Source organism: Lactuca virosa, chromosome 8, assembly GCF_052849685.1.
Source record: "Lactuca virosa cultivar CGN04683 chromosome 8, Lactuca_virosa_CGN04683_v6, whole genome shotgun sequence".
Lineage (NCBI taxonomy): Eukaryota > Viridiplantae > Streptophyta > Magnoliopsida > Asterales > Asteraceae > Lactuca > Lactuca virosa.
Genome location: NC_136433.1, coordinates 285,682,847 through 285,754,935, shown reverse-complemented (window position 1 = coordinate 285,754,935; position 72,089 = coordinate 285,682,847). Strand labels below are relative to the sequence as shown.

General features: G+C 41.7%; 2 protein-coding genes across 3 annotated transcripts; one reads left to right on the top strand and one right to left on the bottom strand.

Annotated features, from left to right (window-relative positions):
* The first annotated feature begins 39,970 nt into the window (after positions 1–39,970).
* On the top strand, positions 39,971–42,182 carry PGN (Tetratricopeptide repeat (TPR)-like superfamily protein). The gene is made up of 3 exons (XM_079063850.1): positions 39,971–39,996; positions 40,108–40,747; positions 40,818–42,182. Exons 2-3 carry the CDS (start codon positions 40,166–40,168, stop codon positions 41,994–41,996), a joined length of 1,761 nt encoding a protein of 586 aa, XP_078919976.1. The 5' UTR covers positions 39,971–39,996; positions 40,108–40,165; the 3' UTR covers positions 41,997–42,182.
* Positions 42,183–43,280: 1,098 nt separating this feature from the next.
* Positions 43,281–45,739, bottom strand: LOC145128779 (pentatricopeptide repeat-containing protein At1g08070, chloroplastic-like). Of its 2 annotated transcripts, XM_079063584.1 has the most exons (2): positions 45,473–45,644; positions 43,281–45,368 (listed from the first exon to the last, which is right to left on the bottom strand). In XM_079063584.1, the coding sequence occupies exons 1-2, from the start codon at positions 45,503–45,505 to the stop codon at positions 43,497–43,499; spliced, it is 1,905 nt and encodes a 634-aa protein (XP_078919710.1). In that variant the 5' UTR covers positions 45,506–45,644; the 3' UTR covers positions 43,281–43,496. The 2 variants fall into 2 exon arrangements, with proteins under 2 accessions (XP_078919710.1, XP_078919708.1); XM_079063582.1 differs by having other exon boundaries at positions 43,281–45,739.
* Positions 45,740–72,089: the final 26,350 nt, after the last annotated feature.

The window sequence follows — 72,089 nt, the reverse complement described above, 5'->3', positions numbered from 1 at the left end:
TTACAGTAAACCTTTACAAAAGGAAATGAATTATTTAACACTGGATTAAATAAACAATTTTTCCTTAACAAAATACGCTTATGAACTCACCAGCTTTATGCTGATATTTCAAAACTGCTTGTATTCTCAGGTTCTCATTAGACAGGTACTCTCGTCAATCCTTTGGAGAAGACGGAGCATATAGAAGACTCGTCTTTACATTTGTTCTAATTAATGCATCTATGAAACTTGTAGTACTTTGTCTTCAAACAAATGTAACAATTTCTATGTAATGTAATGGTTGTGTTTACTATGCTTACTATGTTCATTGGTTATGATACTACACATGACGTCACTCTCGCCCCGGGACGTTTCCGCCATCGGTTTCGGGGTATGACATCGACGAGTAGGTCCATCAGGAGGAAACCCTAATCTTTAGGATTTGCACCCTATTTAAACATCATATCTGGCCTCCACCCCAGCCTCCATCACCACCAAACCCTAATCCACCTTGAGTGATTTTGAGCTAGTTCTTGCCATTTTGAGTGTTATTGTGTCTTTTGAAGCTTGTGGAAGAAGAAGAAGATAGAAGGCTCAAATGGGAAGAAGTAGATCCAGGAGCTACACTCCATTTACTGTATTTTTAGGTAATCAAGTACATAACTTGATCCTTATTCTCTTAGATCTATTTGTTTCCATCTTTTTGAAGGATTTGGTTCAAGAACCTTATCCCTTGGGATTGGGATGTCCCAAGTGATGTACATCTCAGATCTGGGGTCTAGGAAGGGTTCCATGGCATAAAGGTGCAAACTTTATGACCATGGAGACCCCGTGCAAGCTTATATGCAAGAACATGGCCTTTTTAGCCCTAAAAGGCCATGCATGGGAGGAAAGCTCGGGACTTTACGTGTCCCACAGATGATAAGAGCCTAGATCCAGTATATTGTGCTTTGGTTTATGGTATTATGGCTTGTGGACCAAGTTTTATGTCTTAAAGAAGTTAGGGTTTGGGTTAAACCCATTAGGAAGGACTAAGGACGGGTAAAGTTGGAAACTTTACCCTTAAGAGTGCATTTCTAGTATGTAGATGAAGTTTGGAACATAGATCTGAATGGTAAGAGCTTAATCCATTGAGATGGCTCAATCAAACAGGGGAACTCGCCGAGTCCAGGGAATGACTCGACGAGTTGAAGCGGGTTGTCCCGATTTTTATGACAGCAAGAACTCGACGAGTCGGTTAAGGGACTCGACGAGTTGACTCAGTTTACCATGAGTTTAAGCATTCAGGGACTCGCCGAGTTAGGAGATAACTCGACGAGTTAGGGTTGACTGGTAGTTGACCTTGACTTTGACCATGGGTAAAATGGTCATTTTACCCTAAAAGAGGATTAGCAGATTCTGACTAAGTGTTATTATGGAATTGATAGTCGGAGAGTCACCGGAGCAGCAGACAGGGATTACTTACCGCGAGTTTTTGCAGACAGCTTTGCGAGGTGAGTTTTCCTCCAGTAGGAGTGGGTCTAAGGCCACAATGATGTCCCGTTTAGTTGTTAGTAGTTCCGGACTTCGGTCTGATGTCAGGGCGGTCCCGAGAAGAGTATATGTATGCTTGACGTCTTTGTGATTCAAGCATGTTATGTGTTATGTGTTCCGGGGCAAGCCCGATGTATGTTAGTGTAACTGTTATGTGTTATGTGTTCCGGGGTAAGCCCGATGTCGGGGCAAGCTCGATGCATGTTAGTTTATATGTTATCTGTTATGTGATCCGGGCTTCGGTCTGATGTCGGGGTAAGCCCGATGTATTTTATATGTTATGTTATGTGTTTATGATATATGGTATGTTGTGTGTGTGCCGGGGTAAGCCCGATGCCAGACATGGTCTGATGTCAGGGTGAGCCCGATGTCGGGCAGGAGTCCGATGTCAGGTAAGTCCATGTCGGGTTCGTCCCGATGCAGCTGGGCGGTGTCCCATAGTTGTGTTATCTGTTATATGATAAATGTGTATGGTATGTGGTAGTGTGGGGGAGCTCACTAAGCTTTGTGCTTACAGTTTTCAGTTTGGTTTCAGGTGCTTCAGCTAGCAAAGAGAAGGGCTCGGGATGATCGCATGGCACACACCACAGGTTTCTAGCCTGAGAGATTTACTCTAATATTTGATATAAGATTTTGATATGTTGATAGATATTATGATATTTTGAGATACATGGTTGACGATTTTATACTATGATGATGATATTTATGGTTTTAATAATGATTTAAAAACGAAATTTTTGGACCGTATTTTTAGGATGTTTCAAGTTGGTATCAGAGCCTTGGTTTGAGGGATTCGGGCACACTATCGGGTGTGTATGAACTCAAACTAAGGAATTGGTATAGAAATTTTCAAAAGGAAAAATCAATTTTTGTAAAAAGGATTTTGAGGAAAGAAAAGAGTTTTAGAAAAAGCAAAAAAAATTTTGAAAAAGAGAAAAGGGTGTGGTGCATGCAATCAGCCGAGCTCAAGTAAGTACTCACAAATTACCCATACAAGTTTATGTTATGTTATCAGCTTTATGAGAACAACATGCTAGTTAGGACTAAGGATCTAGGAAGGATGCCTTATGTGCGTGTTATATATATCTCAACTTTATGAACTGCATGCTAGTACAGATGTCAGTATGATAGCTTGACTAGTATATGCTTGATTATGTGTACTCAATGCTCGAATGCTACTTGCTGTGTGCTTTTTGGAGTTCTAGCTACCTTTTACTAACTAGTAAACGAATATGTTAAGTTACATATTACAAGGACTAAATAATTTCAGAAGGTTAGGTTTGGCCTTATTTTGCAGCTCTCGTTTGAGTCTAACCGTTGTAGGGTAGAACCTCTCATTCGAAGAATTATCTAGTCTTAGAGATATGTAATAGTATTCGCGAGCTAGTTAGGGGAAGATAGGAGGGACCTCCTATGCAGCTAATGGTGGAGAGTGGATTGGTGATTACCCTAGGGCAAGCCTAGGATGAGAGTAGCAGAGAGCAGTAGCAGTAGAAGGGACTTGGTGGAGTCAAGGCAGTTCTTGAGGAAAGTACGTATAGATGTGGAAGGTAGTATGGGCCCGTACTACTGAAAGCAGAGGATCCGTACTCGAATCAAGGAAGGCTGAGATGATAAAGGAAACTTGTAGTGTATGAGATCCCTCCAGTTATGTTTAGTATTCTGATGTTCTTATGATTTGTTTTTTTTTTCAGAATGGTGGTTTTACGCCCTAGACCAGCAGTTGGCAGTTCAGGTGCCGGTGAGGGATCAGGCTCAGGCTCTGGAGCTGAGCAGCTAGACGAGCAGACTAGGGAGTTCATCTCCTCAGATATCACCCGCAGCATTCTTGAGCAGACTCCTGTGATATTCAGTTCGATCAAGGAGGGTATCCTGGAGCTTATGGATGAGAGATTGAGTGCTTTCCGCACTGAGGTGGCAGCCATGATGGGGTCGCGTACACTCACTTTCCGGGAGTTCAGAGCATGTGGAGCTCCCGACTATCATGGGGCTCGGGACCCCATTGCGAGTACTAGATGGTTGGCTGATGTCGCCAACGCATTCCGCACCAGCAGATGTCCCGAGGGTGACAAGGTTAGACTAGTGTCCTGTCTTCTGAAGGACAAGGCATGTGACTGGTCGGAGGAGGTTGGACATGCCATGGGTGATGATGCAGCTCTTGATGTCATGACATGGGGTGACTTTACGACCCGATTCAGGGCCGAGTTTGCACCCGTGATTGAGGTGCACCAGCTTGCCAGAGAGTTTCAGGACCTACAACAGACTACAGGGACAGTGGCGGAGATCACCGCCAAGTTCAGAGAGAGAGCCCTTCTTGTTCTGCAGTATGTGGCGGACGAGGAGATGAAAAATGCTTGGTACCATGAGATGTTGAGGAGTGATATTAGACAGTTTGTGAGCCGCTCCAGCTGTATGACGCTGGAGGACATGATTGCTAGGGAGAGAGAGAGAGAGAGAGAGAGTTAGATTTAGAGATGAAGAGGTGTTAACACGCTGTCACACGCGTATTAAACAAATAAATTATCGCTGTTGGTTGCACTAAAAATATAGCACAGGGAAGCAGGGTCGAATCCTCAGGGACACAACCTAGAAGTCAATGCCTTTTGCATCAGGCACAATCTAGTCAAGACATAAATTATTAAGAAGGGGGGATTTTGAATTAAACTAAATAAACTAAGATTTGCAGTGATATTAAATTAAACGAAAATCAATAATAAAAGTGGTTTCAGCTCTGCTACGACTTTTCTAATCATGCAATCAACATTGACCTGGTTATTTGAGATGCGTTCTATTTAAGCTGGTATTGAGAAAAAACTAACAAGCTCCAATATAATCTCTTTTACCTAAGCTAGTTAATCAAAACAAGCTCTTTGAAATTAACCCTAACTTTTTATTATTCAATTAAAAAAGCTCTTAATTAAATCAGAAAAATTGCTTTACGTTTTTGTAAAATTCCCAGCAATACCTAATACTTCTCAAAAGCTCGGAAGCGTAACGATATGATTTTTACAGTTTATAATAAAGTCAAATCCCAAACACGGAACCGATTTATTACTTGTTACTTATTACCAATTAACAAGAACAATTACGTATTCTATTAATTGATTAACTGGAATGATAAAACCCTAGCTAGGTGATCAGACTAACAAGAATTTAAAACCAAACATTCATTAAGAACAAAACTGAAGAATCTAGATAGAAACACAAATCAAAAAACAGATCTAATGAATAATCACATGAAAAGTACTTGTCTTTGCAGAACTGAAAACTAAGGTTTAGCCAGACATGGCTAAAATCTGATAAAAACAAATGAACAGAGACATCAAACAACTAATCTTACTAATCTACTTAAAGGAGATGATCCACAGTCTTCAGATCTTTAGAAATCGTTGAAATCGGAGAAGAAACGCCTCCAAAATCGTATTTTCGTCGTCTGGTACCTCTGGAATCGCCAACTTAGGTTACTAGAATGCTATCAGGGTCTATTTATACGTACAACAGCAAAAAACGACGCTCATGCGATCGCATGCAGACAACCTGCGATCGCATGTATTACCGAAAACGCGTCACGAGCCTTTTTTAATGAAGTAGGATGCTATTTTGGCACTTTTTGGCAAATCTGCGATCGCATGTACACAACATGTGATCGCATGTACACAACCTGTGATCGCATGTATTGAGTTTTCACTCCCGGATGAATTTTTGGCACAAAAAAACTCGAAGACAAGTTGCAACCAAAGATATGATTGCATAAAGGCCCCATACGATCGCATAGTGAAAACATTCGATCGCATGTTGTGCCTAAGACGTTCGAAATTTCGTTTACTTTCTAAATCATTTTGAATAGTGTCAATCGGAGTTACGGTTCATGAGATATGGTCAAAATACTGACAGGGGGTCAAAGCTGCCAGCAACATCCTTTAACTTTAGATTGCAGATTCTATCTCCGTGTGATCAATCCGATCGAATATTTCTTGACCAAACCATCTTCCAATCATTCCTCAACATACTCCATAAGTTCCAAGCTCCATTTTAAGCTCCAAACGCGCATCCAACTGCTCCCAAAGCACTGCTCCACTCAAATTGTCTGAAATTGACATAAAAACATGAGCAGTAAGGGAATTCTAACGAAATACATGAGCTGAACATTATTTATATAAATGATATGCAAATGTACAATATATGATGTTAAATTATAATAAAAACTTCCCTATAAGATGCATAAAATGACATCTAACGGAAGAGGTGACCAGAGGGGGGTCAGTCAGGGAGTGCGGGCAAGAAGCTCAAGGTATCAGATCACAGATCTCGGAGCCAGCAGAGCGACGACCGTTGTGGCAAATGCGACAGGATGCACGAGGGAACGTGCAAGGGGGAGTTTGGGCTGCTACAAGTGTGGTCGAACTGGTCATGTGAGCTGAGATTGCACAGTCACTACCACCACCACGACAGCATCAGACCGGATTTGCTTTCAGTGCAATCAGAAGGGACACAAGCGGTCCCAGTGCCCGAGTTTAGCAGCAGCAGGGAAGGTGTCGGCACCTTCTCCTACCACGTTGAGGACTACAGATGGCCGTCAGGGCCGGACTGTGGCGCCTACGGCGCGGAGCAGGGATTTTCAGCTTACTGCAGAGGAGGCACGAGCAGCTCCTGACGTAGTGACGGGTATGTATCTTTCTCTTATCTCTTTATTGATATTGTTTGTTACTTATGATTACATGTTTTGTTATAGGATCGTTCTTAGTGAATGGTATATCAGCTTTGGTACTGTTTGATTCGGGTGCCACCCGATCTTTTGTGTCGCTCGCACTTAGCAAGCGATTTAGTAGAGCTTCGAGGGAACTAGATTGCCCACTTGATGTAGAGATAGCAGATGACAGTACTGTCAGGGTCACGAGGGTTCACAGAGGATGTACGCTTCAGTTGTTTGATGAGCAGTTTTTAGTGGATCTAGTTCCTATTCCCCTGCGAGGGAATAAGGTTATAGTGGGCATGGATTGGTTGAGCCTCAATGGGGCAGTGATTGACTGTGATCAGCAGCGAGTGATGGTTCGCACTCCTAGTGGGGGAGGGTTAGTGATCCAGGGCGAGAGGCCACAACGAGGACTGGTGTTGTGTTCAGCAGCGAGGACGAGGCGCCACTTTCAGCAGGTTACGCAGGCTACGTCGCCTATGTCATGGATACTCGGAATAAGGGTAAGGCGACAGTTGATGATGTACCGGTAGTGCGAGAGTATCCGAATGTATTCCCAGAGGATTTAGCTGGGATACCTCCGGAGAGACAGGTTGAGTTTAGTATTGATCTGGTCCCTGGTGCGGCTCCGATAGCCAAGGCACCATATTGGTTGGCTCCTCCCGAGGTGCAGGAGTTGTCTACGTAGCTGCAGGAGCTGCTAGACAAGGGTTTTATTAGGCCGAGCAGTTCACCATGGGGATCCCCGATCCTGTTTGTGAAGAAGAAGGATGGATCACATCACATATGTATAGACTACCGGTGTGACATCCTAATTTTCACAGCCAGAAAAGAACGATTTTGTTTATGATTTATAAAAATCATAGTACCTCTTTTAATAAAAATGTTGCGGAATTTGTTCCCAGAAAAACATGATAAATACGTTATCAAAGCATTTCCGAAGAAATGTATTTTTATCCATTTTAAAACATTTGGGATGTCATCGTCAATACAGAAACATAAGCATAAACAGAACTTACATTCATTTACACTAGTGATCTACATCTCTATTAAATCCCTCAGTATAAAGTAACTTCATATCGACACATGTGATACAAATAAGCTTGAGTGGGTCAGGTTGGGAAACCTGGTGAGTACATAGGGTTTTCAACCCACAATAATATAATTATTATGTTAAACATCAAACAATCAACCCAATTACCCATCCCCATTATCTTCTTTACTATTAAGGATCTACCCTAAGATTCAGTTATTCCTCGTTCATGCATTCCTAAGGAGTATCCTAAGGAATCGACACTAAGTCTGCATAGTCGCCAGGGTTTATCTCGTTTATTGACATTATCGTTTTCGAGAGTCCACTCGTAATACCTGTCAATGGGTTTTTAGAGTACACCTGGTGAACACATCGTTCACAACACCTACAGGTTGCGAGCCTGCTAGTGTTCCACTAGACTGTCTAGAATAGTTCGTGGTTGTCATCCATACTTTGCTAGATGACGGGGCCATCGCTTGGGTCATCGTTTGGCTCATCGTTTGGCTCATCGTTTTGGCTCATCGTTTTGGCTCATCGCTTTGGCTCATCGTTTTGGCTCATCGCTTAGGTCATCGCTTCACATTATATTTTATCACTCATATATCATCGCTCATCATTCATCTCATCTTTCACCGCTCATCATTTATCTCATCTTTCATCGCTCATCATTTATCTCACCTCTAATCTACCAATGTTTTACCCAACATATTTTGTAGATATAAAATACATATACAGTTTAGATCATTTGAAACATGTATAAAACGTTTCATGCAGCATAGACAGCAAGTATTCAGACAGTATACACACATAGCACGTAATTTATATAAAATACTTCATATCTATGTGTAAGATGAAAGTACTATGCACTCACTTGTTAAGGTGGTGATTCCAATTTCGGGCAGCGCTTCGCTTCTAACGATTCTATTTTCCTTCGACGAAACCTAACATTATTATCGCTAAAATTTAGTCTAATATCTATTGCGACTAATTATTAGTCTAGATTCGTCATTAACCCAGAGTCTACTTCATGATCTATCAAGTAAGGAACAACCAGGTAGGATCATATCGGAGGTAGGGTCCGTTTGGTATACGAAGTATACCGTTTGGAAATCTCACTTTAAACACCTCACTAAATCACACCCTAGACATCATTCCCGTAAGTAGATCAATCAGTATAACGACTTTGAATCACCGATAAATCTTATTTATAGGTTCATAATAATGATATTATATTTATATATAAACTATATTTAAAGTATGGTAGACGTATCTCACTTACATCGGGGTTTTATTAAAAATCGGGCTTCGCTGGAGCAGCGTTTCCGAGCCGAAAAGCTCTTCTTCTCGGAGCCGTCGAGCGCTCTGGGGCTTTCTTCTAGCGCTAGGGGAGTTCCCTAGGGCTTAGGGGGGGGGTGTGAGGTTTAGAGAGAGTATAGAGAGAAGAAAGATTGGGAAAGGTGTGAAGAAAATGAGGGTGGGAGAGGTTCTACTTATAGGGTGAAATATGGCTGAACTTGGTGCCACATTTTCACTATCTGGTGTTAAGACTTGGGGAGAAAGCAATGGCGAAGGTTGTGCCACGTCACCCATTTTCGCACACCACACTTCCGACTTCTAAAATCCGTAACTTTCACACACGAGCTCCGTTTTTGACGTTCTTTATATCCATGCGTAGGTAAAAATAAGATCTACAACTTCCCTTTTGACTCCGTCGGCTGATTCTCGACCGATCTTTAAATTTAACAGTAGGAGGTGATTACACTGTTAAATGTACGCGTAAAATTCATAACTTCTACATACGTACTCCATTTTCGTCTGTCTTTTTGTCGTTGAGTTCCTATTAATAAGATCTTCAATTATCATTTAGGTCGCGTTGGCCAAAAACCGCTCGATCTAAAATTCGAGTTTCGGGTCGTGCACTGCTATGCCAAATCTTAGAAAAATCATAACTTCCTCATACGAAGTCAGATTTGGACGTTCTTTTTATGCACACTCTCGGTTTAACATATAGTACAACTTTCGTTTAGATCGCTAAGTCTAGAAATTATTTTATCGTAAATTCACTTTTTACGATTCCCGGTGTTGTGTCGGTTTTGCCGTAAAACTTCGACCGGTCATAACTTCTTCGTTATAACTCGGATATCGGCGTTCTTTATATGTACGGAACCCTTGAGACATATTCTACAACTTGTTTAAGATTATTTATTCTAAATAGTCTTTTGTCGAAAACTCGTTTTGGACACTTATTGCCTCTAAATTGACTAGCCCGGATCTACAGGCGTTACAATTATCTCCCCTTAGGATGATTACGTCCCGGAATCATCAACGAAACAGGACTGTATAATGATTCCATACATTATCTCTTCATTCTAGGTAATAACTGTAACCTCTATGTTTCTTCGAACGAGTATCTGACTCTTGGACTTCTTGACTGCATGCGGTGCTTGATCTCGCACCCGCACTCTGTCTCGTATCAGGCTTTCAATCATGACCTTCCTGTCACAATCTCGGCCCTTATTGGAGTCTCTTTCTTCTTCTTAACAACTTAAGATAAGTTCTCTGATTACTACAACGGACCGATGTGTCATATTCTAATGACCTATCATCGTGTGATGCAACGTTTAGACTCAGGTCTCTTAGAGTCAAATTCCAAAATGGAATATACCTTCCTTCATGTTCTAATGTGATATAATCACCTTTTAGCATGTAGCATTTCTAGCTACAAGTTTCTTACTTTAACAACAATCACAATCGCTTTGATTATCTTCCACTTCAATCTTTTGGCTTAAGTCGGATGCTACATCAAACTCGGTTCTCTGAACCACGTAACATACTCATCTTAGTCGGTCTCGATATGATATGACCACTAGGGTCGGAATAACAACAATCTTCTTAGTCATTACCGAAACGATGGTAACGACAGACATGAACAAAACAGAAGCAATTTCTAGTGCCTTGGTAACCTTGTGACTTTCCCCGATCCAAGTGCGAGTCTTGTGCTTCCGGTAGTATAGGCCTCTACTACCATTCACACCTACTCATACTCGTCCCAAGTATTGTCTCGCAGTTTTCCAAGTCACCATACAAGAAAATCACATAACAACTTAACACATCAGATAGCAAAACGAAGGTTTTATATTATTCCTTGAAACGATTACATAGGTGTTCAAGTTCACCCTAGACTATGCCTCTAACAGGCTACATCATACGATACTATGGCTACTGCATAACTCGATCTTCGTATATGAAGTCCTCATCCTTGATTCCTCGCGTTGTTATCTGCTTCGTCGATGATCATGTGAAATGCCCTTGGCTTTGGCAGTGCATTTGACATTGCTGCTTCGTTTTTCTTTGGGCAGTCTCTAGAAATATGTCCTTCTTTGTTACATCCGAAACATACCTTCTTGTTGAATGTGCACTCGTTGGCGTAATGGCCAGACTTTCCACACTTGAAACATATCACATCTTCGCCACATTTTCCTAAGTGTTTCTTCTCGCACTTATCACACCATCTTGCTTCGCCTCTTCCTCCTCCTCCAAACTTCGAGAATTTACTCTCCTTGTTGGGCCTTGAAGATCCTTCAAACTTCCTCTTTTCTCATGCCTTATCTTTTTCTAGACCCCTTTCTCTTATCTGGGTCTCTATATTCTTAGCTGCTCTAACGACTGTTTTCAAAGTAGTTGCCATTTTGAACGTTGGGCCACAGTCTGCGGGCAGTCCGTTAGTGAACCTATCTATCTTGGAGAGTTCAGTAGGCACCAAGTAGGGAAATAGCTTCATCCTCTCAGTGAATGCGGTGGCATACTCATCAACACTCAACTTCCCTTTCTTCAGGTTCTGAAATTCGTTGTTTAGGTCTATCAGATCTATCTTTGAGCAGTACTGCATTTTTAACTGCTCTGTGAATGCTTCCCAAGACATTCGTATGGCTTCTCCTCGTGGTATTGTATCTACCAGCAACTTCCACCAGCTCAACACTCCGGTCTTTAGTTGTCTGACTACAAAGACGGTCTTTTGCTTATCGCTGCAGTCGCAGCTCTCAAATACCATCTCCATCTCGGAGATCCGGTCCATAATCTCTACTGGTTTTGGGCTTCCAGAGAGACTCGGCGGTTTTGCACCTATGAAATTCTTATGCATCCGCCCATACTTGTCATTTCCCTTCTCCGGGCCATTCCTCCTTGCCCCTTGGGTTCCAACTTGACTCACAGTGCGGCTATAATTTCCTTCCTCCGATTGTTCAGCGATCAACTCAGGTTGCACAATGGGCACCGTAGGTTCATCCCTATTTTCGTGCAACATCTGCCTCATCTTTTCTCTTTGCTCAGCCAGCATAGCCCGAATCATGGCTTGTACTCCAGCCATTGTGATTGGCTCAGGAGTGGCTACTACAACAGGTATTTGCTCAATCACTGTGGTTGAGGCGGTTGATTTCTATTTCCATTTGCGTTTCCACTTCGGGTTCTTTCCATTTCGTTCTATACACCAAATCAGACGTTCGGTGCGAAACGACGAGAATTAAGATAGGAAATATTGTATTTACGATCGACGTGTAAATCTCCCTATTACTCCGAAAAGTTACATGCTAGTTCTAATACCATAATTAAACGTTTAGAAGTCTGAACACATAAAGTTTCCAGATCCGGTAGACAACAGACCATAGATCTGATCATATAATGCATATCATAAATCATTTAGCACATAAAAGCATGTTAGGCATTTTCCTAAATAAGCTAGTGTTTGTGTCTATTCAGGTGTATTACCTAAATTTATTAGACACACTCCTCACGATCATCACTTAGCATTCTAAGTTTAAGTCTAGAAATAAATCCATATTCCTAGTTCGCTTAAACTAATGCTCTGATACCAACTGTGACATCCCCATTTTCACGTCCAGAAAAGACCGATTTTGTTTATGATTTATAAAAATCAGAGTACCTCTTTTAATAAAAATGTTGCAGAATTTGTTCACAGAAAAACATGATAAATACGTTATCAAAGCATTTCTGAAGAAATGTATTTTTATCCATTTTAAAACATTTGGGATGTCATCGTCAATACAGAAACATAAGCATAAACAGAACTTACATTCATTTACACTAGTGATCTACATCTCTTTTAAATCCCTCAGTGTAAAGTAACTTCATATCGACACGTGTGATACAAATAAGCTTGAGTGGGTCAGGTTGGGAAACCTGGTGAGTACATAGGGTTTTCAACCCACAATAATATAATTATTATGTTAAACATCAAACAATCAACCCAATTACCCATCCCCATTATCTTCTTTACTCTTAAGGATCTACCCTAAGATTCAGCTATTCCTCATTCATTCATTCCTAAGGAGTATCCTAAGGAATCGACACTAAGTCTGCATAGTCGCCAGGGTTTATCTCGTTTATTGACAGTATCATTTTCGAGAGTCCACTCGTAATACCTGTCAATGGGTTTTTAGAGTACACCGGGTGAACACATCGTTCACAACACCTAGAGGTTGCGAGCCTGCTAGTGTTCCACTAGACTTTCTATAATAGTCTGTGGTTGTTATCCATACTCTGCTAGATGACGGGGCCATCGCTTGGGTCATCGTTTGGCTCATCGTTTTGGCTCAACACTTTGGCTCATCGTTTTGGTTCATCGCTTTGGCTCATCGTTTTAGCTCATCGCTTTCGCTCATCGCTTAGGTCATCGCTTCACACCATATTTTATCACTCATTTATCATCGCTCATCATTCATCTCATCTTTCACCGCTCATCATTTATCTCATCTTTCATCGCTCATCATTTATCTCACCTCTAATCTACTAATGTTTTACCCAACACATTTTGTAGATATAAAATACATATACAGTTTAGATCATTTGAAACATTTATAAAACGTTTCATCCAGCATAGACAGCAAGTATTTAGACAATATACATACATAGCACGTAACTTATATAAAATACTTCATATCTATGTATAAGATGAAAGTAACTATGCACTCACTTGTTAAGGTGGTGATTCCAAATTCGGGCAGCGCTTCGCTTCTAACGATTCTATTTTCCTTCGACGAAACCTAACATTATTATCGCTAAAATTTAGTCTAATATTTATTGCGAATAATTATTAGTCTAGATTCGTCATTAACTCAGAGTCTACTTCATGATCTATCAAGTAAGGAACAACCAGGTAGGATCATATCGGAGGTAGGGTCCGTTTGGTATACGAAGTATACTGTTTGGAAATCCCACTTTAAACACCTCACTAAATCACAGCCTAGACATCATTCCCGTAAGTAGATCAATCAGTATAACGACTTTGAATCACCGATAAATCTTATTTATAGGTTCATAATAACGATATTATATTTATATATAAACTATATTTAAAGTATGGTAGGCGTATCTCACTTACAACGGGTTTTTATTAAAAACCGGGCTTCGCTGGAGCAGCGTTTCCGAGCCGAAAAGCTCTTCTTCTCGGAGCCGTCGAGCGCTCCGGGGCTTTCTTTTAGCGCTAGGGGAGTTCCCTAGGGCTTAGGGGGGGGGGGTTTGGAGGTTTAGAGAGAGTGTAGAGAGAAGAAAGAATGGAAAAGGTGTGAAGAAAATGAGGGTGGGAGAGGTTCTATTTATAGGGTGAAATATGGCTGAACTTGGTGCCACATTTCACCATCTGGTGTTAAGACTTGGGGAGAAAGCAATGGCCAAGGTTGTGCCACGTCACCCATTTTCGCATAGCACACTTCCAACTTCTAAAATCCGTAACTTTCACATACGAGCTTCGTTTTTGACGTTCTTTATATCCACACGTAGGTAAAAATAAGATCTACAACTTTTCTTTTGACTCCGTCGGCTCATTCTCGACCGATCTTTAAATTTAACAGTAGGAGGTGATTACATTGTTAAATGTTCGCGTAAAATTCATAACTTCTACATACGGACTCCGTTTTCGTCTGTCTTTTTGTCGTTGAGTTCCTATTAATGAGATCTTCAATTCTCATTTAGGTCGCGTTGGCCAAAAACCACTCGATCTAAAATTCGAGTTTCGGGTCGTGCACTGCTATGCCAAATCTTAGAAAAATCATAACTTCCTCGTACGAAGTCAGATTTGGACGTTGTTTTTATGCACACTCTCGGTTTAACATATAGTACGACTTTCGTTTAGATCGCTAAGTCTAGAAATTATTTTATCGTAAATTCACTTTTTACGATTCCTGGTGTTGTGTCGGTTTTGCCGTAAAACTTCGACCGGTCATAACTTCTTCGTTATAACTCGAATATCGGCGTTCTTTATATGTACGGAACCCTTGAGACATATTCTACAACTTGATTAAGATTATTTATTCTAAATAATCTTTTGTCGAAAAGTCGTTTTCGACACTTATTGCCTCTAAATTGACTAGCCCTGATCTGCGGGCGTTACAACCGGGAGCTGAACAAGGTAACAGTGAAGAACCGTTACCCACTTCCGAGGATAGATGATTTGTTTGACCAGCTTCAGGGAGCATTTTGGTTCTCCAAGATCGATCTACGGTCAGGATATCACCAGATGCGAGTCAGGGATGATGATGTGCAGAAGACAACTTTTAGTACTCGCTATGGTCATTATGAGTTTGTGGTGATGCCGTTTGGGCTCACCAATGCTCCAACGGCGTTCATTGACCTCATGAACCGCGTGTGTAGACCGATGTTGGATCGGTCTGTAATAGTTTTCATTGATGAAATCTTGGTTTACTCTAAGACTCAGGAGCAGCATGTGGAGCACTTGAGGGAGGTACTGAAGACACTGAGGAGGGATAGACTTTTTGCGAAGTTCTCCAAGTGTGAGTTCTGGTTGCGCGAGGTGCAGTTCCTTGGACATCTCGTCAATCAGATGGGTATTCTGGTTGATCCGGCCAAGATAGAGGCTGTGATGCAGTGGGAGATTCTGAGGTCTCCATCTGAGATTCGTAGTTTTCTAGGTCTGGCAGGGTATTATAGGAGATTTATTCAGGACTTCTCCAATACTGCAGTTCCTTTGACCCGACTGACCAAGAAGTCGGTGGTTTTTCGTTGGGGATCTGAGCAGCAGACAGCCTTTGAGACGCTCAGACAACGGTTGTGCGAGGCACCGGTTCTCACCCTGCCAGAGGGTGTAGATGATTTTGTAGTTTACTGTGATGCTTCGATCATAGGCATGGGTGCAATTCTGATGTAGAGGGGTCATGTGATAGCAAACGCGTCAAGGCAGCTGAAGCCTCACGAGGCTAACTATCCAACGCATGATTTAGAGCTGGGGGTTGTGGTTTTCTCCCTCAATATTTGGCGACATTACCTCTATGAGGTCCATTGTACCATTTACATGGACCACAAGAGTTTGAGGTGCCTCATGGATCAGCCAAATCTGAACATGGGGCAGCGTCGGTGGTTAGATGTGGTAAAGGATTATGATTGTGAGATCCTTTATCACCCGGGCAAGGACAATGTGGTGGCCGATGCCTTGAGTCACAAGGTAGTAGCGGCTCCGATTAAAGACATATGTTTGAGGATGACGGTGATCACTCCACTTTTGGAGCATATTAGAGAGGCGCATGTTGAGGGCCTAAAGGAAGAGCGCCAGAAGTGTGAGAGGATTGTAGGTCAGGTGGCCTAGTTCGATTATGATAGCCGAGGATTGCTGACCCTATATGGGAGGGTCTGGTTTCCGTACTGGGGCGGAGTACGGCAGGTTCTGATGTATGATGCCCATAATTCGAGGTTCTCCATCCATCCTGGGGTGACGAAGATGTATCGAGATCTTCGCCCTGATTATTGGTGGCCCTGCATGAAGCGGGACGTAGCATCGTATGTGGAGAGGTGGCTGACCTGTACGAAGGTCAAGGCTGAGCACCAAAGACCACACATCAAGATGCAGCCGTTAGACTTTCCCGTGTGGAAATGAGAGGATATCACCATGGATTTCATTACCAAGCTTCCTAGGACCTGTAATGCCCGTGTTTCTAGGCTAGGCATTAATATTGACGTTATAGTCTAGGTTAACCTTTGTAACTCATTTTGAAGAAATGAAAAGGAATTATGTGAATATTATGTGTTTTATGTGTTTTATGCTTAATTACTAGGAGTTAAATAATTAAGAATAAAAATGAGCGTCAAAAATAAATATTAGATAAAACCGATATCTATTAAGAAAGTTGTAGTGGTCGTGACAAGGATTACGGATATATAAAGAATACCAAAATCCGAGTTATAACGAAGAAGTTATGACCTGTCGAAGTTTCGCGACAAAACCGGCACGGTGCCGAATGCCGTAAAAAGTGAGTTTTTGATAAACTACTTTTTAGCCTTAGTGATCTAAACAAAACTCGTAGTGTTCATTAAACCGAGAGTAGGTATAAAAAGAACGCCCAAATCTGACTTCGTATGAGGAAGTTACGATTTTTCGAAGTTTCAGCTTAGCAGTAGACAGCTAAAAACTCGAATTTTAGATCGAGTGATTTTTAGCCGACACGAACTAAACGAGAATCGAAGGTCTCGTCAATAGTAGCACAACGGTAAAAAGACAGACGAAAACGGAGGTCGGATGAAGAAGTTATGAATTTTTAACGGATTTCCTGTCCCGGTCTGTTAAAAATAATAATATAAAAATTAAAGTCAAAATTAGCCGACGAAGTCTAAACGAAAGTTGTAGAGCGTAATTTTGCCTACGCGTGCATATAAAGAACGTCAAAAACGGAGCTCGTATGCGAAAGTTATGGATTTTAGAAGTTTTGGCCCGAAAATCGAGAAATTATTTCAAAATCCGAGAAATTTCGCATAGGCCACGTCACCTTCGCTGTATGAGTTCCACGTGTCCGAAATTGGTGAGTCATACGAGCCACGTGTCCGAAACCGCTGAGTCATCCGAAGCGGTCCACTGAAAATCCGATGCGTGCCCAATTCCTCGTGTCCGAGCCTTCGCCTGGTGCCACGAACCCCCCCCCCCCCCCCCCCCCCCCCCGTCGTTGGACCCGGACTTCGGTCCAATCAGGAGCTGCCAGCAAGCCCCTCGCATGCGCAACCCACGTGCGAGCCACCTGCGAGCCTTCGGATCTGCTGCCACCTGGGAGCTTCTCATCCGTCCGATCAGAAGCCTCCCCCTATAAATAGAAGGCTGCGAGCCTTCTCGGATAATTTTAAGAAATTGTCACTTTTAGCCCCTTTCTTCATATTTCTTTCATTTTAATATTCCCCAATGCCCCGGTATCGATTATAACCCCCGGAATACGCCACGAAGTGCCCAAGAAGCCCGAAAAATTTATCTTTTCGGTTTCGAAGCCCGACCCTTGCAGAGCCCGGTTTCTCAATAAAACTCTCGGCTTTATTAGAAACGATCGTTTTAGGAAACGAATTGCTGCTCGATTATCATCAAATCATGTGAGTATGTAGTCACTTTCATCTTACACCTAGATATGAAGTATTTTCTATAAAATATGTGCTATGTGTAAATATATTAATTGTTTATTTGAGGTGACTGTTGAACAAATGTTTTATACAAGTTTTACACTGTATATGTATTTTATCTACAAATATGTTGGGTAGAACATGGGTAGACGAAATAGTCGATGTGTGTTAAAATGGTGAGAGGCCTCGATGTTGTTGTTGTTGTTGTTGAAGTCGTCTAACGGAGTATAGATGAAGACCACAAACTTTTCTAGACAGTCCAGTGGCACACTAGCAGGTTCGCAACTTGTAGGTGTTGGTGAACTAAATGTTCGCTGGCGTACTCCATCCCCCTCATGGTTGCGTTTAGGACATGTATGGCTGAGGAGACCCCTTAGCAGTAGTGTCCATCCCGATGATATTCCTTAGGCTAGGTCCCTTGTGATAGGTGTTTAGGGACGTAAAGTGAGGACAACGGGAATGGGTAATCAGGGTTATTGTTGATTGGTGAACTTAATAAGTTTATTATTATTGTGGGTTGAAAACCCTATATGCTCACCAGGCTCCCAAGCCTGACCCACTCAGCTTTTTATGTTACAGGTAGTGGACCCCGAGCATAGTCGGAGGACGGTGAGAGATTTTTGGATTATAGGCCAGTAGTTGTAAATAACTGTTGAAAGGCTTATAATGTCTTGTTTATGCTTTTGATCTGTATCGGAACATGACATCTCGAGGTTTTGATATGAAATGAAACTATACATTTCTTAAAGAAAGGTTTTGATAAACTTTTATCATGTTTTGTTTTGGGGACCAATTCCGCAACATCTTTTAAAAATATTTCTCTGATTTTATTTTAAAAAGCATAAATTAAATCGGTCTTTTCTGGCCGAGAAATTAGGGGATGTCACAGTTCGTATCAGAGCATTAGTTTAAGCGAACTAAGAAATTGTAGGATTTCTAGACTTAAACTTAGAATGCTAAGTGATGATTGTGAGATGAGTGTCTACCATATTTTAGACACGAGCACTAGTTTATTTTAGGAAAGGTGCCTAAAATGCTTTTATGTGCTAAATGCTATATGTTTGCCATATATGCCATTATTTGTTCGGATCTATGGTCTGTTGCCGACCGGATCTGGAAACCTTATGTGTGTAGGATTCTAAGCGTATGATTACGAGATTAGAACTAACATATAAACGTTTCGGAGTGATAAGGGAATTGAAATATCTAACAAGGATAAAGACCTAAATTCGCCTTATTCGATATATAGATTATAATGGCAAGAACTAGAAGTGGAGTGGGAAATGCAAATAGAAATCAACAACCTCAACCTCAAGTGGTGGAACAGGTGCCAATAGTAGGAGCTGCACCCGAACCCATCACCATGGCTGGAGTACGAGCTGTGATTCAGACCATGATGGCTGAACAGAGGGAGGAATTGAGGCAAATGTTGCTGAACAACAGGGATGAACCTTCAGTTCCTGTTGAACAACGTGAATTGAATGACGATCGATCTGAAGAACGAAACAACAGTAGATCGGTTGGTCATAGTGAACCGCTTGTGGTTGGGAGAAATAACCACGAAGATAAAATGGAGAGAAATGGGTGCAAGTATATGGACTTTATGACTTGCAAGCCATCAACTTTCACTGGAAAAGAAGATCCCGTTGGAGTAATGGATTGGATATCGGAAATGGAATTGGCTTTCATGACTTGTGGTTGCAAAGGCAAGTTACAAACCACATTCGTAGTGCGTCAGTTCAGGGGTAGTACTGCTCGTTGGTGGAACACATTGGGAAAAACCCTAAGCCCTAATGAGCCACTGTAACTGACATGGGCAGAGTTCTTGGTGCACTTCAAGTGCAAGTACTGCTCGACCCAAAACGTACTTGAGTTAGAAAACCAATTTCTAACGTTGAAGAAGGAGAGTATGACCGTTGACGAATATACGAATAACTTCACAGACAAAATGGAGTTTGCTTTGCGTATTGTCCCAAATGAGCTGGCAAAAATTGACAGGTACGCAAAGGGACTTCCATGGGATTATGCGGTGCCAGTACGTCAGGCACTTACTTTGGAGGCAGCTATCTGGTCTGCCAAGTCTGTTGAAGATATGATAAAGGGGAGAGCTGCCAGCAAGGTTGAAGTTGGCGACAAGAGAAAGTTTGAAGGAACTTCAGGTTCCAATAAAAAGAACAAGTTCTCGAAGACTGGTTCGAGAAAATTCGGAGGAGAAGCCGAAGCCAAGTGGTGTGACAGGTGCAAGAAGAAACATGCTGGGAAATGCAGCGTGGAACTCACTTGTTACAAATGTGGAAAGCCAGGGCGTTATGCCAATAAATGCACCTTTACTAATAACGTCTGTCATGGGTGCCATGAAGAAGGGCATATTTTGAGGGATTGCCCAAAGAAGAAGGATGCAGCAAAGCCCAATCTTCCACCAAAGCCGAAGGCGAGAGCCTTTCAGATGACACCCGAAGCTGCGAAAGAAGAAGCCGATGTCGCTTCAGGTACCTTTCTCGTAAACGAATTGCCTGCCCAAATTTTGTTTGATTCTGGAGCCAATTTCTCCTTTATATCGCGTGAATTTGGTAGAAAACTAGCTTTGCCTATAGATAAACTAGTTAATGCTATAATAGTCGAGATTGCTAGTGGCAAGTTTGTACCTATTAGCCATCGTATGAAAAACATCTTCATTGACTTGGATAGGAATAAGTTCCACGAGGAATTATTGCCTATCGAGTTAAATGGATTCGACATAGTTTTAGGAATGGATTGGCTTAGTGCCAATGATGCCGAAATATTGTGTAGGAAGAAGATAGTAAAAGTAAACCCGCCATGGAAAGAGTCGTTTATGGTGTATGGAGACAAACGCAGAGTAAACTCTGGAATCATTTCCCTAATGAAAGCCAGAAAGTGTTTGGCCAAGGGATGTACATCATATCTAGCGTTCGTGATCGATGCTAAGAAGGAGAAGAAGGAGGTGAAGAATATTCCGGTGGTGTGTGACTATCCGGAAGTCTTTCCCGAAGATCTTCCCGGATTGCCCCCTGATCGACAAGTAGAATTTCGTATCGACTTGTTACCAGGAACGACGCCGATAGCAAAAGCACCGTATCGATTAGCGCCAACAGAGATGAAAGAACTTATGACACAACTTCAAGAGTTATTGGGCAAAGGTTTCATTCGACCTAGTTCATCACCCTGGGAAGCCCCTCTGTTATTTGTAAAGAATAAAGACGGGAACATGAGAATGTGCATCGATTACAGAGAGCTGAATAAATCAACGATAAAGAACAAATACCCGTTGCCGAGGATCGATGACCTGTTCGACCAGTTGCAAGGATCGAGCTATTTCTCAAAGATCGATCTTAGGTCAGGATACCATCAACTAAAGGTGAGAGAGCAGGATATCGAGAAGACTGCATTCAGAACAAGATATGGACACTATGAATTTTTGGTTATGTCGTTCGGACTAACCAATGCCCCAGCAACTTTTATGGATTTGATGAACAGGGTTTGTAAACCATACCTTGATAAATCCATGATAGTATTCATAGACGATATCTTGATTTATTCGAAAAGCAAGCAGGAGCATGAGAAACATTTGCGTGAAGTGCTAGAAGTTCTGAAAAAGGAGAAGTTGTATGCAAAGTTCTCCAAATGTGAATTTTGGATTCAAGAAGTCCAATTTTTAGGTCATGTGGTTAACCAGGAAGGAATAATGGTTGACCCAACAAATATTGAAGCTGTGATGAAGTGGGAACAACCAAAAAGTCCTACGGAGATTCGAAGCTTTTTAGGATTAGCCGGATATTATCGCCGATTTATCCAAGGCTTTTCTTTGATTGCTACTCCATTAACAGCTTTGACCCACAAAGGAGCTACTTATGCTTGGAATGAGAAGCATAAGGAAGCCTTTGAAAAGTTAAAGAAGAGATTGTGTGAAGCACCGATTCTTTCGTTACCTGAAGGAGTGGATGACTTCACAGTCTATAGTGATGCCTCTGGAGTTGGGTTAGGTTGTGTTCAGACCCAAATGGATAAAGTGATCGCGTATGCATCGAGGCAATTGAAAGAGCATGAAAAGAACTACCTCACTCATGATCTAGAGTTGGCAGCGGTAGTATTCGCCTTAAAGATATGGAGGCACTATCTTTATGGTACTAAATGTAAACTTTTCACTGATCATACGAGTCTCCAATATCTCTTTAATAAGAAGGAATTGAACATGAGGCAACGACGCTGGCTAGAGTTACTCAAGGACTACGACTGTGAGATACTTTACCACCCTGGTAAAGAAAATGTTGTTGCTGATGCTCTCATTCGGAAGGTAAATCTTGAAAAGAAAAGGCCAAGAGCGTTGAGAATTGAAGTTGTCTCGACAATTGTGGAAAGTATAAAGAAAGCTCAAGAGGAAGCTTTAGAGAAAATTGACCGGAAGGAGGAACGTTTGGGCAAAACGTTGGTGTTTGATACAAACGGTCAAGGACTGAAGGTATTCAAAGATAGGATTTGGGTACCTAAGACGGGAGGAGTAAGAGATCTTCTGATGGAAGAAGCTCACAAAACCATGTACTCGATTCATCTCGGCAGTACGAAAATGTATAGGGATCTAAACCCTATTACTGGTGGCCGACGATGAAGCTCGATGTTGCTAAGTATGTGGCCGAGTGTGTAACTTGTGCTAGGGTTAAGGCACAACATCAGAAACCGTATGGGAGTTTAGAACCTTTGCCTGTACCCATGGGTAAATGGGAATATATTACCATGGATTTTGTGACTAAACTGCCCAGAACAAAGAATGGTCACGACATGATTTGGGTGGTCGTTGATCGCTTCACTAAGAGTGCGCATTTCATAGCAGCCAACGAGAAATGGTCTATGGATAAACTTGCGAATTCTTATGTGAAGGAAATTGTGAGGCTTCACGGTGTTCCGTTAACGATTGTATCCGATCGTGACACCCGTTTTACCTCAAGGTTTTGGAGGAGTCTACAAGAGGAATTGGGTACCAAGTTGTGTTTGAGTACAGCTTACCATCCGCAAACTGATGGTTAGAGCGAACGAACGATTCAAACATTGGAGGATATGCTGAGAGCATGTACCCTAGAATTCCAAGGTAACTGGGATGAACACTTACCTCTAGTAGAATTTTCCTATAATAATAGTTTCCACTTAAGCATCAAGATGACACCTTATCACGCTTTGTATGGAGAAAAGTGTCGAACGCCGTCATGTTGGTTGGAAGCTGGGGAAAAGCAGTTTATGGGACCTGAAATAGTCCATCAGACTGCTGAAAAGTTGAAAATAATTAGGGAGAGGATGTTAGCTGCTCAAGATCGACAAAAGAGTTATGCTGACAAGAAAAGACAACCGATATCCTTCAAAGTTGGAGATTCGGTTTTACTTAAAGTCTCGCCGTGGAAAGGACTTATAAGATTTGGTAAAAGGGGAAAATTGAGTCCAAGGTTTATTGGACCATTTAAAGTTCTTCAGAGGATCGGGAATCAAGCTTACAAGCTAGAATTACCGGAAGAACTGGAGGGTATTCATAACACCTTTCATGTGTGTTATTTGAGAAAGTTCACGGGAGATGTGCCCGACATAATTCTCATTTCTGAATTAAGGTTGGATGAAAACAAGAGGTTGATTGAAGAACCTGAGGCAATCGTTGACCGTAAGACTAAGAAGTTGCGACGCAAGATGGTCGATTTAGTGCTTGTGCGCTGGAAACATACGAATGGGCCAAATCTCACCTGGGAAACGGAGAGTGACATGATGAGTCGCTACCCGCAGTTGTTTGTTGATGTGTGATTCCGGGGAGAGAATTGTAATGCCCGTGTTTCTAGGCTAGGCATTAATATTGACGTTATACTCTAGGTTAACCTTTGTAACCCATTTTGAAGAAATGAAAAGGAATTATGTGAATATTATGTGTTTTATGCTTAATTACTAGGAGTTAAATAATTAAGAATAAAACGAGCGTCAAAAATAAATACTAGATAAAGCCGATATCTATTAAGAAAGTTTTAGTGGTCGTGACAAGGATTACGGATATATAAAGAATACCAAAATCCGAGTTATAACGAAGAAGTTATGACCTGTCGAAGTTTCGCGACAAAACTGGCACGGTGCCGAATGCCGTAAAAAGTGAGTTTTTGATAAACTAGTTTTTAGCCTTAGTGATCTAAACAAAACTCGTAGTGTTCGTTAAACCGAGAGTAGGTATAAAAAGAACGCCCAAATCTGACTTCGTATGAGGAAGTTATGATTTTTCGAAGTTTCAGCTTAGCAGTAGACAGCTAAAAACTCGAATTTTAGATCGAGTGATTTTTAGCCGACACGACCTAAATGAGAATCGAATGTCTCGTCAATAGTAGCACAACGGTAAAAAGACAGACGAAAACGGAGGTCGGATGAAGAAGTTATGAATTTCTAACGGATTTCCTGTCCCGGTCTGTTAAAAATAATAATATAAAAATTAAATTCAAAATTAGCCGACGAAGTCTAAACGAAAGTTGTAGAGCGTAATTTTGCCTACGCGTGCATATAAAGAACGTCAAAAACGGAGCTCGTATGCGAAAGTTATGGATTTTAGAAGTTTTGGCGCAAAAATCGAGAAATTATTTCAAAATCCGAGAAATTTCGCATAGGCCACGTCACCTTCGCTGTATGAGTGCCACGTGTCCGAAATCGGTGAGTCATACGAGCCACGTGTAGGAAACCGCTGAGTCATCCGAAGCGGTCCACTGAAAAATCCGACGCGTGCCCCTTTCCTCGTGTCCGAGCCTTCGCATGGTGCCACCGACCCCCCCCCCCTCGTCGGACCCGGACTTTGGTCCAATCAGGAGCTGCCAGCGAGCCCCTTGCATGCGCAGCCCACGTGCGAGCCACCTGCGAGCCTTCGGATCTGCTGCCACCTGGGAGCTTCTCAGCCGTCCGATCAGAAGACTTCCCCTATAAATAGAAGGTTGCACCATATTTAAACATCATATATGGCCTCCACCCCAGCCTCCATCACCACCAAACCCTAATCTTGAAACCCTAATCCACCTTGAGTGATTTTGAGCTAGTTCTTGCCATTTTGAGTGTTATTATGTCTTTTGAAGCTTGTGGACGAAGAATAAGATAGAAGGCTCAAATGGGAAGAAGTAGATCCAGGAGCTACACTCCATTTACTGCATTTTTAGGTAATCAAGTCTATAACTTGATCCTTCTTCTCTTAGATCTATTTGTTTCCATCTTTTTTAAGTATTTGGTTCAAGAACCTTAGCCCTTGGGATTGGGACGTCCCAAGTGATGTACATCTCAGATCTAGGGCTGGCAATTCTCGACACGACCCGCGACACGACCCGCAACACGACACAAAATAAATGGGTTTGGGTTGAGTTTTTCAACCCGCCGACCTGCCAACCCGTTTATTAAACGGGTCATATATGTGTTTCTCAAAAAATAAACGGGTTGACCCGCCAACCCGTTTATATTTTTAATATATATATATATATATATATATATATATATATATATATATTCTTATTTTTAAATGTATTTATGTATCAAGTATCAATAATTAATAGGTATTATATAATAAGTATTATCTATGTTTGTATTAATGTTTAGTTTGAACATGTTTCTATGAATGTTTTTAATTTTCATTTGGATGTTTAAGACTTAAGTGGTTAACTGTCTAAAATTCGGATATGTTTGTATCAACCATCAAGAATTTATTCATGTTTAATTGTCAATTTTATTTATGGAATCTGACCCCCAAACCCAAATCTGACCCACAAACCCGTCAACCTGTGAACCCGTATAAATAAATGGGTTGGCGGGTCATATATGAGTTTATGTTCCAAACCCGCCAACCTGTGACCCGCCAACCCGTGACCTGTATATTTAAATGGGTCATGTTTGGGTTGGCATATTTTGACCCGCCAACCCGCAGCACGCCAACCCGAACACGACACGATTGCCAGACCTAATCAGATCTGGGGTCTAGGAAGGGTTCCATGGCATAAAGGTGCAAACTTTATGACCATGGAGACCCCATGCAAGCTTATATGTAAGAACATGGCATTTTTAGCCCTAAAAGGCCATGCATGGGAGGAAAGCTCGGGACTTTACGTGTCACACAGATGATAAGAGCCTAGATCTAGTATATTGTGCTTTGGTTTATGGTATTATGGCTTGTGGACCAAGTTTTATGTCTTAAAGAAGTTAGGGTTTGGGTTAAACCCATTAGGAAGGACTAAGGACGGGTAAAGTTGGAAACTGTACCCTTAAGAGTGCATTTCTAGTATGTAGATGAAGTTTGGAAGATAGATCTGAATGGTAAGACCTTAGTCCATTGAGATGGCTTAATCAGACAGGGGAACTCGCCGATTCCAGGGAAGGGCTCGACGAGTTGAAGCGGGTTGTCCCGATTTTTATGACAACAAGAACTCGACGAGTCGGTTAAGGGACTCGACGAGTTGACTCAGTTGGCCATGAGTTTAAGCATTCAGGGACTCGCCGAGTTGGGAGATAACTCGACGAGTTAGGGTTGACTGGGAGTTGACCTTGACTTTGACCATGGGTAAAATGGCCATTTTACCCTAAAAGAGGATTAGCAGATTCCGACTAAGTGTTATTATGGAATTGATAGCCGGAGAGTCGCGGGAGCAGCAGACAGGGATTCCTCACCGTGAGTTTTTGAAGACAGCTTTGCGAGGTGAGTTTTCCTCCAGTAGGAGCGGGTCTAAGGCCACAATGTCGACCCGTTTAGTTGTTAGTAGTTCCGGACTTCGGTCCGATGTCGGGGCGGTCCCAAGAAGAGTATATGTATGCTTGATGTCTTTGTGATTCAAGCATGTTATGTGTTATGTGTTCCGGGGCAAGCCCGATGTATGTTAGTTTAACTGTTATGTGTTATGTGTTCCGGGGTAAGCCCGATGCATGTTAGTTTATCTGTTATCTGTTATGTGATCCGGGCTTCGGTTCGATGCCGGGGTAAGCCCGATGTATGTTATATGCTATGTTATGTGTTTATGATATATGATATGTTGTGTATGTGTTGGGGTAAGCCCGATGCCAGACATGGTCTGATGCCGGGGTGAGCCCGATGCCGGGCAGGAGTCCGATGCCGAGTAAGCCAATGTCGGGTTCGTCCCGATGCAGCTGGGCAGTGTCCCATAATTGTGTTATCTGTTATATGATAAATGTGTATGGTATGTGGTAGTGTGGGGGTGCTCACTAAGCTTCGTGCTTACATTTTTCAGTTTGGTTTCAGGTGCTTCAGCTAGCAAAGAGAAGGGCATGGGATGATCGCATGGCACATACCACATTTTTATATCCTGTGAGATTTACTCTAATATTTGATATGAGATTTTGATATGTTGCAAATATTATGATATTTTGAGATACATGGTTTATGATTTTATACTATGATGATGATATTTAAGGTTTTAATAATGATTTAAAAACGAAATGTTTGGACCGTATTTTTGGGATGTTTCAATTTAGGAGGTAAATTAAAGATCACATTTGTATTTACATCCAACTATTAACCTATGTTTATGTTTCTAATGACAGGACCATATTTAGGGGGTAAAGGTTTGCCTTTCCCATTTGCACCCAACAACCTCTTCCCAAAAGCAAAACAAACATAATAAAACCAAAAGGTTGAAATTCAAATTCCAAACAGGTTCTAATTCATGAATCAATCAAACAATAGTATTTGAATTAGTAAGCAATCGAACTTCAATCTGTGAGATACTCTTCTTGTGTAGTCAAATAGAAACGAAAACAAAACAAAACATGAGCAAGCAGGTCAAATTGCAACAGGTATGAAGACTATCAAGTTAAGGGACGAAAATTAACTGTAAAATAAAAGCAATTTGTGGTTATCACTTACACTCAAGCCAAGTTTGAACTTCAAACTTTGAAGTTCAAATATGTGATTTTTGCCTGGAGGTGACGAGGATGACTGCGACGCTGCGACGAGCCGACGGGCGACGACCACCTAATGACCGGCGAGGCGGCGACCACCTGATTTTTGCCTGGTTTGAGGGATTTGGATTAACACTTTTGTGAATCCAAACTCAAACTAGGATCCAAGAATTTTGACAAACGTTTTCAAAAAGGATTTAAGAAAATAGTTAGGTTAAAGACATGAACTCGGTTCACGGTCATATTCTTGTCTGATTGTTGTCCTGGTATCGGGAACATGGTTCTTTGACTCGGCTCTAGTTTTAACAAGGAAGATTCAGTGTGTACAGTCAGTCGGAGCTTAAATAGGAAAGTGGTTCCCAAAATACCCATGCTTATTGTATATATCTGCTAATATGAGATTTGTTGGAAATGCATGCTAGTGGATAGGTTAAGGATCTTTCATGAATTTCATGTTAGAGTTGCCTAATATTTGAGACGCCTTATAGCCTACGTATTGCCTGGTAGATTGGTTGTTTGAATGTTGATTGTTTTGTGCTATTTGAAACTGACATTATTATTGTAGTTGTTTATGTGTATGCATCATGGTTGTACATAACTAATATTTTATAGCCTGAGAACGTTTGATTCAGCCTTATTTCTTGTTCCTTGTCTGGTTGTGGGCTTAGGGTAGAATCAATTATTCGATTATCTATCAAATCCAGTGTTATGTATGATTAGCATATACAAGGAGACTGCAGAGTTAGTGAAAGTTTCATAAGTTGGGTGTGGATTGTTAAAAGGCCAACAATTGTGAGAATCTGATAGTTACTCTTAAGAGAGTGAGTATAAGGAGTATGTGTACCCTAGTTGGGCCTTGGCTTTGGGCCTTTTGTCACTAGTTGGGCCTTGGCTTTGGGTCATGCTTGAGGAAGGGTAAAAAGGTCTTTTACCCTGAATTGGACTCGTAGTATGAGTCAGTAGCTAGATGTTGATAGATTGGCATTTTGGTATCTGTTAGTGCGCGTGTGATAGTGGCTCTACAATAGGAGATTGTTCATGGAATCAGTTACTGATGGGGTGTTGTCTTGATGTTGACGGTTCGAGGATCTGGCAGCCAGCAGCCATGGATCGTCTGTGTATTCGGCAGTACGAGGTGAGTTCCTCACTGTACTTATAGGTCGAAGGCACCAATGCCGACCCTTTTTGGATTGCTATCCCGGTTTATCTTATGATTGAGTGTTTTTATGATCTGTTAGATTGGTATCCTGATAGATAGGATGTTGCTATGTTGTTATGATCTGTTAGATTTGTATCCTGATAGATAAGACGATGCCATGCTTAGTGATCTGTATGATCTGCCTGTATTTCTGTTGATTGGTTATGTGTTTAATTTCTCTCTCTCTCTCTCTCTCTCTATATATATATATATATATATATATGTTGACATCTGTGTGTGTGGTTGGGTTGAGGCGGTCATGCTTTGTGTTGAAGGCCAACAGACACAGGGCGGCCCAGATAGACTGAAGGCCTGCAAGGCGGTCCAGTCAGGTTGAAGGCCCGACGAGCGGTCCGGATAGGCTGTAGGCCCTGCGAGGCAATCCAATCATGCCGAAGGCTCGGGAGCGGTCCAGATAGGTTGTAGGCCTTGCAAGGCGGTCCAGTCATGCCGAAGGATCAGGAGCGGTCCAGACAGGCTGTAGGCCCGGTGAGGCGGTCCAGACATGCTGAAGGCTCTGTATGCATGTTGTTATTTGTATATGTTATCGGTTTGGGTGTTGGTACTTTCGGGGAAACTCACTAAGCTTCCTGCTTACAGTTTTGGTTTATGGTTTCAGGTACTTCAGTGGATCGTGGCAAGGTGAAGGCGTGACCATACACATCCTCGCGTTTTGGACTTATGATTTCTGGGACACTCTGATAATGTGAACTTTTTGAAAACTACGTTGAAAAAGGTTCTGATTTTTAAATAATGTTTTGGAATTAATGGGTTTTGTAAACACTTTTATAAATAAAGGGTTGTAACTAAGGAAAAGGGTTTTCAAAATAAATTTTAAAATGGTTTTCAAAATGATCGAAGAGGATGCGATGTGTACGATCAGCCGAAGCCAGAAAGTTGACCCAAAATTACCACACAGTCATTTGAGATTATGTTATGTTATATTATGTTATGAACAACATGCTAGTAATAGGCTAGGGATCTTCAGGAATTGCATGGTAGAATTGTCTGATTATATGATGCCTTAGTTCCTATAGAATTCTTTGGTTCTTGTTTGGATCTTGCGTGACTCTTTCGCGTGTGAACTGGCTATTGGGTGAATACGCTAAGTCACATGCTACATGGTTTAAATGATCTTAGGGTGAGGGGTTTGGTCCTGCTACTCAGCTCTTGTCCGAGTCGTAACCGTTGTGGGATTGAATCTTTTAGCCTAAGGTTGTTTAAACCGTGGGGCATGTGATTGTATTTATGTGATAGTCATCTGGCACCAATGGAGGGTCGTGTGGCAATTAGTGTTATGGTGAGTCGCGTGGGGTCCGCTGGCCAGTCGCTTTGTTGGATGATGGGCAATAGCTTTCTCAGAGTGGGCACAGTGTATAGCGAGTCAGCGCGAGGAATGATTAGCCACTCTTGGAAGAGTGAAAGCAGGTCGAAGGTGCACCCGAGATGTTGAGAGTTGTAGATCGGGAGTGGATCTGCTCGATTTTATTGTGTTTTAGTGCTAGTCGGCTCCTCTGCACGAATGCTACTTGCTTTGTGCTTTATGGAATCATGAGTAATGTGAGTTAGCCATCAAGTGAATATGTCAAGTCACATGTGAAAAAGGCTGGATAATCTCAGAGTGGCTGAGTTGACCCTATTGCGTAGCTCTCGTTTGAGTCCAACCGTTGTAGGGACGAGTCTGGTACTCGAAGGATTATCTGAGCTCTGTCACATGTGATTGTATTCATAAGATGGCTAATTGACGTTGTGAGGAGTTCTTCAGCAACTGATGGAAGATGAGTGTGGAATCCTAGGATAGCCTAAGGAGTATTTTAGTGCGGTTGTTTCGCGGTTGAGCAGTTTCAGGAGTATTTTATGACTAGACCTCAGAGGACCCGAGATGATCCTTGAGGAAAGTATGGATAGGTATGGAATGTAGTATTGGGCTCGTACTACTGAAAACACAGGATCCATACTTGAATGAAGGAAGATCTCGGGGATTCTAAGGACTGGTCGGGGAAGATAGCATGGTTGGATACCATGTTTCGCGGCAGTGGTTCTGTTCGTATCAATCTTTTGGTGATGACTGCTCAGGCATGGGGATGGATCTGGTATGTGTTTTGGGCCCAGTGACATTATGGATTCGGGTAGTTTGGGTGCAGGCCTAGTGAGTTTTGGCTTGAGGCCTCGGGGGTTTTGCTCGAGGTCGGGTATGCGAGTCGCGGGACTCAGGAAGGGAGCAATGATTATGATCGGCTTGGGTTTTGTAGTTAGAAGTGGAATGGTTGATTGATGGATCAAAATGTCGTTATCTTTGGCAAGGGTTGTGCCCTTTCAGTTTTCCCAGTTCGAAGGAGTGAGCAGGCTTATGACCTCCAGGGTTAGGTTGTATTTTCAGCGCGGGGTCTTTCGGTCGCAGTGGTTGGTGGCAGTATCTCAGCGCCGGTGAGCGCAGGAGGATCGATGTGGCATGAGTGTTAACATGCTGTCGTGCACGTATTAAACAAATAAATTTATCACTGCTGGTTGCACTAAAAATATAGCACAGGGAAGTAGGGTCGAATCCTCAGGGACACAGCCTAATGGTCAATGCCTTTTTGCATCAGGCACAATCTAGTCAAGACAAAAATTATTAAGAAGGGGGATTTTAATTAAACTAAAAACTAAAAATGCAGCGATATTAAATTTAAACGAAAATCAATAATAAAAGAGATTTTCAGTTCTGCTGCGACTTTCCTAATCATGTAACTGATCCGGATTTGATTATTTGGGATGCGTTCTATCTAAGCTGGTACTGAGAAAAACTAACAAGCTCTAGTAATTTCTCTCTTTTTTTTTTTTTACCAAAACTAGTTAATCAAAACAATCTCTTCAATTAACCCTAACTTTTTATTGTCTCATCAAACAAGCTCTTAATTAAATCAGAAAAATTGCATTAAGATCTTTGTAAAATTCCCAGCAATACCTAATACTTCTCACAAGCTTGGAAGCGTAAAGATATGATTTTTTTTCAGTTTATAATATAGTCAAATCCCAAAGATTTATTACTTGTTACTTATTACCAGTTGACAAGAACAATTACGTATTCAATAACTGATTAACTGGAATGATAAAACCCTAGCTAGGTGATCAGACCAACAAGAATCAAAATCATGTTGGATTAGATGTCTAAGCCCATAACTATTATTGGTATGTACTCGACCCGAGAGTAGCATGGTCCATTTGGGTTGCATAACATCAGGACAATTTGTTAGGATGGACTTTTGAGAAGAGGTTATATATGATTTATTAACATATTATAAGTTCTAATATATTAATATGAAATCATATGATTTAATTAGTATTGATCAAGAATTAGTTTGGAATTAATTTAGTGATCAAAAGAGACTAATTAAATCAATGGGGACTAATTGTGTAAATTAGTTATATTTATATGTGTTGGGCTTATGGTCCATGTTGGGCTAAGATTATGTATGAATACATAATGAGTTGGACCACATGTACCATGGATCATAAAACCCATGGGTATGGATTTGGGTTATATCCATGACTCTTGGAATCCTACATATAAATATAAGCTCCATAACCTAAAAAAGCATACTTCTAGTTCTTGGAGTTCATGAAGGTGTTTTGGTGCATGAAAATTCTCTCTCAAGAGTCACCTTTATCCTAGGTGAGTTGTGATTCCATTTGAGGTGCAACACTTGGGGCACTAAGTTCTTAAAGTCCAAAGTCTTTCTAGCAACATCAACAACATCAAGCGGTATGTCTAAAACTTGTTTTATTAAACATATGTTATTTGCATGCTAGTTATAAGCTTAATGCTTTGGAAACACCATTACATGTATAATTAGAGAAAACATAGATCTAAGGCATTTAGGGTTGTATGTGCACCATAAGATGTTGTAGTATACAAAAACCCAACAAATAAAACATTCATTAAGAAAAAAACTGAAGAATCTAGATAGAAACACAAATCAAAAACCAGATCTAATGATCAATCACATGAAAAGTACTCGTTTTTTCAAAACTGAAAACTAAGGTTTTAGCCAGACATGGCTAAAATCTGATAAAAACAAATGAAAAGAGACATCAAATAACTAATTATACTAATCTACTTGAAGGAGATGATCCACAGTCTTCAGATCTTCAGAAATTGTTGAAATCGGAGACGAAACGCCTCTAAAATCGTATTTTTGTCGTCTGGTACCTCTGGAATCGCCAACTTAGGTTACTGGAAGGTTATGAGGGTCTATTTATACGTCCAACAGCAAAAACGACGCGCATGCGATCGCATGTTTCAAAGCTGCGATCGCATGTATTGAAGAAAATGCGTCTCGAGCCTTTTTAATGAAGTAGGAGGCTATTTTGGCACTTTTTGGCAAACCTGTGATCGCATATAGGGAACCTGCGATCGCATGTTTTGAGTTTTCACTCCCGGATGAATTTTTGGCACAAAAAAACCTCGAAGACAAGTTGCGACCGTAGATGCGATCGCATAAAGGCCCCATGCGATCGTATGGACCATAGTTTCGATCGCATGTTTTCCCTATGACGTCCGAAATTTCGTCTATTTTTCATATCATTTTGAATCGCGTCAATCGGAGTTACGGTTCATGAGATATCGTCAAAATACTGACAGGGGGTCAAAGCTGTCAACAACATCCTTTAACTTTAGATTGCATATTCTATCTTCGTGTGATCAATTCGATCGAATTTTTCTTGACCAAAGCATCTTTCAAGCATTCCTCAACATCCTTCATAAGTCCCAAGCTCCACTTTAAGCTCCAAACGCGCATCCAATTGCTCCCAAATCACTGCTCCACTCGAACTATCTGAAATTGATATAAAAACATGAGCAGTACGAGAATTCTAACAAAATACATGAATTGAACACTATTTATCTAAATAACATGCAAATGTACAAAAATATGATGCTAAAACGATAATTAAAACTATCCTAAAAGATGCATAAAATGGCATCTAACAATGAGTATCTTGTGAGGCAAGCAATGGCCCATATTCTCGGGAGACGGGAAGGCTTGGCGCCGGATTGTCGTTGGGATTGCAAGCAGGGAAGGTATGTTGGGATTGTGGATCGATAGTTGCATATGCTTTGTAAGTGGTTATAAGTGGGGATTTCAGAGGTCTTCAGTTGAAATTCAGGTTTCTTTGTGGATTTGATTGATCCGTATCGGGAGGATCATTCTGCGTAAGTTATTCATTCCAGGGTCAGGAATGATCGTACCTGGTTAAGATGGTTTGAGTTATGACTTGGTTTCAAACCAACGGGTGGTAGTTAGAACCCTAAGTGGGGGAGAACTGGGATCCCGAGTTGAGTATCAGTCGTTGGGGGATTTGTCAAATCGTGTTGGATTGCTTTTCTCAGAATTAGTTATGGATAAATAATGATCGGTAAATCATTTCCAGAAGCAGGTATGCTCAGTCTGAGTGGGTGTTGATTCTCCGGATTAAGTGTCAGGTGTCCTCGACCTTTGGTCGTTGAGTTCTTATTCAGCAGGGGTTATTCAAATGATTCAAGGAGTGTTGGTTAAGGTACAAGGAATGGGTCAGTCTATCATCAAGTCCGATATGTTTTTTGTCCCCATTGGCCTCAGGTATGCTTACCCACTTCGGAGGTGTGAGATTTTGGTTGTCAGCAGGCTCAGGCTTTCGGTAGCATTCGAGAAACCTCCGGGAGCTAGATGCATATTGGTGGAATATATTCAGTCTCGATCAAGGTATGAGGACTTATCCTGATAGTTCATGGGGATGTATTCCAGTTATGCTGAGGACTGTCGTTTTGTTGGAACCCTGTAAATTCTTCTTTGGATGATTGAGGTTAAGGGTTTTCTAAGGATGTGCATTGTGGTAAGTTCAATTTATGATGCTAAGTGGGGTGTTTATGGGCCGTGGGCCCATAACTCATGATTGCTCATTTCTCCTGCTTGTGGTACTTTTGGGATTTACAAAGAAGGAATTCAGGAAAATCTCTCAATCAGCTGGTTTAGATAAAGAGAGCAGTAAGGGTGTGGGGAGTATCAGGAAGTATTTATGGGAGGTATGCATATTATTCTCGTGGGTTCGCACGCTATTGTTAAGATTTTGATCTCAAGTTGGGAATGGGTTGGAAGTTGCAAGTCATAAAGTCTTTTATGATGGTCTCGAGTGGTTGCCCAGGTGGGAGTACACCTGAGCCGATAAGATTTGGTAGTATCGCCGGAAGATTTTTGGGTCTGATCATATTTGGTCATAAAGGCAACGGTTGGTAATGACATGTCAACGGTCGAGTATGTTAGGGTTTGGTATGTCATATGGTTTGGTATGTCATATGGTTTGGTTTTGGGTGAATTTCACGGTCGATATGTTTTCAAGGATCAACCAGTTGTGTATCTGGTGGTGTCCCCGGTCAGGGGTTGGGGGTAACTTTTAATAAATGCTCATCGGTTTTAAGTCAGTTCTTTGAAGAATAATATGAATGGCCATTTCGAAAGAGGGGGGGATTTGGTGGAAACTTGCGTTGGGAATCACGAGTGTAACCGTGTACGGTCTGTATTCTGGGAGACAGTGAGGTAAGTGGAGAATCTTTTGGTTTGTGGTGCGAGTCGCGAGTTCCAGGAGAAAGGTGTATTGTCATCACGTTGGTGTAATCGAATGTGGTTTGGGTTAGAATATCCTTGTCTTTCAGGTTCTGGGAACCTGGTGGCCAGACCAGGTGTGAGACAGGTAGTCTCAACGGTGGTTGAGGAAAATCCTTGTTTCTAGGTTTAGTGAGGGGTTGTGATGAATCAGAGGGTTGTGGCAGTAATGCAAGGGTAAGTCCTTGGATCTCGGGTTATATGTTTAAAACTGAGTTATGTATATTCGGGTATTCCAATCTAGGGTATTCTAGCCCGAGGCTGATTGTGCCAAGCATGAGTGTTCGTGCTTTCGAGCTAGCAGTGATGTGTATGATGGTTCGGGAGTTAAAGGAAGCATTGTCCTGTTAGCACTAAAAAGGTTCATCTCCAAGTTTGTCTCTTATTCTCATTATATCCCTGGAAATTTGGTCGTTAGAATTAGCTTTCTCTTGAAAGAATATGTACTCCCTTTTGTCAAGAAAAGAATTGTTGGCAACAACGTATGATCTGTGATTCTGTTTTCTGGTGGGAACCTTAGGTTTTCAGGGTTGGGTAGTCAGTTTAGGGATAAGGGGAAAGGAATTAGCGATGGTTAGTATAGGCGGTTTGTCGGGGAGTCAGACCGAATTCGAGATGCCAGATCGCAGATTTTCAGGTGAAGTAGGGTTGGTTTGCTGCGTGAGATTATGGATTTGTTTTCTTCGGGTTGGAATTTTTCTGCTGAGTTTGGTCGCCTTGGGAAGGTCACAGTATGTTCAAGGTTGTGGGTGTCCCTCAAGATGTCGGGCATGCCAGGGATAGTAAGGGATGATTTCAAGGACGAAATCGAATTTAAGTGGGGGAGAGTTGTAACACCCCAGTTTTCAAGTAATTTCAAATCCATCCCTTGAGTTTTAATTATGTCACTTTTGATCCTTGGTTTGGAATGAAGTGGCCAGGGAAGCCCTAGTGGCAAAAAGGTAATTTATGGAGCAGGAGTTGTACGCTGGGTGTACATGTGAGTATGCTAAGCATACTAGGGTGCGCCTAGTACGCTGGGCGTACACATATGTACGTAGGGCGTACAGGTGTCCGGGTGAAAACTCTAATTCTTAGGGTTTGTGGAGTATTTAAGCATCTTATGGACCATTTCTCCCATCTTTTTCCAGCCTCCAAGTCCTTGGGGTCATTTTGGCAAAACCCTAACCTCCATAAGTGTGTTTTGTGAGCTAAGAGGTGATCCTTGTGTGTTTGAAGAGGAATAAGTTGCATCAAGAAGCTTGGGAACGTGGAGCAAGGCTTGGATATAGAGTTTAGGCTTCCTTTTCTATCATCCAAAGGTATAAAGTTCATACCTTTATGGTTGTTTTGCTAGATCTCTTGTTGGGTTCTTTTATGCTTCCTTTTTGGTCACAAATGCTCCATTTTGAGCATGGCATGTTCTGGATGATTTGAGTTGTCCTTTCAGACCCTTGGAGGGGTCCTTAATCATAAAAATGAGGTTCCAATGGCTAGAAGTGTCCCATGCATTTGGTAGAAATGTCTTAACAGATTAAGACCTTGTATTAAGAACTTTTGGACATCTAAAGTCATAAAGTTGGAGACTTTATGACTCTATTGTGCATTTGGACCATGGATCTGAAGTTTGGGTTTAAGTGCTTAAGCCATTAAGCACTTATCATAGTTTTGGTCTCTGCGAGGGTATGACCTGCGTAGAAGGGGGTACGCCCCACGTTCAAGGTCAAACGCCCCGTAACCAGTCAATGCGAGGCTTGCGTACGCTTTGCGTACCTCCTGAGTAGGCCTCGCGTACGTGACTGTGTTGAGCTTTTTCGTTTTGGGCTTCGGTTTTGGGTTTGGTTGCTTTGGGTTGTGTTGGGCCATATGGGATTTAATGGTTTGGGCTTTTGGCTTGCTAGATCTTCTTGAGTGAAGGCCATGGATGGAATTAGGCCCAATTTGGAAAATTGGGCCATAATTGGGCTTAAGGAGTTTATTTTGATGTTGCGCCTTTTGTCATTAGTTGGGCCTTGGCTTTGGGCCATGTTTAAGGAAGGGTAAAAAGGTCTTTTACCCTGAATTGGACTCATAGTATGAGTCAGTAACTAGATGTTGATGGATTGTCATTTTGGTATCTGTTAGCGCGCGTGTGATAGTGAATCTGCAGTCAGAGATTGTTTGTGGAATCAGTTGCTGATGGGGTGTTGTCTTGATGTTGACGGTTCGGGGATTTGGCAGCCAGCAGCCAGGGATCGTCTGTGTATTCGGCAGTGCGATGTGAGTTCCTCACTGTACTTATGGGTCGAAGGCACCAATGCCAACCCTTTTTGGATTGTTATCCTGGTTTATCTTATGATTGAGTGTTGTTATAATCTGTTAGATCGGTATCCTGGTAGATAGGATGTTGCTATGCTGTTATGATTTGTTAGATTTGTATCCTGATAGATAGGATGATGCCATGCTTAGTGATCTTTAAGATCTGCTTGTTTGTCTGTTGACTGCTTATGTGTTTAATTGTTATATATATATGTCGACATGTGTGTGTGTGGTTGGGTTGAGGCGGTCATGCTTTGTGTTGAAGGCCAATAGACCCAGGGCAACCCGGATAAACTAAAGGCCTGTGAGGCGTTCCAGTCAGGCCAAAGGCCCGACGAGCGGTCCGGATAGGCTGTAGGCCCTGCGAGGCGGTCCAATCATGCTGAAGGCTCGGGAGCGGTTCAGATAAGATGTAGGCCTGCGAGGCGGTCCAGTCATGCCAAAGGCTCGGGAGCGGTCCAGACAGGCTGTAGGCTCGGTGAGGCGGTCAAGACATGCTGAAGGCTCTGTATGCATGTTGTTATTTGTATATGTTATCGGTTTGGATGTTGGTACTTTGGGGAAACTCACTAAGCTTCGTGTTTACAGTTTTGGTTTATGGTTTCAGGTACTTCAGTGGATCATGGCAAGGCGAAGGCGTGACCGTACACATCCTCGCGTTTTGGACTTATGATTTCTGGGAAACTCTGATAATGTGAACGTTTTGAAAACTATGTTGAAAAAGGTTCTGATTTTTAAATAATGTTTTGGAATTAAAGGGTTTTGTAAACACTTCTATAGAAAAATGGTTGTTTTGAAAATTTAAATTTTATAAATATTTTGATGTATGTTACAGCTATAATGTTTTAACAATAAAAAGTTGAATGTACAATGCTATAATTTTGATAAAAATTTAAAATTTAAAAGTTGTAGCCTTTACAAAGTACAACGCTTTAATAAAAAATATATCAAAACTAAAATGTCGTAATAAAAAGGATTGAAAGTAGATTAAATAATACTTTGTTAATATGAATTAATTATAATTAAATACACTTAATTAGTTGAATATTTATTTTTATATCAGGAAAATTGCTAGAAGCAACATGTAGTCTGTTATGGACATACCATCATATATGAGCACCTAAAATTGCCTCTGCAAGAAAATGTCACACTCTTAAGTCTCAAATTGGGATAACGAATATACATCATTGAATCAATTTAGGATTGTGTTTTTTAAGTATTGAAATAGTGATGGTTAAAATTTGATGTTATGCATTAATATTTCAAATTTGTTTTTTATAACATAGGGGTAGATTTTTTCTTATTGGGATCTGATTCTTTGTTCACCTAGTAAGAGAATGTAGGGTGTGCTTGGCACGGAGCGTTTGGGAGCTTCTAGCTTCTAGCGTTTGACACAATGTGTCATTTTAAACAAAAAAATATCGTTTAACACTAGATGCTTTTAGCGTTTGGTTTAAAAAAAACACTCAAAATTTAAAAACTATCTCACGCAGCGTTTAACAAAACGTTATCAGCTACCAGCTTCTCGTTATCTGCTAGTTTTGTTAAACACGCTCGTAATAGTATTATGCTATATTACACAAACTATTAGAAGTACAATGATTTTTTCAATATTTTTTTGTTGTTTTTTTACCTTGTGATATGCAAGTGTTGCTATTATTAAAAATAAAATACAAGTAAAATGCTATTATGAAAATAAATAAAAGTATGATACGTAAAAGATAATAAAACCGATCCATTGCTTTTATATCGCTAACCGGTAACCAAAAAAATATAAGACTAGTTCTAAGGGTCCGTTTGATAGAATCTATCTGGGAAAAGTTTATTGAATGAGAAAGAAACCATGTTATTTGGTTGTACATATGATTGACTGTGCTGAATGATAAATAACCATATTACCCGGCGACGAAGTAGGGAGCTTGGTGAGGAGGCGATGATGTCTGATGAAGAGCGCGCCGAAGAGAAGAAAGAAAGAGGCGAGGTTTGGGGCACAATTGTCTTTCCAGTCAATTCAGTCAGTAAGATATGATTTTGAGGCTTTGTGGGAAAGACATATCTTATCGGGAAAAACCTATTTTTTTATTGCAAATCAAACAGTCTTTCCGGCCTATTCAGCCAGAAATATCTGTTTAGAACTGGAAAAATGACTATCAAACTAGACATAAGTGTGATAAGTATGATTACATATGTTGGTTTGCTATCTATTAAATTATTTTAGACTTTTCACAAAGTATTTGGGCTGGGCTCTTCATAAGATGGATTGTACTAAAGAAAAAATAAATAAGCCCAACTGTCCTTTTTGGTGGCGTTTTTGGAAAAAACTTATGTCTCATGTCTCCTTGATCGCAGCACTGTAAGTGCAAAAACCTTTAAAATTTTTTTCATCTTTTGTGTTTCATTATACCCCCAACCAAAAGGTCTTACTTCCGAGATTTTCACTGCTACACTCGACGTTTTCCTGCAGTGGAAAAGCTTGCAAGCCACACACAATTGATCACCATGGGAATCAAAAAAGTGCAACCATGAGTTTCAGAAAACTGCCCAATCAAATCCCTCTACTAATTCGTAACAAACCTCAATCAAACCCACAACCTTTTCAATCAAACTCTCACGCCAAACAATCCACTAATCTCATCAAGGCGTACTTCAATAATGGCCTGCTCAACCAGGCACGCCAACTGTTCGAAGAAATGCCTGACCGAGACGTAGTTGCATGGACAGCCATGATTTCTGGGTACACAACTTGTAACCACCACAACTCTGCGTGGATGATGTTTAAAGATATGACGAGGGAAAGTTCCGATCACCCAAACGCCTTCACCTTTTCAAGCGTCTTAAAGGCTTGTAAAGGAATGAAGTCCCATTGCTGTGGTGCTTTAAGCCATGGCCTTGCTTTGAAGCATGGACTTGTTGGTGCCAGCATATATGTCGATAATGCCCTTTTAGACATGTACGCCACTTGTTGTGTTAGTATGGAGCTTTCTCATTCCGTGTTTCAAGAGATTCCCGTGAAAAATCAGGTGTCTTGGACTACACTTATAACCGGATTCACTCATAGAGACAATGGGGTTGCAGCCCTTGAAATATTCCAACAAATGTTTATGGTATGTAAATTGTAAATTGTAATAACTGATTCCATTCCATTCCTTCCTCATTCCATTCCTTTTTCAACAGGAGGAAGCCGAACAAAGCCCGTATAGTTTCTCCATTGCAATCCGCGCATGCGCAGGAATCACCTCTCACACATACGGAACACAAATCCACGCTTCCGTGGTCAAACACGGGTTTGACCGTAACATTCCCGTATCAAACTCATTACTCGACATGTATTGCAAATGTAACCGTTTCCAAGAAGCCGACAATTGTTTTAAAGAAATGAACGAAAAAGACGACATCACATGGAACACATTAATATCCGGATACCAAAACTCCAATCCAATCAAGTCTCTACACTTGCTTTCACAAATGGAGCTTCTCGGGTGTCACCCAAATCACTTCACATTCTCGAGCCTCATCACCGCGTGTACTAATCTCTCGATTTTGACCTCCGGTCAACAAATTCACGGAAAGATTTTCAAAATCGGACTCGATAACAATTTGCCATTAGCGAATTCGCTAATCGACATGTACGCAAAGTCCGGTGACATCGAGGATTCCAAAAGGGTATTTTCGGAATTGTGTAATCGGGATGTTGTTTCGTGGACTTCGATGATGATTGGATTCGGGAACCACGGGTACGGAAACGAAGCGGTTCGGTTGTTTAACGAAATGGTGGATTCGGGTATACGACCCGATACGATTGTATTTATGGCAATTCTTACGGCTTGTAGTCATTCGGGACTTGTTAATGAGGGGTTGGATTACTTTAAATTGATGATTAATGAGTATGGAATTATCCCGAGTAGAGAGATTTACGCGTGTGTCGTTGATTTGCTCGGGCGGGGCGGGCGGGTTGGGGAGGCGTATGAGGTGATACAAAGTATTCCGTTTAAGGGTGATGAATCGGTTTGGGCAGCTTTCCTTGGAGCTTGTCGGGCACACGGGCAGCTGAAGATGATGAGTGCATGTGCCCGAGAGGTGTTGGATTTGAAGCCTAGGAAATCGGGGATTTATGTGTTGTTGGGTGATATGTATGCTTTGGAAGGTAAATGGGGTGATAGGGTGAAGATGAGGCGGTTGTTGAATGAATCCGGGAATAAGAAAGTTGCGGCCAGGAGTTGGGTGGAGGTTCGTGATCGGATTTATAGTTTTGTTGCCGGAGATGGAGACAGGCGTGATTCGTATGTGGGGCCCATTTACGAGGTTCTTAGCGTGTTGGGTCGTCACATGGTAGAGAAACTTGAAGTTTCTTGAGTTTAAAATTTTCATTTTTTTTTTCTTATGAGGTAGGTATATTTGATTTTTTTTACCTAATTATAATAGTAAAAAAGTTTTGTATTTGGATTACATTTCTATAATTGGGTAGTTTTGTCATACAATATTGTACTGAGAAATATAATAATAAGCAAATCAATAAGAGTATGATGCTCAATTATGTTATGTATTCCTTGAAGAAACATCGAAAACGATGGACTCCTTTAATATGCCAAAATATTATTTCAGTCAAATAGAATTAAAATAAAACATTAAGATTGAACTAAACACCGTATTGGGAAAAAAATGTTAAATGCAAGAAATAACAATGTACTTTTATTGATTTGGTTATTATACTATTTTTGCTTCTTTCTATTACAATGTTGTATTATGAAAAAAAAATTACCAATCTGATAGCTATATCATCAAATACAAAACAATTTTTATTGCTATAGTTAGGTAGATTTTTCAAAATATAAGGGAGGAGGGAGTCGTTCCCTCCCAACCCACTGAACCCACTGTCACATTAATTTTTGTCTCTTCTTTTTCTTCATCTTTCCCAACCCACAACACACGGAAATCCTATCTTTTTCAACCCACTCAACCCACTCAATTTAAAAAAAATACAAAACAACTATGGTACAAGTTTTAAAACACATGGCACAAGAGAAAATGAGAGAGAGAAAGTAGAGAGAGATGATGAAGTGGGTTAGTGAAACCAATTAACCAACCCGTTGAAGCGGGAGTGATACCGTCGGTAACTCTATTGCTAATTAAGATTTTACCTTTGATTGTTTTGTATTTTTTTTTAATTGAATGGGTTGAGTGGGTTAAAAAAGATAGGGTTTCCGTGTGTTGTGGGTTGGGAAAGATGATGAAAAATAAAAGAGAAAAAATGATGTGACAGTGGGTTCGGTGGGTTGGGAGGGAATGACTCCCTCCTCCCTAAGGGGTAAGTTGCATCCTCTGAACTACCACACCAAACCAAACCCGCTCTGAGACCCATCACATGGGGTGAGTCACGGAGCTTGCTGAATCACGCTTCCTTACCAATATATTTCATAGGCTCTTCCACTTTTTTATTTTATTTTTATTTTTAACGTGTTGTACATTAAAAAAATGTACCAAGTTATAGCATTGTACTTTCATTTTTCTTTTTATTAGGACATTATATTTTGAAAAATCTACATAATCATAACATTAAAAATTGTTTTGTATTTACTATTTAGATGACATTGCTATAATTAGTAGATTTGTTAAAGAACTATGTTCTATTATGAATAAATGAAAGTATTACATTGGTATTTCTAAAGATTAACGAATAAAAGTTAGTAGTAGCAGCAATTAGCCAAAAGAGAAATGCTTCCTTGTTATCCTCGTTATAGAAAGTTAAAACCCATCCATGATTATCCCCAACAACCGGTCCCACATGACACAACCAATATAGGAAGGTGATGCCTAGGCTTGAACATGAAACCTTACATTTGGATTCCCATCTCCTTACATACAAACATTAAAAAACTCTTTTTCATTTATGTCAAAAGAAACCTCATTCGTATCCGATGAACAACCCACCATTTTCACTTCTCCACTAATTATATCCAAAGTTTCCACAATCTCACGAATACGAGGATGTGTCTTATCCCCAACAAGAAATTCATGCACTACACCATTCTCTTCAATCACACTACACCCCGGCATTTTATCAACTCCTTGTTGAATCATCAACTCTCTTATATCCGAAACATAATCCCAACTTCCCTCCGAAGCATAAATATTCGACAATAAAACATGAAACCCATCGTGGTCGGGTTGAAGCTGAATCAGCTTCAACCCGACCCTCTTTCCCATTTCAATAGCACCATGTTTCTTACAAGCACCAAGCAACGCACCCCATGTAGCTACATCGGGTGCCATTGGCATACTATCAATTAGCTTTTCAGCTTCTTCAAGAAACCCTGCACGCCCAAGAAGATCAACCATGCATCCATAATGTTTGATATTCGGCTCAATTTTGTGTATATTGATCATGCAATCAAAGTAGTGCCGCCCTTTCTCCACCAACCCCATATGGCGGCAACCACCAAGAACCGCCACAAATGTTATCTCATTAGGGACTACACCAAATCTTTCCATTTGTGAAAACATTTCTAGCGACTTCTCGACCTCTCCATTCATTGCAAGCCCTAGAATCATAGCGTTCCATGATGATACTCCTTTTTTCTCCATATTATTAAAAACCTCATTTGCACTTTCGACACACCCTAGCTTCATGTACATGTCTATAAGGGTAGTACCAAGAATAAAATTAACCTCTAAATTGTTCTTTTTTATATACGTGTGAACCCATTGACCTTGGTCAAGAGCAGCTAACTGTGTACAAGCCGAGACGACACTAACCAAAATGGTCTCATCTGGCTTAACGGTTCCATGAACCATCATCTCATGGAACAAGGTTAGAGTTTCATCGAATAGACCGACTTGGGAGTGTCCGGATATAAGTGCACTCCATGACACTACATCTCTTTCAGACATTTTATCAAACACCTCACGGGCTTTATCAAGTGAGCCACTTTTTGAGTAGCAAGTGATCATGGAGTTCCAAGAAATAATATCTAAGTGGGTGCTTGAATTAAAGAGTTTTTCTGCAGCTGATATATCTCCCCAAGTTGAGTACATGTGAATCAAAGCGTTTTGGATGTTAACATATGATGCAGTTCCTCTCGTTAGAATTAATCCATGGATGGATGCTCCTGTGCTCATAACTGATGATTGAGTACACGCAGAAAGAACACTAATCACTGCAACTTCGTCTGTCTTGATTCCAATTCCATTCATTTCGATAAACAAAGTCAAAGCCTGTTGATGCATGCCGCTTTGCTCATAGCAACTAATTAATGCAGTCCAGGAAACGAGATCTTTCTCTTTCATGTTGATAAACAACTGGTAAGCTTCAGGGACACGTCCACACCGACCAAACAATACGATCATGGAATTTGATGCGATTATATTCTTCTCAGGCATCTGATCAAATATCAGCTTTGCTTCTTCTACATTACCCATCTGAACGTACCCAGCCAAAATTGAATTCCATGTAACTGAATCTCTCACAGGATTTTCATCAAACACCTTCCGTGCATCCACCATATCGCCACAGACACTATACATATTGATCAAATTGTTTCGTACATAAACATCGGAATCGAAACCCATTTTCACTACATGGTTGTGTACCTCTTTCCCCTCCAAAATTGAACACCTGGCGATGCACGCTTGGATTAGTAGAGGATAAGTATAGCTATCCGGATAAACATTGTGCTTGTTATTTAACATCAACTCGTAAAGAAAAACGGTCTCTTTTGGATGGTTTGTCTGCAAGTAAGCACGCATCATGGTGTTATAGATAAACCCATTTGAGCTCTCGATGTGATCAAAGATTTTACGAGAGTAGTGAAGATTAATGAATGAGGATTGACCAGTAGAGAAGTTGAGGATCCTGCTTGCTGCATATGCGTCTTTTATGAATCCAGTGACGATCATTTGACAAATAATTTGGTTGAATTGTTTGAAATTTTGACATTGTAGCAAAAAGGTGTCCACGATTGACTGATTTATAGTCGTTTTATACACTGATTTGTAACTAGAAGCTGATTTAATCAGATGTGCAGTCTTCATATAAATTGGGGGAGCGACAAAAATGAAAAGCTTGACCAGTGGCCCCTTCGCTGCCAACAACGAACCGCAGGTTAAGTAACAATAGATTTATGTGTATATATCGAATTTGTAGAGGGTTAGCATTTTTTTTAAGGACAAACTAACTATCCTCGTAAATATCACCTATCTTTATCTCTTAAGATATCTTTATCTCTTAAAAGACTTGAACCCATCTCATCGGAGAGAGTCGCTCGTTACCGTTAGCCCGAAAACCCTTGGTATAGTTTTACATCACATGAAAAGATATGGATACTATGGGAATTGGGATATTGACATAAATGAAGTAACAATTTATCGAAAATATTTTATAATATATCTTGAATGACAGAAAAATAAAAATAAAATATTATTACATTACAACATTATGTATTATGTATTTGGTTGATATTTTTAAAATATTTTCTATATATTTATAACAAAATTACATAAATGGTCACTATGATTTAGCAAATGTCATGACTTCAGCTAATGTTTTTGAGGAACATGGTATGTCGTTTCTAAAACTTACATGTATGGTCTTTAAGCAAGATGAAATGACTTCTTTTTCCTATTTAATTTCTTCTATTATTATTATTTTTGGTTTAATTTCAATTATAAAAAAGAAAACAAAAATACCACCCCTCATCCCACACAACTTTTCTCTTACATTGACTCATCTCATTCATTTCTTCCCATCTTCCTCATCTTTTTCTCATTCGGTGCTTCCCCTTCATCCATAACTTGCACGTACACTCAAAGGATTTTGATTATGTCAGATGAACCTGTAAAACTCAAGCATCTCGATTTTGTATCAAACGAAGCATCTAGAACCAAATTCCTACAACTATCATCTCATTGGTAATTTAGATAGACAAAATTAGGAAAGGAGATGAAAGTGAAGCCAAGCATGGTCGTAAGCATTGCTTTGACGGTTGCATCCATGGTAATTTAGATAGACAAAATTATGGGATTTTGGTGAGAAAGCGAAAGGGGTTAGAGTAGGAATAAGGTGAAACATAAAGTTAGTTGATCTATGTAACATCTCAAAAATCAAAAGAAAATTTTCCGTTTTTAAAGTACTAAAAACCATTCCATAATACCATAAGTCAAGAAATCCAAAACAAGAGTTTAATGTTTTATGAAAACATTAGAGTAATCCCAAAATCATAAGGTGCGGAAAACCATCGGTGGATGCAATATAATTAAGCCGACTCCGTTCTCTTGCTACTAGAAGTACTTAAAACAATAAAACCTTGAATCATAAGCATAAAGTTTAGTGAGTCCCCCAAAATACCACATACATAACGAGTCCCGCCCAACATACATGTAAGAGTCACAAAGACAATCTAGTATTCTATACAGTATAGTGCGAAGACTACTACAGACCACTTAATGAATCACAGAAGGTACCAACCAAGACTATCATTTTGACGAAAAGTCAACCCGATCAAAAAGTCAACGGTCAAAGCCAATGGTCAGCCACCACGTCGTGGCCAACTACTGATCGGATTATGGCAGCCACACGGAAAAACAATCATAGATGAAACCAGCTACCATGCCTTGGTAAGGCCCTTTCCATGCCGATAGATGAAACCTGCTACCACGCCTTGGTAAGGCCCTTGCCATGCCAATAGATGAAACCTGCTACCACGCCTTGGTAAGGCCCTTGTCACGTCGTGGTCTAGCTTCATTAGAATTGCGATGGGTCTGCTGTAACGACCCAATTTTTTTCAAGAAATTTTTCATTTTTAATTAACCAAACACATTTCCATAAATCAAGAATTTCCAAAACAATTGTTTCAATCCATATTCATTACAACTTTATTTTCAAATATCAGAGTGTCCCATAAAGTCGCCTGAGAGAGAGTGCATGCCGCGCTATCAAGTTTTGCCCTTGCCCTTGGACTCAGATGAACCTGAAACAAATCCACAAACTGTAAGCGAATGCTTAGTGAGTCCCCCAGAGCATACCACACACATACACATATCATGTTAGCTGATCAAAGCTACGCACATAACACATAAGCCATGCATACATAAAACCTGTAAGAATGCCACGGGCTACCCCACATGGTCTTTACCTAGGACTGCCATGGGCTACCCCACATGGTCTTACATCTAATGCCATAGGCTCCCCCACATGGTCTTTACCTAGGAATGCCATGGGCTACCCCACATGGTCTTATATCCAATGCCACGGGCTCCCCCGGGGGTCTTCCATGCAAAAACACACAATCACATATCATACCAAATCACATATCATATCAAATCACATAATGACCAACACATATAACATAATCACATAATGGACTGGCCTTGGTGCCTTAGACCCATGGGTATGGTGAGAAGACTCACCTTTCAAAGGCTGAACTGGCGAACTGAAAACAGATATATCCCACGCTGCTCCTCCCAAACTTCCTATATTCAATGAGTAAATAACTCAGCATAAACCCATAAATACCCCCAGGGCCAACCCTGGTCAAGGTCAAGGTCTATAGTCAAGGTCAACAGTCCATATTGACCTTGACTCGTCGAGTACAATCAGTCACTCGTCGGGTTCCCTGCTTACACATCGACTCGCCAAGTCACCCGAGGGGCTCGTCGAGTTCCTTGATGTTCACGGCCGTAAACTACCAACCGTACACCCTTGACCGTGGACCCTTAGCCGTGAACCCTCGACCGTGAACCCTTGGCCGTGAATGAGAGAACCCTCTCGACTCGTCAAGTCACTAGAGGGACTCGACGGGTTCTCACGTATTCAGTTCTTTCCAGTGGGATTTAAGGTTTCAAACTTCAGATCCATACTCTCCTAGTGTGGATAACACATAAAGTTACAAACTTTACGTGCATGCAAAGCCTCACATGGCCATAACACCAAAACTAACCTTCAAACAAGGTTTTCATTCATGGAGAGGGAATGAGCTTAATAAAAGGTGCAACTTTATGATATTTGGGACCTAAGAGGGTCCAGATCTGGAACCATATCCTTGTGATAGGCCCAGATCTAAGCTTGCTTCCATTTCCTCAAAGTTGTTCATAACCCTCAACTAGAATCTAGGCTTAAGGTAACAGATTCATACCTCAATTCAATGCCCAAGACGAACTAGATGCTAGATCTAGTGATTTCCCCCTTGATACTTCTTCTTCAAGCTTGGAATTCCTTCCAAAATCCCAAGTTTTAAGCTCCCAAAGCTCTCACTTCTCACACCCAAGTGTTTGCGGCCGAAAACGATCTCTTATGATGTTAAGGGAGGCTACAAAGGCATATAACGTTGTTTATATAGGGGCAAACCCCAAAATTTAGGGTTTTCTTTAAACAGCTCGGACTCGCCGAGTCGACCCTTTAACTCGCCGAGTCGGTCCCGTCCCGCGTTCCATGATACCACGACCCTACTTGTAACACCCCAAGATTTCCAGGTATTTCCGAACTCTCCTCTACCTTTTTCCTTGTCATTTATAGCTCTTGGAGTTTGGAAGTGAAGGCCGATACAAGCATAAGGACCAAAGTTGTAACTTTGGGCCAAGAAGGAGTACGTCGCGCATACATAGGAGTACGCTAAGCGTATTAAGGTCCGCCTTAGTACGCTGGGCGTACTCATGTCTGGAGGAAACCCTAATATTTAGGGTTTGGGGGCTATTTAAACAACATTATGAGCACCTTCCCTTCCCTTACCTCAGCCTCCACTGATTAGAATCGTCCTCCCCAAAACCTAGCCCCTTTCTTTGAGTTTTGAGCTTATTGAGTGTTTCTTGAAGTGTTCTAAGAAGATGGTGTTGCATCAAGGCTTTGGAGAAGAAGATCAAACTTATAGATCTGAAGTTAGAAGGTGTCTTAGAAACTCCAGAAGGTAAAAAGCTTCAAACTTTATGCACATATGTATAGATCTTTCCTTTTTGCTTTATAAAATCATTTATTGTCCCAAAAGGCCCAAAGATGGTGCATGTTGTGATTGGGACGAATGATCTGTCCTTCTAGGCTCTTTTTGGGGTGTTGAGTGATAAAAATGAGGTCCCAGTGACTATAGATGTCCCATGCACCTTGTAAAAAGGTCTTAATATATTAAGACTTTGGATTAAGAACTTTATGGACGTCCAAAGTGGTAAAGTTCGAGACTTTATGGGTCTTGGGCACATTGGGACTCTGGATCTGAAATTTGGGCTTAAGTGCTTAAGCCATTAAGCACTTAATGGAGTTTTGGCAAAACCCGGCGTACGCCCGGCATAAATCTAGTACGCCCAACGTACTGGGTCAACCACCCCGACGGTGGTCAACTTTCGGATGAGTACGCCCCGCGTACGTCCTCTGTTGGGCTTTTGGCATTTGGACCTTGGATATTGGACTGTCTATGGACAAAAGGGGTTTGGGCCTTTGTTGGATTATATGAACATGATGATTTAGACCAAGTCTTGTTTATGGATCTAGAATTAAGGCCCAATTAGGGATTTGGGCCCAATTCGGTAAATTGGGCCAATAATGGGCTTGGTATAAGGACCTTTAAGTTAAGGACTTGGCTTTGGGCTTGGGCCCAAAAAAGAAAATGGACTCAATGAATTGAGTGGACTCTTAGTCAAGAAGGTTATTTCATGTATTAACTGGATATTTATTATGTGATAGTTCGGGATCTCCGGTGAATCAGTGAATCAGAGTTTCAACATTTTCAGCACTATTTGCGAGGTGAGTTATCCTCACTATACTCAAGGGTCTAAGGCACCAAGGCCGGCCCTTTAGATTGTGATCGGGTTATGTTATGCTAGTATGATCTGTTAGATCGGTATCCTAGAGGGTAGGATAATATTATGTGGTATGATCTGTTAGATCGGTATCCTAGAGGGTAGGATAATATTATGTGTAGACCTGGCAATGCGTGTATTCGTGTCATGAAAACGTGTCAGCCACGAATTTGACACGACACGATTACACTACGTGAAATAAGATTTATCTCAAATTTTAAGATGTATTCGTGTCGTGTCGTGTCTCTCACAGATTCGTGTATTCGTGTCTTAAATTTCCAGGTCTAATTATGTGCTATGTGGTATGATCCGTTAGATCAATTGTTGTCTATAGACGATTATGTGATTATCTGTTATATGTGCACATGTTGTTTGGCGGTTGAGGTTTGTCTGCTTCGTGCGGAGGCCAATAGACCTGGGCATTCCAACCTGTTGGTTGAGGGCCGTGAGTATTCCATCCCGAGGATGATTGGACTCATAGTATGTTGGCATTCCAACCTATTGGTTGAGGGCCCGGGGTATTCCATCCCGAGGATGATTGGACCCATAGTATGTTGGCATTCCAACCTGTTGGTTGAGGGCCTGGGGTATTCCAACCCGATGGTTGACTAGACCCATAGTGTGATGTTTATGATTATATGTGTATTGTTGTGAGTATGGGTATTTTGGGGGAACTCACTAAGCTCTCGGGCTTACAGTTTCAGTTTATTGTTTCAGGTACGACAAGGGATCGCGACAAGGCTAAGGCGTGATCGTACAGCTCCTCATGTTTTATTATTGTTTCTGGGAAAAAATCTGATATAAACTATTTTGGAAAATGAATTTTTAATCATTAATGGATCTTAAACGTTTTGAAAAGTTTTAAATTGGTTTGAATGTTTGGGTGTTACAAGTTGGTATCAGAGCCTTGGTTTGAGTGAATTGGAGGAACATTCGTGTGAATCCAGTCTCAAATCAAGGAAAAGTTTCAAAATAGTTTTAAATGGTTTTCAAAATAAGTAAAGGAGGATGCAGGGTGTACGATCAGCCGGAGCCAGTAAGTAGACCCCAAAATACCATACAGTATTTGATTATGTGATATGTTAGAATAGCATGCTAGTGCTAGGCTAGGGATCTTCAGGAATTGCATGATAGAGTTGCCTGATTTCATGATGCCTGCTAGCCTAGGGTTTCCTGTATATGAGATTGATATCATTACTGTAGTTACTTGGTGTATGCATCACGGCGATACATAATTAAGATCTTATAGCCTGAGAATGTTTGATTTGGCCTTATGTTCTGTTCTTGTCTGATTGGGAGCTTAGGGTAGAAGTAGATATTCAAAAATCTATAGGGTCCAGTGTTATGTATGGCTAGCGTACACTAGTGCTGCACGGTTGGTGGAAGTTTCATGGTTGCGTGGTTGTGTGAGACTGGTAGGTCAGTGGTGAGACAGTTAGCCTTCCTCTAAGGGTGGGGTTGAGCAACCATTATGTGCATATATAGTGTTAGGGTGTTGTGATGATACTTGAGACAAATATGGGTAGGTGTGGAAGGTAGTATGGGCCCGTACTACAGAAAGCACAAGACCCATACGCGTAGCAAGGAAGTCACAACCCCTAGGGTTTAGAAGGGAGTTGGTTCCCAGTTATTTATGCGGATTGTCTGATATCTTCCTGTTATATTTTCAGTATAGTGGTTACGAGGCGTATCGTGTCTGGATCCGGATCGGGATTGGGACAGGGTGATCAAGAGGCCCCAGTGGCACCTGAGATTATCGGCCAGGGGGAGCCAGTGTTGACAGAGGATCGGTTCAGGGAGATCATCCGCGAGGAGGTGGTCAAGATTGTCTGGGGCCAGATTCCAGAGTTGTTTGGGACTATATGTGACACCCCCAAACCGGAACGGCGGAAATGTTCGGGGGTGGATGACGTCATATATAGTATCACAACAAATGTATCGTAGCAATCATAGTAAACACAACCAAACATCGAATACATATATGAAAAAGGTTTACATCTGTTAAATCCTTGTTTGATTACATCAAAAGTTTAATAAAAAATAGAAAGACGTGGCTCTATGCACTCCGACTTCTCAAAACTCCAGGAGGTACCTGTCTACTGATTTCCTGAGAATACAATCAGTTTTGAAAAAGTATCAGCATAAAGCTGGTGAGTTCATAAGCATGTTTTTGTAATGAAAACCTGTTGATAATTCCGTGAAAATGTTTGTATGTTTCCAAGAAATCCAATATTTTCTTAAGCAATGAAAAGTAGTATTAAACCCTAAGACCCATTTGTAAGCTCGTTATTGAATTCTGTTCTTGTGTCTGAAAGTACTTGTATGTATGCCTGGTACCACCAGCTGTATTGTATTGTTCTGGAAATCAGTTTTTGTATGAAATCCCTGGTTAGCCCCAGTATGTATAGTATGAAAACCCTGGCTAACACCAGTATATATAGTACGTTCTGTTTGAAAACACTGGTTACCACCAATATATATAGTATGAAAACCTTGGCTAACACCAGTATGTATAGTACGTTCTGTTTGAAAACCCTGGTTACCACCAGTATGAATAGTATGAAAACCCTGGCTAACACCAGTATGTATAGTAGTTTCATTAATTAAAATAAAACTAATGAAGAATGAAATCCCGTAAACAATTGGTTAGTTTATACTATCGTGAGTCGTATAACCATGCCTGATACGACTGATGACCTCAGCGACGTTCTTCAAGCGTCGTACGGTATGATATTTGTCACCCCAGGCATGCCTGCCTAACTGTAGCTAGCAGCTTAGGTGTGGGATTGTCAGTCCCAAATAGATCTATTCACAAGTCTCACGCTCTCCCTCCAGGAGACTCTGGTTACACTAAACGTTGAGGATTTTATCAGTACCCAGAAGGGTACAATGAAGAGTGGTCTCACAATCATGTATTAACTAGTTTACATGTGGTTCTGTAGTGATCTACTGTATTGAACTCTGTATGTATAATGTATAAGATAATAATTATACTTAAATAGTTATTAGACGTTGTTCTCTTGTAGTAATGTATGCCATAAACTAAATATGTCATAGTTTATGTGGTTACCTATGAATGTAATCTGAATCGGTAAAATAACTATGTATGGAATTCCCCAAACTATACCTATTATAGTTTGATTGGAAAGTTATGTACTTGATTTATAAGATGTTCTGAAAACTATGCAATTATATCTCCAAGTTGAAAGTGTCCCTTATGCTCAACATAGTACAAAAGGGATAAAATGTCTAAATGTTTCATAAAACGTGGGAAAATTAATAAAATCCAAATTTTATTAACGGAAATTGTATAACAGAAACGGAAAAAGTTTCGGGTTGTCACATCATCCCCCCGATAGAGGGATTTTCGTCCCGAAATTCAGACACAGAATACAAATCATGGACGCGGAAATAGATGAGGGTACTTCTGTTTCATTGAATCTTCGCGCTCCCAAGTGAATTCAGGTCCCTGCTTGGCATTCCAGCGAACCTTCACTATCGGGATGCAACTTTGTTTCGTTCGTTTGATTTCCTGATCTATGATTTCTACATGTTCTTCCACGAAGTGTAGACTCTCGTCTAGCTCGATCTCATCGAGGGGAATCACAAGTGTCTCATCGGACAGACACTTCTTTAGGTTCGACATGTGGAAGACGGAATATACGTTGCTAAGTTCTCGGGGTAAACGGAGTTTGTATGCTACGAGACCAATCCTAGCGAGGATCTCGAATGGTCCGATGTATCTTGGATTCAACTTTCCACACCTTCCGAAGCGTATCATGCCTTTCCAGGGTGAGATCTTCAAAAGAACACGGTCACCAACCTGGAATTCCAAGGGTTTTCGTCTCTTATCAGCATAACTCTTCTGTCTATCTCTTAACGCTTTTAGTTGTTCCCGAATTTTTACGATCTTCTCAGTAGTCTCTCGGATAAATTCTGGGCCTGTGAGAGTGTTGTCGGGGACTTGCCCTTTGGCTAGCTGCGTGTCACCCACTTCAGCCCAGCACAGAGGGGATCTACACTTACGACCATACAAGGCTTCAAACGGCGCAACCTTGATGCTGGTATGGTAGCTGTTGTTGTAGGAAAATTCGACCAAGGGAAAATGAGTGTCCCACGACATGCCAAAATCGATGATGCAGGCTCTCAACATATCTTCCAATGTTTAAATGGTTCTCTCACTCTGCCCATCTGTCTGTGGGTGATAAGCTGTGCTCATATCCAACTTAGTTCCAAGAGCCTTCTGTAGTGACTGCCAGAATCTCGAGGTAAACCTGCTATCTCGATCGGAGATAATGGATACAGGTACACCATGAAGGCAGACTATTTCTCGAATATAGATTCGTGTCAGTCTCTCCATTTTGAAGTTTTCCTTGATTGGCAAGAAGTGGGTAGATTTAGTCAGTCGATCGACAATTACCCAGATGGCGTCGTGCCCACTCGGAGATCTGGGTAACTTAGTGATGAAATCCATTGTAATCCTTTCCCACTTCCACTCAGGTATTTCCGGCTGTTGAAGTAGACCTGAGGGCTTTTGATATTCTACCTCCACCTTGGCGCAAGTCAGGCACTTGCCCACGAAGGTAGCGATTTCTGCTTTCATGTTCGACCACCAATAGAGTTGTTTGAGATCCAGATACATCTTATCCGAACCTGGGTGAACGGAGTATCTAGTCTTGTGAGCTTTATTCATGACAACCTCCCTGTAACCACCGTACTTTGGGGTCCAGATCCGGTTCATGAAATAGTAAACTCCGTCTCCCTTGACCTCTAAGTTCTTTTCCATTCCTCTCAAGGCTTCATCCGACTTGTTTTTTGGTTTCAAGGCTTCCAGCTGAGCCTCTCTGATTTGCGCGGATAATTGGGAATGGATGGTCATTATCAGTGCCTTCACTCTACGACCTGAATACTCCTTTCGGCTGAGGGCATCTGCTACCACATTGGCCTTGCCGAGATGATAGCGTATTTCGCACTCGTAATCACTGAGTAGCTCTACCCATCGCCGTTGCCTCATGTTTAACTCTTTCTGATCAAAGATATGCTGTAGGCTCTTATGGTCGGTGAAGACAGTGCACTTGGTTCCGTAGAGATAATGTCTCCAAATCTTTAACGCAAAGACCACTGCTCCCAACTCTAGATCGTGAGTTGTATAGTTGACTTCATGTGTTTTCAGCTGCCTCGAGGCATAGGCGATAACCTTTCCTTGCTGCATAATCACACAGCCTAGGCCCTAATTGGATGCATCACAGTAGACAACGAAGTCTTCCGTCCCTTCGGGCAGGGACAAGATAGGTGCGCTGCATAGGGCCTGCTTCAATGTTTGAAACACAGTGTTTTGCTTTTCTCCCCAACTAAAGGTTACACCTTTCTGTGTCAGGGTGGTTAAAGGCTTAGCGATTTTGGAGAAGTTTTGGATAAACCTGCGATAATAGCCAGCGAGGCCCAAGAATTGACGGATTTCCGTAGGCGTCTTCTGTGCTGACCAATTCTCAAACGCTTTGATTTTGGAAGGGTCCACATGTATGCCTTCCTTGCTAACCACGTGACCAAGGAAAGTTACCTTCCTGATCCAGAATTCGCACTTTGAAAACTTTGCATAAAGTTTCTCCGCCCTTAGTGTTTCTAACACTAGCCTCAATTGCTGTCTATGATCTTTCTCGCTTCGGGAATAGACAAGTATATCGTCAATGAATACGATCACGAACTTTTCCAGGAAAGGGCGGCACTCCCGATTCATCAGATCCATGAATACTGCTGGTACGTTGGTTAGACCGAAGAGCATTACTACAAACTCTTAGTGTCCATAACGAGTTCGGAATGCTGTCTTGGGGACATCATTCTCGTGAACTCGTAACTGATGGTACCCTAATATAAGGTCTATCTTCGAGAAATAACTGGCTCCCTGAAGTTGGTCGAAGAGATCGTCGATTCTGGGTAAGGGATAATGGTTCTTGATGGTCAACTTGTTCAGCTCTCGGTAGTCAATGCACATCCGAAAGGATCCATCTTTCTTCTTCACAAATAATATCGGGGCTCCCCAGGGTGAGGAACTCGGTCTTATGAATCCTTTGTTGAGCAGCTCATTGAGCTGGCTGGACAACTCTTGAATCTCTGTCGGCGCTAGGCGGTACAGAGATTTAGCTACAGGGGTAGCTCCGGGGACTAAGTCGATACGAAACTCGACTTGGCTCTCGGGAGGGATTCCTGGAAGATCTTCGGGGAAGACATCAGGAAAGTTGCAGACTTCGGGGATGCTCTCGAGGTCTTTAACTTTTTGCGATTCATAAAAAACGTGAGCTAGGAATGCATAGCACTCCTTCCGCAGATACTTTTGGGCTTTGATGCATGAAATGATACGAAGGTTCGAACTGATTTTATCACCGTAAATAGTGAGGGCTTCGCCAGAGGGAAGATTGAGACGAATAGCTTTCTCGAAACAAAGGATATCAGCACGATTGGGGCTCAACCAATCCATGCCGATTATGACATCGAAGCTCTTTATGGACACTGACATAAGATCGATAAGGAAGGAATGACCGTCTAGGGTAAGGGTACAGCCTTTGAATATGTCGTTAGTATTCTCTTTCTTTCTGTTAGCCATCTCGACGGTGAATGTTTCAGTTAAAGGTTAGGATTTACATCTGAGTAGATGTTTGAATGCATGACTAACAAAACTCCTCTTCGCACCAGAATCGAAAAGAATGCATGCATAAGAGTGGTCAAGGAGGAACGTACCCGTAACAACGGTAGGATCAGTGACTGCTTCCTCCTGGCCCATAGCTAGCACCCTCCCTGTGTTGCCAACTGTTGTTGCCTTGGGGCAATTTCTTTTGAAGTGCCCAACCTCTCCACAGCCATAACAGGATTGACCAGCGCCCGCTCCAGGAGCCTGATTGGTTGGTTGGACTGGTGCCTTGCAGTACCGAGCCATATGCCCCTTCTTTCCACAGCTGTTGCATTGCATATCACGGCAGGGTCCGTGATGATGAAAGTTAAACTTGTTTCACATTGGAAGAGTACCAGCATATCCACTGGTAGGTGCTTGGGTGGTTGGAACAGCAGCAGGAGTAGTAGCAGCGTGGACTGCCACTGTTTGCTGTTTCTTGCAGGGCTCCTTTTTAACACTGGCCCTTTTGTTTGTTCCAAATTTCTTCTTCTTCCCACCACTCTCCCTTGGTGGTTCAGGAGGGGCTGTCACCTCATCCAGATCGACCCCGTGATCTATCAGAGTCTGCGCCAGGCACTTGGCGCTGTCAAAAGTAGTAGGCTTAGCAGCCAAAACATTTCCTTAAGTTGGGGGCGTCAGTCCCCAGATGTACCTCTCAATTTTCTTGCTTTCCGGGGTGACCATCCCCGGACAGAGGAGAGCCATATCGCAGAATCTAGCTGTGTAGGCAGCAATGTCGGAACCCTTCATCTTCAGGGTCCAAAGCTCATGCTCCAACTTCTGCATCTCGCCCCTCGGGCAGTACTCAGCCAGCACGAGTTCTTTCAGGCTCTCCCAGTCCATGACATTTGCTACTGACAAGGTTAGGGATTTGACACGACCATTCCACCAGGTCAGTGCTCTGTCGGTGAAAGTGCAAGCGACGAATTTCACCTTGTTGGCTTCGGAACAAGAAACAAATTTCGAAGATGGATTTCGATCTTCTCGAACCATCGAGTTAAGGCAATGAATCCACCATTGTCGTCGAAGGACTTGGGTTTGGCATTCATGAAGTCTTTATAGGAACACTCCTTTTGGTGTCCCTGATCTCCCTCATGGCTTTGGGAATCGGTCCCGCCTCCAGATCCACCGGAGCTGCCCTGGTTAATCTGCGACATCGCCGCAGCCACAGCAGCCGTAACTGCTGCCTGGAACATAGCTTGATCGAACTGAGGAGGGGGCGGTGGCGGAGTGTCGTTGTTCCTTCGGACGGGTCTTCTTCGGGGAGACATCTTGTTCTAAAATAACCAGGAAGAAGAGGATGTTAAGTCCTCTAGAATTTAGAATCAAGAGATATAATACAAAATATATCTCAGCCTGATAGATAAAGTGTTCTACGAAGCGATAAATAGATAGGGGTTACTAATGAAAGTAACTATCGCTAAGAGGAATTATGTAGCAACACTTGGAATGAATTCTCTATACTGTATTCGCCTCTAGCTAAAATACTCCTATAGTATTTTTAAGTTGAATGTTTTGTTCGATCGATATCTGATGTGTATATACTTGGTAAGTTTTAGGCTTGTTGCAACACCACAGTCACTCCCAAGCACATGTTGGTCATGTCTCGAATAAATATAGTTCATCAGGCTTTATGGACCCTAGACATGATTACATAACTGCCCAGGTTTAACCGCAGTGTCCAACATCCAAATACTTTTGTTTTGTTCTACTCATGTTACTGTTTCTGGTACGTATGTGTACTTGTATACTTCTTATAAAATACTTATATTTTAAAAGTATACTTTGAGTTCAGAGCGCTTCAACCCCTTAGTGTTTATAGTTGTATACCACGTAAGGTTCGGTATACTTAGTTCACTATAAACAAGAGCTCTGATACCAATCTGTCACACCCCCAAACCGGAACGACGGAAACGTTCGGGGGTGGATGACGTCATATATAGTATCACAACAAATGTATCGTAGCAATCATAGTAAACACAACCAAACATCGAATACATATATGAAAAAGGTTTACATCTGTTAAATCCTTGTTTGATTACATCAAAAGTTTAATAAAAAATAGAAAGACGTGGCTCTATGCACTCCGACTTCTCAAAACTCCAGGAGGTACCTGTCTACTGATTTCCTGAGAATACAATCAGTTTTGAAAAAGTATCAGCATAAAGCTGGTGAGTTCATAAGCATGTTTTTGTAATGAAAACCTGTTGATAATTCCGTGAAAATGTTTGTATGTTTCCAAGAAATCCAATATTTTCTTAAGCAATGAAAAGTAGTATTAAACCCTAAGACCCATTTGTAAGCTCGTTATTGAATTCTGTTCTTGTGTCTGAAAGTACTTGTATGTATGCCTGGTACCACCAGCTGTATTGTATTGTTCTGGAAATCAGTTTTTGTATGAAATCCCTGGTTAGCCCCAGTATGTATAGTATGAAAACCCTGGCTAACACCAGTATATATAGTACGTTCTGTTTGAAAACACTGGTTACCACCAATATATATAGTATGAAAACCTTGGCTAACACCAGTATGTATAGTACGTTCTGTTTGAAAACCCTGGTTACCACCAGTATGCATAGTATGAAAACCCTGGCTAACACCAGTATGTATAGTACGTTCTGTTTGAAAACCCTGGTTACCACCAGTATGCATAGTATGAAAACCCTGGCTAACACCATCGTGAGTTGTATAACCATGCTTGATATGACTGATGACCTCAACGACGTTCTTCAGGCGTCGTACGGTATGATATTTGTCACCCCAGGCATGCCTGCCTAACTGTAGCTAGTAGTTTAGGTGTGGGATTGTCAGTCCCGAATAGATCTATTCACAAGTCTCACGCTCTCCCTCCAGGAGACTCTGGTTACACTAAACGTTGAGGATTTTATCAGTACCCAGAAGGGTACAATGAAGAGTGGTCTCACAATCCTGTATTAACTAGTTTACGTGTGGTTCTGTAGTGATCTACTGTATTGAACTCTGTATGTATAATGTATAAGATAATAATTATACTTAAATAATTATTAGACGTTGTTCTCTTGTAGTAATGTATGTCATAAACTAAATCTGTCATAGTTTATGTGGTTACCTATGAATGTAATCTGAATCGGTAAAATAACTATGTATGGAATTCCCCAAACTATACCTATTATAGTTTGATTGGAAAGTTATGTACTTGATTTATAAGATGTTCTGAAAACTATGCAATTATATCTCCAAGTTGAAAGTGTCCCTTATGCTCAACATAGTACAAAAGGGATAAAATGTCTAAATGTTTCATAAAATGTGGGAAAATTAATAAAATCCAAATTTTATTAACGAAAATCATATAACAGAAACAGAAAAAGTTTCGGGTTGTCACATCATCCCCCCGATAATTTCGTCCCGAAATTCAGACACAGAATACAAATCATGGACGCGGAAATAGATGAGGGTACTTCTGTTTCATTGAATCTTCGCGCTCCCAAGTGAATTCAGGTACCTGCTTGGCATTCCAGCGAACCTTCACTATCGGGATGCGGCTTTGTTTCGTTTGTTTGATTTCCCGATCCATGATTTCTACAGGTTCTTCCACGAAGTGTAGACTCTCGTCTAGCTCGATCTTTATCGAGGGGAATCACAAGTGTCTCATCGGGCAGACACTTCTTTAGGTTTGACACGTGGAAGACGGAATGTACGTTGCTAAGTTTCGGGTTGTCACACTATAAAATCCGCTATGATGGAGTACTTTGATGACCGATACACAGCCCTTGCTGAGACGGCTGCCGCTGTAGCTACCACGGCTGTAACAGCGGCAGGAGGAGGAGGAGCCAGTCGGGGCTTCCAGTATCGGGACTTCGATAACACGAAGCCCCCGAATTTTGATGGGGTTCAGGATCCTATCATGGCCATGAGGTGGCTGTCTGATGTGGAAGGATGTTTCTTCACGTGCTCGTGTCCTACTGACCAGAAGGTCAGGTGTGCCCTGAATTTGTTGAGGACCGTGGGAAAGGACTGGTTGAGGTTGGTTACCGGGTCATTTTCGGATGACCAGAGAGCTGCTGTTACTTGGGAGCAGTTCAGGGATATGTTCCGCGCTCGCTACATCCCGCGGGTCGAGCGTGCGCGGTTGTCACAGGAGTTCTTGGAGCTGAAGCAGGGTACTGAGTCGGTGATAGAGATCACCCGTATGTTTACTGAGAGGGCGATGTTTTACCCAGAGTTTGCCTCGGAGCAGGCTCAGATGACACGTTATCTGAGCATGCTCAAGATTGACATCCGTCAGTTTGTTGCCACTCAGAGATGTGATACATTATTGGATTTACAGGAGGCCGCGAGGCGGCGTGAGTTGGATATTGAGCTGCAGTTGAGAGAGCAGCGGCATGCACCGACACAGTCACAGCAGGCGCCGAAGCGGCCTAAGACCGTTGATACCAGGACTGGGGGACAGTCGGGCCGCACTTGTGGTAAGTGCGGGAAGGCTCATTCAGGGACATGCCGAGCAGGGAGTGGGTGCCATCGATGTGGCAAGCAGGGCCACCTGGCCCGGGATTGCAGGCAGCAGGCTCCGACTCCCGGAGTCAGACTTTGTTATCATTGTGAGCAGGTGGGCCATATGAGGGCCCAATGTCCTCTATTAGCCACCAAGTTGGTGCAGACTCCAGCACCGGCTACATTGAGGATTACGGATGGGAGGCCGTTTAGGGCGGAGCCACCGAAGGCACAGGGACGTGCCTTCCAGCTTACAGCGGATGAGGCCAGGACAGCACCAGATGTGGTTGCTGATATGTTTCTATCCTTTATCTTATTTATTATATCTGTTTTATGCTTATCCATTGTACCTATGAGTAGGTACGTTTCTAGTGAATTCCTTTCCTACTTTGGTTTTATTTGACTCGGGGGCGAGTCGGTCTTTCGCATCTCAGAAATTTAGTAGGGAGTTTGGTGTGCCAGTGGGCGAGCTAGAGTGTCTGTTGCGAGTCTCTATCGCCAACGAACACGGAGTTTCTGCTTCCTCGGTCTACCGAGGATGCGAATTGGAGATCTTCGGAGTGTGCTTTTCGATAGATTTGATACCGATTCCCATGGGGGAGGTATGCATGATCGTAGGGATGGATTGGCTTAGCCATTTTGGTGCCATGATAGATTGCGAGGGTCAGCGAGTTGTAGTTCGAACCCCAAGTGGGGGAGAACTGATTGTTTATGGAGAGGGCACCAGGTTGGGTTCAGGGTTTTGTTCAGCTGCCAGGGCTCGGCAGTATATTCAGCACGGATGTGCGAGTTATTTAGCATATGTAATGGATACACGGGTCAGGGACCAGACTCCAGTTTCAGAGGTCCCGGTGGTTAAAGAGTTTGCTGACGTGTTCCCGGAGGAGTTTCCAGGGATACCTCCGGAGAGGCAGGTCGAGTTCAGGATCGATCTAGTGCCAGGTGCGGCCCTTATCGCCAAGGCTCCGTACCGGTTAGCACCACTAGAGATGCAGGAGTTGTCATCACAGCTGCAGGAGCTGCTGGGAAAGCAGTTCATTCGTCCGAGTAGTTCTCCATGGGGAACACCGATCCTCTTCGTCAGGAAGAAGGACGGCTCGCACCGGATGTGCATTGATTATAGGGAGTTGAACAAGTTGACGGTGAAGAACCGTTATCCACTCCTGAGGATAGATGATCTCTTTGATCAATTGCAGGGGGCATCTTGATTCTCCAAGATAGATTTGAGGTCGGGGTATCATCAGGTCCGGGTCAGAGAGGATGACATGGAGAAGACCGCATTTCGGACTCGTTATGGTCATTACGAGTTCGTGGTGATGCCTTTTGGGCTCACCAACGCGCCTGCAGTATTTATGGACCTGATGAATCGGGTCTGCAGACCGATGCTGGATCGCTTGGTCATTGTGTTTATAGATGATACCTTGATGTATTCCAGGACTCGTGAGCAGCACGTGGAACACCTCAGAGAGTTTTTGGGAGTTCTGAGACGAGAGCGGCTATATGCCAAGTTCTTGAAGTGCGAGTTTTGGTTACGGGAGGTCCAGTTCCTTGGTCACCACGTTAACAAGGATGGGATTTTGGTCGACCCGGCCAAAATCGAGGCAGTCATGCAGTGAGAGGTTCCGAAATATCCCTCAGATATCAGGAGTTTTCTGGGATTGGCAGGGTACTACCGGAGATTCATACGGGATTTCTCCAAGATTGCATTACCCCTCACTCGTCTAATGAGGAAGGGGGTGGATTTCCGGTGGGGCCCTGAGCAGCAGAGGGCGTTTGAGACCCTCCGTCAGCGTTTGTGTGAGGCTCCAGTTTTGACACTCCCGGAGGGAGTTGAGGATTTTGTGGTGTACTGTGGTGCATCCATCATAGGTTTAGGGGCGGTCCTCATGCAGAGGGGACGAGTGATAGCCTACGCATCGCGGCAGCTGAAGCCGCATGAGACGAGATATCCTACTCATGATTTAGAGCTGGGAGTGGTGGTGTTCGCTCTCAAGATATGGAGACATTACCTGTATGGGGTCCGTTGTACCTTATATACGGACCACAAGAGCTTGAGACACATCATGGATCAGCCGAAGCTGAATATGAGACAGCGCAGGTGGCTGGACGTAGTCAAGGACTATGATTGCGAGATCATTTACCACCACGGTAAAGCGAGTGTGGTTGCGGATGCTTTGAGCCGCAAGTCAGCGGGGTCTTCCACCTCAACGATATGTATGATGATAGTGATGGATTCTCCGCTTGTGAGTTTGATCAGAGATGCTCAGGTCGAGGGCATGCGGCCAGAGAATTGGAAGCTAGAGAGGATCTGGGGTGAGAACACCCGGTTTGTGCAGGATAGCCGGGGATTATTAACCCGATGCAGTCAGGTATGGGTTTCGATGTCTGGTGGGGTCAGACAGACAGTCATAGAGGAGGCTCATAAGTCTCACTTCTCTATTCACCCGAGGGCCACCAAGATGTACCGGGATTTGAGTTTGAGCTACTGGTGGCCGTGCATGAAGCGAGAAATCGCTTGGTACGTCGAGAGGTGCTTGACTTGTAGGATGGTCAAGACCGAGCATCAGAGGCCGCATGGAAAGCTGCAGCCCCTGGAGATTCCCATGTAGAAATGGGAACAGATCACGATGGACTTTATTACCAAGCTGCCGAGGACGGCGAAGGGGTTTGATGCCATATGGGTCATCGTGGATCGATTGACCAAGAGTGCCCATTTCTTGGCCATATGGGAGAGTTCATCGGCCGAGAAGTTGGCCGACGTGTACATCTGCGAGATCGTGTCTCGCCATGGGGTTCCGGTCTCCATTGTCTCTGATCGGGATGTTAGGTTTACCTCCTGTTTCTGGAAAAAGTTCCATGAGGAGCTGGGCACACGGTTGCACTTTAGCACAACATTCCATCCGCAGACTGACGGTCAGAGCGAGTGGACCATTCAGACCCTCGAGGATATGTTGAGGGCGTGTGTCATTGATTTCGGTGGGAGCTGGGATTCCCACCTACCGCTTGTCGAGTTTGCCTACAACAACAACTATCATTCCAGCATTGGCGCCCCGCCTTTCGATCTATTGTATGGGCGGAGATGTCGCACCCCGATTTGTTGGGGTGAGGTCGGACACAGGGTGATGGGACGGACGGAAGTAGTCTTTCAGACTAACGAGAAGATTCAACAGATTAGGCAGCGAATGCAGACCGCTCAGAGTCGGCAGAAGAGTTACGCCGACAGACGCCGATCTGAGCTAGAATTTCAGGTGGGTGATATGGTTCTCCTGAAGGTATTACCCTGGAAGGGTGTGATCTGCTTCAGGAAGAGAGGGAAATTGGGTCCCCGTTACATTGGGCCGTTTAGGATCATTGCCAGGGTTGGCAAGGTGGCATATCGGCTAGAGCTTCCGGAGGAACTTAGTCGGATTCACAGCACTTTCCACGTTTCTAAATTGCGAAAGTGTGTTATGGACCAGGAGGCGGTGGTATCCTTGGATGGCATTCAGGTCGATGAGCGTCCGAGCTATGTTGAGAGGCCCGTGGCCATACTAGATAGGAAGGTAAAGATTCTACGGAACAAGGAGATACCTTTGGTGAAGGTACAGTGGGAGCATCGGAGGGGATCCGAGTGGACGTGGGAGCCCGAGTCCGAGATGAGGGAGCATTACCCGGATCTATTTACCGCAACAGACTTCAAGGGCGAAGTCTATGTCAAGTGGGGGAGTTTTGTAACACCTCGAGATTTCCAGGTATTTCCGAACTCTCCTCTACCTTTTTCCTTGTCATTTATAGCTCTTAGAGTTTGGAAGTGAAGGCCGATACAAGCTTAAGGACCAAAGTTGTAACTTTGGGCCAAGAAGGAGTACGCCGCGCGTACATAGGAGTACGCTAATCGTATTAAGGTCCGCCTTAGTACGCTGGGCGTACTCATGTCTGGAGGAAACCCTAATATTTAGGGTTTGGGGGCTATTTAAACAACATTATGAGCACCTTCCCTTCCCTTACCTCAGCCTCCACTGTTTAGAATCGTCCTCCCCAAAACCTAGCCCCTTTCTTTGAGTTTTGAGCTTATTGAGTGTTTCTTGAAGTGTTCTAAGAAGATGGTGTTGCATCAAGGCTTTGGAGAAGAAGATCAAACTTATAGATCTGAAGTTAGAAGGTGTCTTAGAAACTCCAGAAGGTAAAAAGCTTCAAACTTTATGCACATATGTATAGATCTTTCCTTTTTGCTTTATAAAATCATTTATTGTCCCAAAAGGCCCAAAGAAGGTGCATGTTGTGATTGGGACGAATGATCTATCCTTCTAGGCTCTTTTTGGTGTGTTGAGTGATAAAAATGAGGTCCCAATGACTATAGATGTCCCATGCACCTTGTAAAAAGGTCTTAATAGATTAAGACCTTGGATTAAGAACTTTATGGACGTCCAAAGTGGTAAAGTTCGAGACTTTATGGGTCTTGGGCACATTGGTATCTGGATCTGAAATTTGGGCTTAAGTGCTTAAGCCATTAAGCACTTAATGGAGTTTTGGCAAAACCCGGCGTACGCCCGACGTAAATCCAGTACGCCCAGCGTACTGGGTCAACCACCCCGACGGTGGTCAACTTTCGGACGAGTACGCCCCGCGTACGTCCTCTGTTGGGCTTTTGGAATTTGGACCTTGGATATTGGACTGTCTATGGACAAAAGGGGTTTGGGCCTTTGCTGGATTATATGAACATGATGATTTTGACCAAGTCTTGTTTATGGATCTAGAATTAAGGCCCAATTAGGGATTTGGGCCCAATTCGGTAAATTGGGCCAATAATGGGCTTGGTATAAGGACCTTTAAGTTAAGGACTTGGCTTTGGGCTTGGGCCCAATAAAGAAAATGGACTCAATGAATTGAGTGGACTCTTAGTTAAGACTATTATGTGATTATCTGTTATATGTGCACATGTTGTTTGGCGGTTGAGGTTTGTCTGCTTCGTGCGGAGGCCAATAGACCTGGGCATTCCAACCTGTTGGTTGAGGGCCGTGAGTATTCCATTCCGAGGATGATTGGACTCATAGTATGTTGGAATTCCAACCTGTTGGTTGAGGGCTTGGGGTATTCCATCCCGAGGATGATTAGACCCATAGTATGTTGGCATTCCAACCTGTTGGTTCAGGGCCTGGGGTATTCCAACCCGATGGTTGACTAGACCCATAGTGTGTTGTTTATGATTATATGTGTATTGTTGTGAGTATGGGTATTTTGGGGGAACTCACTAAGCTCTCGGGCTTACAGTTTCAGTTTTTATTTTCAGGTACGACAGGGGATCGCGGCAAGGCTAAGGCGTGATCGTATAGCTCCTCATGTTTTATTATTGTTTCTGGGAAAAACTCTGATATAAACTATTTTGGAAAATGAATTTGTAATCATTAATGGATCTTAAACGTTTTGAAAAGTTTTAAATTGGTTTGAATTTTTGGGTGTTACACTACTCGACGAGTTGATCTCCCAACTCGCCGAGTCCATGCATAAAACCTTTCAAAATCAAACTAGGTGTTACATTTGCGCACCATACAAGCAAGGCCCTTGCCAAGTCATGGGGATACTGGCAGATCCAATTCTTTGCCAATGTCTCAATCTGTTAAGCCAAACATCCATACTTTCCAGAGAGCTTCTTAGCATCCTTAGGGATCACAAAAACCCTAAATTTATAGACATGGATGTAACACCTCAAATTTTAGACCAAAATTTTCATTTTTAATTTCCCAAAATAAAGTTTCACAAACCAATTCATCCAAAAACATAAGTGTTTTAAACAAACATCATCACAAAATATCAGAGTATCTCAAACTGCCTCAGTAACAAATCTTCCAGCGAGTGTGTACAATCAAACCTTCGCCTTCCCGCGGTCCTCAGAAGGACCTGAAACACATAAATCAACAACTGTAAGCACGAAGCTTAGTAAGTTCCCCAAAATACCACATACATCACAACATAAATAAACATTTATGGGTTATCAGCAACCCTAGAGACTATCAACAGTCCCAGTGGACAACAACATGTCCTATGGGTTATTAGCAACCCTGGAGACTATCCACAGTCTCAATCACACATAACAACATAATACAAAAATAACAGTAGACCCATCAGCTATTCTACCACACAGGTAAGAATAAGTAAGGAGACTCACCTGATACCGACGACAAGTAAATCTCACACCCGAAGTGTCGGAACTAGACTCCACCTAACCAACGAAATAATTAACCCTAATTAATAATTGAGGTCCATAACTCAACTCGCTAGTCCAAAACCCACAACTAAGTCCTTTAAGGGCAAAAAGACAATTTTGCCCCTCCCATGGCCTAAAACCCTAAATCTTGACCAAAAGTCAAAAGTCAACGAAAGTCAACTGCCCAACGCGTAAGTTAGGCATACTCTTTCTTATACGGGGCGTACCACTCGAACAACAACCAATCAGGGACGGAACCGGCTACGCGGGGCGTAGCTAGGAGTACGCCCGATGTACTCCGTCTGATTCAACTTTCACCAACTTTTGTGTCTTAATCCATTAAGACATCTAACCCAACTTCATATCTGACCATCCTAGGGTGTCTTAATCCATAAAATCGTCGACTTTAAGCCTTTGCATGTCTATAAAGGATCCAATGCAACAAAATATAACTTCCATCACACTCTATGTCGCTTTACCCACGCATGGGCCATATGAAATGATCAAGCAACCATTTTTTATGAATCTACAAGTCCTAAAATGCATGAAAGGACAACTAATATTCTATGGAGTGCTACCAACTTATAAAGGTCCAAACTTGGGGACAAAAAGCTCATAAAACTCATCCATGGAGATCAAATAGGAAACTCATAAAGGTATAAACTTTATACCTGAAAAAGATGCACAATGAGGAGTGGTTTCTGGATCTTCAATCTTGCAAGCAACAACTCCTTCTTCTCTAGACTTCTTCTTCAACAACATGCACCAAAGTCCACCAAAGTCACTTAATAAGATCCTAAACTCTCACTAACAAGATGAGACTCGAGATTAGGGTTTGGGGAGGGAATGGTGGCTGATAAGGATATTCCAAGGGAGGTATGTCACACCCGTGAACCAGATGGCGGAATCGTCCGGGGGCTCGTGTGACTATCAATTGAATTATCATCACAATGAATATACATGAAACATAACACAATCATCACCAAACATTACATAGTACAACTGGTATTGTTCACATCAAGTACATTGTCTTAGGTTGCATGTTCCCAAAATAGAAATTGTACAATGACTTGACATTACACAAAATAAATTTCCTACACTTGAAAGTTCCCCTGCTTAACGGTTACCTGAGAATACAAGTTATTTTGAAAACGGTCAACATATATAATGTCGGTGAGTTCATAATCATGTTTGATTTAAAAGCTTTGTATCGTTTGTATAACCCAGAAAATCCGATATTTTCTGTAAAATTTGTCTAAGAAATGATGTGATGATCAAGTATAAATGTATGTGCGATTTCCATTTCAAAATATGCATGAATAAATGAACCCAAAAGTTTTCCTTGTTTTGTATTTGATGTAAGTACGAATGATAGTATTTTCCCGGAAAATCCGATATTTTCCGATTTATAGCAGTATTGTAGTACTTGCATTATCGTATGAATTGTTTTGTATTAACACGATGTAAAAATTTTGATTCCCATGAATGTTTAGATGGTAATGGATCTCTATGTGAGTCGTTATAACCATGCATGATAGTGACTAATTCGCCCGTCTTGGCATTTTTCCAAACGCCGGTTTTGATCAAGATTTTGTCATCCTAGACTGGCCGAGTCTAACTGTAGCGAACGGCTCAGGTGTGGGGGAGTCACCCCCGTATAGATATATACACAAACTCTCGCTCTCCCTCCAGGAGACTCTGCTTATAACTACATGCTACGGCCAAATACTCGTTGGTGTCAATCGACAGATCCCACTAGATCCCAATTATTACCCCATGAATATGTTTACCGTTAAGTGTATTTTGATTTTTAACCCACCTCGATGATTACATGGATATGAATGAATAAAGCCCAACAGACACGAAAAAGGACAACTGTGGCCCATTAGTCATGTAAGTTATTTCCAGGCTGTCAAGTATGCGACGGACACGTTATAGTTCATCAAACATGTGATGAATATTCCAGGTCAAATTAGTAATGCAATGGGCCACTAAGGCCCAATAGCATGTAAAGGCTAATTTAGGCCCATTAGGCATGTAATTGGGTCACTAAGGCCCAATAGACATGTAATAATTATATTGGGCCCAATAAACATGCGATTGGGTCACGAAGGCCCAATAAACACATGTAGGGGACACTAGGCCCAATAGTCGTATCGTTGTTCTATTTTTGTATATTTGTTGTGGTATAGTGTTTCTAGACGAAGCATTAACTCGTGATGTTATAAAATATCCAATGTTTGATTTATAACGATATATTTTAGTTTATATATAAAAATACCAGTTTAAACCCGTAAGTATAAAAATTTATATCTTTGGTCCAACTGTTCAATAATTGACATATTTGACCCAAAATATTTATTTGACCATTTTAGCCCCTTTTTCACATAGAATTACATTTTCAGCCCTTATTGGTATAAAATGACATTTTTAGTCCTTTTTGATGAAAAATGACATTTTTAGTCCATTAAATCATTTAACTTAGCATTTTCGGCCCAATTATAAATTAAATTACAATTTCAGCCCAAAATGCAATTATTAACATTTCCAGCCCTTATTTGGTAAAAGTTTACATTTTGGCCCCCTTTCAGTAAATTTTACATTTTTGGCCCAAATTCCAAAAACTTTGCATTTTTAGCCCAATTTAGAAATAAGTGACCTTTTTAACCCTTATTTTGGTTTATTTACGTTTTTGGCTCAAGATTTTGATCAAATAACATTTTAATCCCCAAAATTCACATTTTTCGCAATTTGGGCCCAAAAACCGTAAGGCCCAAAATTTAAGCCCAATATGCTAAAATTTACATCTTTGGTCCTTTAAAAAGGGTGATTATCATAAAAATTTAGTTTCATCAAAATATGACCTCTTTGATCCTTATAAAACCGAAAATGTCACTTTTAACCCCATACTTTACTTTATTTGCCAAAAGATTCTTATGTAAGATTTTTGTTTTGTTTTACACATCTTGGACATGCAATACACTTTTGTTTTTGTAATATGGTGTATAAAGTGTTTTAGTTTATGGATTTTATCCGTTATTGTTAAAGATCTCGAGATTTGCCAAGATCTAACACATATACACAATATAAATCAAAGAAACCACATGTAACATGCATAAATACATAGATCAACACACAACACTTGTATTCCCCCCCCCCCCCCCAAAACAAGTAAAAACCAAAAACAAGGGGGTATGAACTCACCTTGGGGTGATGGATCAGTTTTGAAGAAGAAATGGAAGAAGATGGTGTGATTTTTGGCTCTAATTAACTCCTTGAGGGGACCTTCGAATTTTTGAGGAGTTCTAGGGAGCATGATCACGAAATTAAGGTGGTAAGAAGAGTGAATAAGTTTAAAAAAAGAAAATATGTTACTTAGGTTTGTGAGATCTTACCACTAGAGTGTAACTTGAAGTGATTTTTGGATGAAAAACTTCCTTGGAATGCTCTAAATCTCGAAAATTCTTGATGAAAGGGGAGAGATGCTCTTGAAAGTGTATTTGGAGAGAGTTTGATATTGTGTGTGTGTGTGTTTCTTGCTCTTGGCCGAAAGAATAAGAAGAGAGGGGAGAGAGAGGTGAAGATGTGATGGATGCTTAGAAGTATGAGATTTATGGTTTGCTTAATGGTTAATTTGCATGGAAAACCACCATGCAATTGTGTTGTGTAAATTGCAAATTAACCCTCTCTTCTTTTTTTTAACACATAAATGTACACACACACACACACACACATATATATATATATATATATATATATATATATATATATATATATATATATATATATTTACATTGGGCCGAGATTTTTGGGCTAAGAGGGATAAGAATGAGATAGTTTGGGCCCATTCTAAGCTTAATTCGAATTTATGGAACCCAATAATGATTTTCGGCCCATTGGGCTCTTGTGAGTGTTCACGGCCCAATATGGTATAACGGAATGGGTTTATGGCCCATTAGGGCTAATTAATTCATTTATGGCCCAACAAGGCCCAATAGAGGTAAACCAATCCATTTTAGGCCCATTATGGCCCAACATGTTAAGTTTTATGAATGTGGGTCCATTTAGAGCCCATTTAAGGGTTCTAAACCCAAGATACTCAAATTGAGTGCTTATGGGTCCATTAGGCCCAATAAGAAATCCTAGTCCATAATGAACTTGAATCGGGATTTTTAGGGTTTTAATTTATCATTGACTATTTGCATAGAGTTTTGAACCACAATTATGGATCTTGACTAAGTTTGTTGTCATAGAATGAACATAGTGCATATCATCAAGTTAGGATTACAAGGATTATCATAGTTAATGTTTACATGATCACAGAATTCCCTGGCTAAAATGCCAGTTG

Coding starts and splice junctions, on each gene's coding strand:
- PGN (XM_079063850.1), top strand. CDS start 40,166: ATGAGTTTCAGAAAACTGCCCAATCAAATCCCTCTACTAATTCGTAAC. Junction 40,748..40,817: donor TATTCCAACAAATGTTTATG/GTATGTAAATTG, acceptor CTTTTTCAACAG/GAGGAAGCCGAACAAAGCCC.
- LOC145128779 (XM_079063582.1), bottom strand. CDS start 45,671: ATGAAGACTGCACATCTGATTAAATCAGCTTCTAGTTACAAATCAGTG.